The sequence below is a fragment of the Mustela lutreola genome, chromosome 3 (assembly GCF_030435805.1).
Source record: "Mustela lutreola isolate mMusLut2 chromosome 3, mMusLut2.pri, whole genome shotgun sequence".
In the NCBI taxonomy this organism is placed as follows: Eukaryota; Metazoa; Chordata; class Mammalia; order Carnivora; family Mustelidae; genus Mustela; species Mustela lutreola.
In genome coordinates this window covers 187,432,926-187,505,014 of record NC_081292.1, presented here as the reverse complement: position 1 = coordinate 187,505,014, position 72,089 = coordinate 187,432,926, and the positions used below count along the sequence as shown (strand labels likewise).

The following is a 72,089-nucleotide window of genomic DNA, read 5'->3' as shown; positions in this document are numbered from 1 at the left end:
CCAAGACCCTGGGATCATGACCCAAGCCGAAGGTAGATGTTTAAGCAACTGAGCCACGCAGGTGCCCCAAAACTCAGAATTTCTGACAAGTACATCATATTGATAACTTTGGTCTGAGCCAATGTTTAAATTCTATCCCACTTGACCTAACATTGTTAGAATCATATTCCTCAGAAATGTGTCAATAGAAATAGCAAAATCTCACAGTTTGATAGATATGGTCAGATTTTGTACCTTCCTCTAAGGCATGCTTGGATTTGATTGTGGTTATGCATCTGGAGATGATGAAGTCTATTGGAACATATTGAAAATAGACCACTAATGAGGTTATTACAAGATCCTCACACAAGGAAATGCTTGTCTTCTCAGACAATAGGGGCATAACCGGCTTTGAGGGCAAGGGTGGTTCAGGGACATTTGACAGCTCCAAGTCCTCATATTTGTCTGACCACACCTAGATATGCTCACTCCATGTTTTAAGGTCCCTTTCATTCCAAATTAGATTCTAAGTTTCATACAAAATATTTGGCAGGGCTGTGAATCCAAGGTTTTTAATACTGTAAAACACTATACTTAATTGTTGAGCCTAGTTCCAGGCATTTCTGCTCTAGAGTTAGCTAAGATACCATTCAAAATACATTTCTTTCTTTTTTTTATAAAGATTTTATTTATTTATCAGACAGAGATCACAAGTAGGCAGAGAGGCAGGCAGAGAGAGGAGGAAGCAGGTTCCCCACTGAGCAGAGAGCCCGATGCAGGGCTCGATCCCAAGATCCTGGGATCATGACCCGCGATGAAGTCAGAGGCTTAACCCACTGAGCCACCCAGGCGCCCCCAAAATACATTTTTAAAGAAAGACAAATTTTACTACTCAAGAAGTTTGCTGAAAGAACTATGTACTTTAAAAAAGAAATTGAACTGAGTAAAAAGGAATGGAATTCAAGTAGACATTTTGGGCAAACACATAGGTAAAGACTTAAACAAATCAAATCACACACTAAGTATTATAAAAAGACTAATACTTTTGGGGGGACAGTTCAAAGCAAAGAAGAACTAAAATAACTGATGTGTTAGATTTGATTTCAGCCAATACTGTCTCACTCTATTCTTCGCATGCATGGGAGGAATATATTTCTCCACCTCATCGTCGATGTTGGACTTGGACTTGTAACTTGCTTTGGTTAATGGAATGCTAGCATATGTAATAAGAGAAAAGGCCTGAAATGTGCATTCCTGTTGCCTCGCTCTCGCTTTCCTCTTTTAACAAAGTGAGGAGTGTGCTCCAGGGAGCCACTGGTTTGAGGAAGACGAGAGACCTCTGAAGAAGATCTGGACTAATACATAGTTTGGACCCAAAGTTTAGTCCAGCCAAATCCAGCCTAGTTCAGTCACACCCACATGGGACGTCCCAGTGAGGAATGATTGCTTATGGCTGAATGCTCCTGGGATTTTGAGGTTATTGGTCAAGCAGGAATGGTTAACTGATATAAAAGCTACTAATAAGGATGTATAAGCAAGGAAGATTGGGTTTAAAACATTCTAAGTCTCTTGAATTGTTGGGAGAGGAGGTACTGGTTAATCTATTTTAAATTATTATTGCTCTTTTTGAAAGAAATATGGACGTTGTACAAAATTCAAATATATAAAGGTATGCAGTGAAAATGACTTTCCTTCCCATATTTACTCCACACGGAGTGCCTATTTCCTTTCCCCGGAGGCAACCACTGTCACCAGCTTCTTAGGGATAGTCCCAGAGATGTTTTGTACATTCTTCGTTCATTTGCATATGTGTCTGGGTATGTGAAAATAGTAACACATTACTCCATAACTCTTCCTTTCTTTTACTTATTAGACTGCATAACTGGAGGTTGTTCTGTATCAGTACATATTGGGATGCTTTTTTAAAATAAAAAAACATTTATTATAACCTACCATTTGAAGTAAAATAAATTAATTTAATTGGTGCCCTCTGTATAATGATTACTTTTAAATTTTCTTAATCAAGTAAGTATTTTATGTAATAAGGATAATCATTATACACGTAGAAATAAAATATATAAACTTCTAAACAAGTTACGGAAAAACAGGAAGAAAGAAAAATCATTCTCTATTAAAAGGCCGTAAGAATGAAAAAAGGAAGAAAGATAATGTGTAGTAAATGGAAACATAGTACATACAGTAATATAATGTAGTAAATAATATAGTAGAAACAAATAAAAAAAACAGTGGATACAACCATCATAACCTACACTAGCAAGTTGAAAAACAAAGCATTTAAAGCTAGATTTTTTTTTGAAAACCAAAATGCTGTTTATAAGGGATTCATTTAAAATTCATTTAAATGTATTTAAATTCATTTAAATTTAAAATGTGATTGCATGAGAGGTGCCTGGGTGGCTCAGTCAGTTGAGTGTCTGCCTTTAACTCAGGTCATAATCCCAGGGTCTGGGGTTAAGTCCCACATTGGGCTCTCTGTTCATTGGGGAGCCTGCTTCTCCCTCTCCCTCTGTTTGCTGCTCCCCCTGCTTGTGCTCTTTCTCTCTCTGTAAATAAATAAATAAAATCTTTAGAAAAATAAATAAAATGTGATTGCACAAAACAGTCACTTAAAACATGACAGATGTATAGAGATAGAAAAAAAAATCACAAGATAATTATCAAAATTAATCTGGCACAGATATATTAATACCAGAGAAAATAGACTCTAAGGAAAAATAATTATTATTGATAGGATATATATTAATTACAAAGTTACAATTCACCAGAAGACAAAATATTTCTGAGTTTCTAGGTGTAGGCATATAGTATAATAACATTGCCTCGAATATATAAAGTAAAAAAGGACAGAATTATAATAAGAAATTGGCAGAGCTACTGCATAATTAAATAATCTTTTTTCTTCTTTAGTGAGAGAAAGCATGCACATAAGTGGGTTGATGGGGTTAGGGGTACTGGGGATGGATAGGGGCAAAAGGAGAGGGAGAGAGAATCTTAAGCACGCTCCATGCCCAACATGGAGCTACACAGGGCTCCATCTCATAATCCTGAGATCATGACCCGAGTGGAAATCAAGAGTCCCACACTTAACTGACTGACCCAGAGGAGCCCCCATAGTTAGATAATTTTAACACTTTGCTCAAAAGTCAATAAATTCAAGCTAAGCAAACAATGGTAATGATAAAGAAAATTTGAATAATAAATTTAGAAACCTGAACTATTGGTCAATTACAGACTCGCAAAACAAATAGAGAATACTCTCTTTTCAACCACGTATTGATTATAAAAATAATCCACAATTAGGTTCAGAGGAAATCTCTATAAAAAACAAGAAATTAATATCATGTAGATTGCACTTTCAGATCAAAATGCAATTAATTTATAAAATAAATAAGAAAAGAAAGCTTATAGTCCTATCTTGGCAAACTAAAACCTTAAAATTCTAAGCAACTGTAGATCCAAAAATAATTAAAAATGTAAATTATGACATTTAGAAGTAGATTTCAGTGAATGCATTGTATTAGACATTTGCTGGACCCAGTTATAGAAGTTCTTAGACATATTTAGCTCTTTGCATAAATACCTAAGGGAAGACACAAAAGATGGAAAAAATAGTGAGGTAATCACCGAACTTACGGAGTTAGAGTTAGAACAACAGAATAGAAGCTAGACAGTAGAGAATAATAAGCCAATGTACAGATCGATGAAATAAAATATAAACAATAAAGAAGATCTATAACATGAAAACTAAGTGAGAGTGGCAAAATTTATTGGCTCAGTGGGTTAAGCCTCTGCCTTCTGCTCGGGTCATGATCCCAGGGTCCTGGGGTCGAGCCCCGCATCGGGCTCTCTGCTCAGCGGGGAGTCTGCTTCTCCCTCTCTCTCTGCCTGTTGCTCTGCCTACTTGTGATCTCTGTCAAATAAATAAATAAAATCTTAAAAAAAAAAAGAACTAAAACAACCAGTATTAGGAATGAAAATGGGAATATAACTAGAATAAATTAATGATGTATATTTGTCATCTATATGAAAGTACAGTGGAAAAATAACCCTACATCTTATCTTAGATTCTTTTACGTTGTTCATTTGATTTATGCTTGTTTTGAAGCTATGAAGAACTGTCAAATTCTCTTTCCATTGCACTGCCTCATTGCCCCTGACAAACTATCAGAAAGGCTTTTTGGACACACACATTAGTGCTGTCTTTTGGTATACCTTCAAATACAACTTTAATGTAGTGTTTTGGGGATTCTATATTGGCTTAGGGACAACTGGGAAGTGATTGAATTTTGTGTATGTGCAGGAGATTCTACTTTTTCCTTTTGGGATCTATATAATCTTCCATGATGCCATTTTTCCAGTGTTGAAAGACTAGTCCATTGACAGCCATTCTCAGATAATTGATTTTTCTTTCAGCCTCTTCTTCCATTTACCAAAGACTTCTCTCAAAGAATTCCACAGTTGAAAATAAAACAATAAAGTGGTTCAAAACTCGTCATAGGTTAATATAATAACTCCTCTAAGAGTATTTGCATATAAAAATGAGATAAATTTTGCTTTAATGGAATTACAGGCATCAAACATAGTTAAATGGACATATATTTTTTGATGTATGGAAGTTTTAAGTGCTCAGAAACATTAGGAAATTTGTTTTAATTTAAGATAGGCCTTGTAAAACTGATGTAATGAGGTTCTAATGTAGTGTTTCTACACTACACTCCAGGTTTTAGGACTTACAAATATATAGAATTTATTCTTGGAAGAAATTATAGATGAATGAGCACAAATCCACCTACATAACTAAAAAAGTAGCAAGTTTAGTCCCTATTAGAAATCAAGATCTGCTCCCTTGAGGTAATCTCCTGGCTGGCTAATGTAGAAAAAGGAACAGCCAGAACCAGTTTGGGCAAGTCCAAGTGCTATGTGAGTCACCAGAAGCTACAATGCTAATCTTTTTTTTTTTTTCCTTTTTTTTAAATAACTGATTGTTTTCTATTCAGGTTTGTTCCAGGGTCAAACAGAGTTTCAGCATTCCCAGAAGAGAAATGGAACTACCTCCTTGTTGTTGAACACTTTGTCTTCATGTCACAAATATTCATGCATATATTCAACCAACTGCTATTTCCTGACAGGATGGTGTTTCAAGACTATCTTTTCTATTTACATTTCACATGAAGAAAAGGGTACTGTTCCTTGAGAAAGCTCTTTCTTCATTAGGGCAGGTTCCATATCCAATCATTTTGTAAACTGTGAAAATAAAGAACAAGACTAAATAATGAAGCAATATTTGTGTAGTAGAATAGACTATCGGAAATTTCGCTGGAGGTCCATGACAGAACTGAAATTAACACTTGAGTATCTACACGTATGGAATATTTCATAGCTTGAGAGAATCATATCCCCTAAATTTTTTTCTGCTCTATAATGCATTGCTGCTACTTTTGTGTTAACTAAGGGACGGTAGTAAAATAAAGGTTTAAAATGGAAGAATATACCTGCATATATTTCTAGTTATAGGTAACCTTATTTTTGGTATTTAGTATCTCCCAGCTACTAAAAACGCATCAATGTGTAGTTCTCACACAACCTTCATCATCCTCTTCATGTTACAGACGGGGAACAAGAGGCTTAAAGAAGTTAGGGAGCAGGGTTTCCAGAATGACAATAACTCTCTTCCAAGGAAATAAAAAAATAACTTGTGTATGTTATGAAAAATATTAATTTAAACTTCTGGAAATTGTCCCAAGAGCATACAGCAAATGGGAAAGCATTTATTCAAGAAAGACCACTTAATCTCATTAAGAACAATGAGCTTGGGCACCTGGGTGGCTCAGTGGGTTAATGCCTCTGCCTTCGGCTCAGGTCATGATCCCAGGGTCTTGGGATGGAGCCCAGCATCAGGCTCTCTGCTCGGCAGGGAGCCTTCTTCCTCCTTTCACTCTCTGCCTGCCTCTCTGCCTACTTGTGATCTCTGTCAAATAAATAAATAAAAATCTTAAAAAAAAAAAAAAAAGAAAAGAACAATGAGCTTCTGTATCATTTGAACCATGACCCACTCCATTACGTGGCTTAGTGTTGTAGAAGCTCTATGCCAGCGTGTGCATCTAAGATGGGAGCTGCCTATTTCTCCAGCTCCTTGTCCAGAGTAATAAATCTTACCATGAGGAGCTGGCTGCCAGAAGTTCTTATTTCTCCAAGAGCCATATTGTAGAAGTAGGCATGGCTGAGAGGACTTCCCTCTCTACCCAGCCCCCATTTTTAAAGCAGAAGCCCTGCTCCAGGGATGAGAGATTGAGAACATTGAGGCCCCAAATATAAACCTTCCCCTTCCTTCCTCCCCTTCTCCCAGCTCATTTGTGGAGTTGAAGTTCCATGTTGAGAGAGTCAAGCCAAGAAGAGCTGGGGCAGTCACCACTTACCCCTGGGACTGCTTGTAGAGCAGAAGTATCCCTCCTGGAAAAGCGGACCCCCAACCCCAGCTCTGGTGTAGTCACTCTGTCCAAGGGGTAAGGCAAGGCATAAAGAGGAAGAGCTCCACAGTTTTACCCGAGGGCACAGTTCCTATTTGAAACAGAACTAGAACTCCATACCTAAGGGTGTTGTCCTGCAGAATGGTGATCCTGGTGGAGAGCAATTAAGAGGCTGGTAGTTCTGATACAAATAAAATTGCAGAGTAGTTAGAAGTTCACTAGACAGAACCAGTTGAAGAGAAAACAAAAAAAAGCCTTCCTGGTATCACAGTGAACTGCAGAAGTCAAAAAGGTTGTGCACATAATGTAGACAGCACATACTCAGGAAACAATCTCAATTGCTTGGAGCAGGTGACTCCTTTCTTTCTTCTCTTTTGCTACTCCATTCATTCTTCAACTTTTGTCTTCTTTTGAATGGAAATAACAATAACTATTATCTTATGCCTGTCTCACCATTGTATTTGGGGAGCAGATAATTCCTCCTGTTTTCTAGATTCACAGGTCCAGACATAGAGAAAAATTTTGCCCCAGAATGGATCATACTGAACATCTTAATCACACTTGATTCAGGTGATTTAGATGATTAGTTTTGGGACTTCAAGCTAATAATATTTAGATGATATTTTGGACTTTGAGTTGATGCTGTAATGGGTTGAGACTTGGGATTTTGGAATGAGATGAGTGTACTTTGCATGTGAAAGGTACTCAAATCTTTGGGGACCAGATGGCAGATTGTGGTAAGTTGAGTAATGGTTCTCATAAAGATGTCCATACCCTAATCCCTGGAACCTAATAATGTTACATGGCAATGTAACATGTTACAAAGTTATATGGCAAAAGAACATTGCAGGTGTGATTAAATTAAAGGTCTTGCAATGATGAGGTTCTCCTGGAATTTCAGACGGGTCCTGGGTGGCTCCGTCAGTTAAGCAGCTGCCTTTGACTCAGGTCGTGATCCCAGGGTCCTGGGATTGAGTCCTCCATCAGGCTCCCTGCTCGGCGGGAAGCCTGCTTCTCCTTCTCCCATTCCCCTTGCTTGTTTTCTCTCTCTCTGTCAAATGAATAAATAAAGTCTTTTAAAAAATTAAAAAAGATCAGACAGGTTGATAGGCAAGAAGATGTACAGTAGAAGTAGAGACTGGAGTGATGGAGCCACAGCTCAAGGAATATGAGTAGCCTTTAGAAGCTGGGAGAAACAAGAAACAGATTCTCTCCTGGAGCCTCCAAAAGTAACCAGCCGTGCTGTCATCTTGACGTTAGTCCATTAAAACTCATTAGAGAATAAATTTGCATTTCTTTCAGCCATGAAGTCCACCATAATTTGTTACAGCATCTGTAGGAATCTCATAGGGTAAGTATGTAGGAAATTATGAAAGAGAATACAATTGCATATTTCTTCTCCTTTCACCTCTCGTATGCTTTTAAAAGGAATTGCGTAATACAATAGAAATATAACTATATTGGGGGTCTAAACAGAGAAATGTATTTGATAATAATGGCATAAAGGAGAGGGGTGTGAACAAAGCTATATCGGAATGAGGAAATAACAATAGATGATAATGTACATCTGGTAGAAAAAAATGAAGAGAACCTCAAAAGGTAAGTAGAAAAGTTAAAATTACAAACTCTTTATTTATGTACTAGGTTTCTTTCTTCTCTAAGTTTCTTTAAAATGTATAAGGGTATATAAAATAATAATTAGAACAATGTATTGTTGCATTTATAGCAAGTCTAGGCTTAATAGGTGTAACAGTAATAACACAAATAAAGTGGAGAGAGAACTAAGCTACATGAGAGTCAGATTTTTAGATTTCATTGAAATTAAGTCAATATAAATCTGAAGTTGATTCTGAAAGATACATTTTGTAGGCCCTAATGCAACTGCTAAGAAAATAACATACACATATAATTAAACACATCATTGAAGAAATTAAAATGTTCCAGTGGAAAATGCCCACTTGCTATAAAAAAGGTAATAAAGGAAGAATATAGGCACCAAAAAACCCCATGAGATATACAGAAAATAGAAAAGCAAAAAGACAGATGTAAATCTAAATATACCAAATAACAACATTAAATGTGAAGGTATTAAACAATAACAACAACAAAGAGATAGTAAAATTATATTTAACAGAAAAACAAAAACAAAATCAAACTATATGCTGTAGGAAATTCACTACTGAAATAGGAGATACTATTTGGGTTTAAAAATTTAAAAATATGTTAAAGGTGAAAGAATGGAAAAGATACACGCAGTGCAAACAGTAGCCACATGAAAGAGCTAGAATGGCTAGAGTAATATCAGACAGAATAGACTTTAAAACGAAACAGGGGCGCCTGGGTGGCTCAGTGAGTTAGGCCTCTGCCTTCGGCTCAGGTCATAATCCCAGGGTCGTGGGATCAAGCCCCACATTGGGCTCTCTGCTCAGCGGGGAGCCTGCTTCCCCTCCTCTCTCTCTGCCTGCCTCTCTGCCTACTCGCGATCTCTGTCAAATAATAAAATTTAAAAAAATATATGGCTAGATATAAAAATGGGTTCCTAAATAATGAAAAAAGTTTCAGTCTTCTAAGAGATACAACAATTGTAAGCATTTATGTATCTAATTGTTCTAAATACACACACCAAAAACTGACAGAATTGAAGGAAGAAATAGAAAACTCAACAATAACAGTTAAAAGCTTCACTATTCCACTTTCAATAATGGGTAGAACAACTAGACAGAGAATCATTTAGCAATAAAAATAAATGAAGTACTGATCATGCTATTAATTGGGCAAAACATGAAAATATTATGTAATTGAAAGAAGTCAGGCACAAAAGTTTACATGTTATAGGACTCCATGTATATAAAAAAAAAATAGGTACAGTTGTTGAGACAGAAAGTTGATACTTGTTGCCTGGGGCTATAAGATTTGGGATGTTTCAGGGGAGTAATGGAAGTGATTGCTACTAGATTCCTTTTGAGAGTGAGGAAGGTGTCCTATGAGACCTGCATGACTCTGTGAATGCATTTAAAAACCTGGGATTGTATACTTTAAATGGGCAAATTGTATAGTAGGTGATTTATATCTCAATAATGCTGTTGTTTTAAAGGAGGCACAATTGGAACAGGGGTTGGCAAACCAGCCCACCTGCCTTTCTGTTCCTTTGCCTTTTTTTGTATAGAATGCCAAGTTACAAACATTTTAGTTTCTTTTAGGAGTCAAAAAAAGTCAAAAGAAGAATAGTACTTCATAACACATGTGCAAATTATGTGAAATTGAAATGTCAATGTTCATTAATAAAGTTTTATTGGAATACACACATACACACACAAAGATAAAATAAGATCTCTAAGGTTATTTACATAGCAAATGGCAGAGTTGATTTCCAACTCAGTTGGACTGAATTTAGAACCCTGTAACATAACCACAACAAAAATCTGTTAGGCACAGAATAGAAATGAGACTTGATTCAGATATATTCTGAGATTGAGAACCATCATCAACCACCATCACCTGTGATGTGTATTGGGAAAAGGGACGACAAAATGTACCTAAGCATTGACTAGCAGAAATTTGTGTGAAAGAGGAGGCAGGATAGTTTTAATGGTTTCATTTTCTACCAGGAAATTCTTAAATTAAAGAGGGAGCCAGCAAGGCTCTTTAACATACTGACCCCATGAATACACAGAACGGGAATACCCTTTACTGTGGAAGGTTGCTATGCAACTGTATCTAGCTTTCCTTTTTAACGTTGCTCCTTCATGTAAGGGATTTTTGCATATACATGAACAATTATGCACCAAATATCACGTTCTTTGTTTTACTTAATTATGCATGTCTCTTCTCATCTCTGTTCAATGATGTCAAGTTGGTAGCTTGAAATCAGATATAGCAGGAATATTTACACAATGAAAATTGGAGGGCTGTTTAGCAAGTGTTTACCAGCACAATACTGGTTCAGGACAATGACCTATAAAATGTATTACTCGCCTTTACAAACACCTTGCATAAGCTCTTCTCATCCTTTCTTGCATCTTCCTCCATCTTTGTGTGGGGATATGATGCTGCTGCTAAGGCATTCTTTATTTTTTATTTATTTTTTTAATCCTACGAAGGTGGGAGTAGACTGTGTCCTTGCCACCCTCATAGAACCATATGATTTGTTGGCTGATGCACTTGGTCTGGAAACCATACTTTGAGAACCACTATTGCTTTGGATTTTTTTGTCATTGTTGTTATACTCAGCTGAATCAAGTTATAGTTGGTATCATTAGGAAATTCTGGTGAATCAGAGACAAGCCTCATCCGAAGGCATTCCTATTCAATTTTTTAAAACACTGGGCTGAGCAATAGCACAGTTGATAAGCTTCCTCAGTAAATTGTGGAACAGAGAGGGAACTTCAGCTCTGGCTTATCTGCAGCACTCTACTGTCAAGAATGGGTATTCCCCACTGCAGGGTGCACAGAGAAGACCACGTATGTATGAACAACATTTAAAGAAGAATAAAGATAGCTGTTAGGAAAATAAGTTGAAACAGTCACCAGCATGGAGATTGCAGCAGACTCAGTCAGTGTACCCCCAGAGCTTGCTTGGATCTTTTTTCATTCCTGTGCACACTAGCTCCAGGTGTGTTCATGCTTAAATGATCAGCACTATGTCTCTTTATTAGGGCATTGGACTTGGGCTGCTAGAACTCATTTTGCTTCACTTTGATAGAAATACTTGGGGGTGGTGCCTGGGTGGCTCAGTGGGTTAAGCCTCTTCCTTCGGCTCAGGTCATGGTCTCAGGGTCCTGGGATTGAGCCCCATATCGGGCTCTCTGCTCAGAGGGAGCCTGCTTCCCCCCTTCTCTCTGCCTGCCTACTTGTAATCTCTCTGTCAAATAAATAAAATCTTAAAAAAAAAAGAAAGAAATACTGGGGAGTTTATATCTCCTGAGGGGTGATGTTTTTTTTTTTTTAAGATTTTATTTATTTATTTGACAGACAGAGATCACAAGTAGGCAGAGAGGCAGGCAGAGAGAGAGAGGAGGAAGCAGGCTCCCTGCTGAGCAGAGAGCCCGATGTGGGACTTGATCCCAGGACCCTGAGATCATGACCTGAGCCAAAGGCAGCGGCTTAACCCACTGAGCCACCCAGGCGCCCCTGAGGGGCAATTTTTAACCAATGATTGACAGGTGCAAGAGAATAAATATTCTAGCTACTTTGTGTTGGTCAAGATAACTCTGAGGTGTGGCCTACACTATCTTTAGACACTCTTTGTGGGACAGAGTCAAACTTACCCTTCATGAAATTTTGCTAGATAACCTTAAACATCCTTAAACATCTAGCTAGTCCCATTTCCCTACAACCCTCATGGTTTTTCCTGGGAAAGCTTCCTATTAATCACCTTTTCATGAATCCTCATTTCAGAGTATTTCTGGGGAACACAACTTCAGACAGAGGGAAGAATTTCAATCTTCTCAGAAAGCAGTAGAAGAATAAAAGAAAGGTCAATCATCCTGTTCTAGCTTCTCAAATTTGAGCTTTCTCCACTGACATGTCTCAGATATCCAGATGTGCTTGGCAAGAAAATCGACTCATTTTTGGATACCCAGGTTCATTTAAGTAGTTGGAAATACATATCTGGACTCCAGGACAGAGGTCAGACCCGGAGATATATTAAATTAAAACAAGCTGGGTTGTCATATCATAATGTATGAGTTATGCTGATTTACTTTTCTATGAACTACTTTGTCCATCCTCACCTAATTTTAAAATTCAGTACAGCTGTGGGTTTCATTAAATGTTTATGATCCTATTATAGGATATATTTTTAGCCTTAATAAAAGGAAGTTGATAAAGCTTCATTATCTGTCGTTTCAGAGGAAGAGTAAAAAAATCTAACATCTACCAAGTGAGTCTATAATATGTCATCATAAATCTTCTATTTCCCAAGCCTTTGTCTCTCTTTGACATCAAAGATAAATGACTATTACTAGAATTAATATCTCTTAAATATATCATGATTCTTCAACATTATTAGCCAAAAGGCTGTTATGAAAACTTCACTAAAATAGAATTTGATTTTCTTTGTATGAACTATAAGGGTTACTGTGAATTTTTAGTACCCGTAGTGGAAATGTCTTTCATATTAACTCAGCAGGATTTCTTAAAGGAATAAAATTATTTTATACACGAGAAAGTACAAAATATCGTGGCAAAATTCTTATTCTTCTTTTTTTTGAAATCTTTTGAAAACCGTGATCATTTAAATCACTTAGCTAGAGGAGGTTAGTATTACTTTCAGACTCTGAATCTTGCTTTAAAGTGGCACAGGCTTGGAAGCAAAATAATACGACTTCATTGACCGAGGGAGAGCTCTTAAGAAACATCCTTGAGATATTTGAACCACGCCTATCTCTTCTACCAGATGCAAAAGATAATTTTAGTTTAAGTTTCTCTGTACTATTGTGAGTTCCAAACGTAATTTCTCTCGAAACATGTGTCCATGTAAAAGCTCCTTTTGCAGTTGCTATGGAACTGGTTTCTGACACTTACATTATTAAGGCTCATTTTGGATCGGAAGGGAATGCATCTGTAAGACATTGAAAACTGCCTCCATAATTTGGGGCTGAGGAAGGAAAAAAAATAGAGAGTGGCAGAAAATGAAAGAAAGTATTTGTAAGTATTAGTTACACGAAGATTCTATGTTTTAATGGTAGTCATGTCAGGAAAGCGAGTATTATATAGGATTATTTCCCATATTGGCATCAATGAAAGATATTTTCAGTTCTGGGATTATGAGATTTTTATTGTAGAAATGATATTATAATTTAGATATATAGTCAGAGCTAACAATACTGGCCTATGTTAAGTTTCAGAAATATGCTCCTTTTTTTTTAAAGGTATATATCAGTGACAACGTAACTGGAAAATAATTAAAGAATGTTTACCTTCCTTATTAATTTAGGGATTTTTTTTTATGTTTTCTCTACTCTTTCCTACTATGAAAAGCTTGTCTCTGACAGAGAGATGAATGCATCAATTCACACTAAGATGAGTGTTATTGACTGTGGAAGAGCTTATGCCCACATACAACACCATGTAAACTGTCCACCAGTCCTTCCCCTGACTTCTTTTTATTTTCACTCTCCATAATTTTCCTCTTCTTCTGACTCTCCTACTTATTTTTTCTATTTGTTTTGGAAGCTGTATCAAACTTATTTCGACATGAAATTGAGTTATGAATACATAAATAAAACTAACCTGAATGAAAAAGGAAGGCTGTACAACAAGTAGCATCATCATCTTAGTTTTATAAAGGTGAGTGACTTGCCTCCACGTACTAACGGTTTTTATAGTGGCAAATTAGGACCTAGAACTCAAGCACTTCTGATTCTGGACCCAAAATTCCCTTCAGTGGAGCCCCCTGGCTTTTCTGAGGACATTTATGAAGCCAGTTTAATTGTAATGACCATAATTCAAGTGTCTTAATTTCTTGTTTTAAAAAACAAACTGTTCACTTTCTGAAACATCCTTTTCCAAGTTTGAAATCATAGGTCTTAAAAGTGGGTACTTTTAGTCTGTTTTATTAAGTGATTTTGCCCTGCCTTGAGGATAAGTCCCTTGCAGGATATAACAAAGGTGAATCCTATCACATTAGGTGGCTGACAAGGAGGAGACACTTGTTAAAGTAGTTGGCCACCATTACGAAAACCCAGGGGAGAAATGCTGAAAAGAAATGGTTTTCTTTATTCTGAGATCATTACTTTTCTTTTTTTTTTTTTTTTTGAGAGAGAGAGAGAGTACATGTGTGCACCAGGAGGGGGAGGGGAAAGGGAGTGAGAACCTTAAGGGGGCTTCAAGCCCCCATGGAGCCCGAATGGGACTAGATATCATGACCCTGAGCTGAAATTAAGAGTCTGAGGCTTAATTGACTGAGCCACCCAGGTGCCCCCTATTTTTCTATTATGCTATTGTCAAGACATCCCACAAGCCCCTGTTTGCAAAGTTTTATTCTCAGAAATGATGTATATAATATGCAATGAAATTTTATTTCACTTGAGTTTATTTTTTACCTTTGAGTTTTATTTTTAATATGAGATCAGATGCCAGAAAGGATATGCATTGGGTTATAATTAAAACTATATCAACTTTAGGAAACTTTGGGTTTTCCACAATCTTTAATTTTTTCAGACTTTCCAGTTGACCATTTTGACCTGCTAATGCAAATTTTTGTCATTAAATTACAGATTTTGAAAATGTTTCTTCATAATGCTCTGGGTCTTTTTTTTTTTTTTTAAGTCAATGCTTACATATAAAACCATGTTTTTTTTAAATGAAATGTATCAGTAAATTACACTTATGGCAAAATACAGGCATATCTTAGAGATATTGTGGTTCAGTTCCAGAACACTTATTGCAACAAATATTGTAATAAAAGAAGTAAAATGACTTTTTTTGTTTCCCAGTGCATTTAAAGTTATGTTTATACTGTACTGTAGTTTATTAAGTGTGCAATGGCACTATGCCTATAAAGATGTACAAATCTTCATTTAAAAAATTAAAAAATAAAAATATTGCTAAAAAAAGGCTAACCATCATCTGAGCTTTCAGCAAGTCATGATCACTGATCACAGATCACAGAACAAATGTAAAAATAATGAGGCAGTTTGGAATATTGCAAGAATTATCAAAATGTGACACAGAGACGATGTGAGCAAATGTTGTTGGAAAAAATGGGTCCAATACACTTCATTTGCTCCACTCAGTGTTACCACCAAACTTTAATCTGTAACAAACAAAAAACCAAGGGAAAAAAAAAAACCCACAGTATCTCTAAGCCCAATAAAATGAGGTACATCTGTAATGAATTAAACAACCACGGGGAACTCTGTTACCTTATCAAATACAGTGTTACTAGAATGAGAGAAGAAATCTGTTGTATTTCCAATTCAGGAAAAGAAAAACTACTAGAGAAAAAGGGCTGTATGCTTTCCCACTGAATGCATATTTTTCTGTTGTTAAGATTGCTTTGAGAACCAGTATTCTATTTTTATTATTCTCCTTTTGCCTATATTTGAAATTTTTAGAAAGGATTCTTCATTAGAAATGCTACAGAATTTTTATGTACACTGTGTTCACATGTATTTTTCAGAACATGTGCTGTCTAATTACAGTAGAAGTTTTTATGTTGCAAGATCTAGTCTTTCACCCATTCTGAATCTTTCACTATGGATATAATTGAAACAACTATAGCCTTAGCAACTCAAAATGCAAAATGATAAAGGGGGGTATTTTAAATGTACTACCTATTAAATTGGGAGAAAGATGTAGGAGAAAGATAATTAATATAATTAAATTTAAAACCAAGTGTCATTTTAACTATTGATCACTTGCTGAAAGCATTACTTTAGTAAAACAATTTAAGGAACCAACATTGTTTAACTATAGGCAGATCATTTAACATACGCAAGTATCATCTCTTCAACTTTAACCTTACAAACGACTCTTCTTCAGTATTTTCACTTTAAAAATATCTATTATAAGTAATAGGAATAGGAATATGGGGTATACTCCTCCCTATACTTGTCAAGCCTAGTATACTTTTGAGGGAAGTCTGTTAGATTAACTTGCTCAGGGCATCTTTTTAAAATTTTTTTCCCCTGTACATTATCTAAAGGCCAGTGAAAAACATGATTAATCAACAAAATGAAACTGAGATTGTGATATGAAAGTAAATATGATCTGAGAGGTGAGAAAGGATGGAATTCACTACTGGAAATGCACCATGAAAGGATGTCAGCATTCTTGGTTCAAAAGAAACAGAACTGTTATTATGAGAACAGAGTATAGCTGTGTGCCAAAAAGATATATTCCTTCATAAAAATCTGGAGAATTGAGGAGAGTGTTTATGTGAAGATAAAAGAACATTAGAAATAAAATTAGGGGGCGCCTGGGTGGCTCAGTGGGTTAAGCCGCTGCCTTCGGCTCAGGTCATGATCTCAGGGTCCTGGGATCAAGTCCCACATCCGGCTCTCTGCTCAGCAGGGAGTCTGCTTCCTCCTCTCTCTCTCTCTCTGCCTTCCTCTCTGCCTACTTGTGATTTCTCTCTGTCAAATAAATAAATAAAATCTTAAAAAAAAAAAAAAAGGAAATAAAATTAGGTAGTGCCATAGCATAGTGGTTACAAGGCTGAACTTGGGAGCTGGATTGCCTGAGCTCCTACCCCGAACATGGCACTTATAGTTGGGTCCCCAGACTATTTAATATCTCAGTGCTTCAGATTCCTTGTCTATACAATGTGGATTATCATTGCCCTAAGAATTATATGAGATTAAACATAAACTTCCTGGCATAAAGGGGGTGCTCAATAAATATTAGCTATCATCACTGTAAGATTATACTACAAGGACCTGACTAAAGAAAGCAAATAATTAAATTCACCTGGTAGGCATGAAAAACTAGACTTCAAGTACACATTCAACTGAAAATCTCACTCTTCAAAAGCAGAGCATTTGATTAAGTTCTTGTCTTATCTCACTTGATAGTTTCATCCAGTAAAAGGAAAAGAAAGTTATTAGGAAAATTGGTGCTAGGGAACTATGCATTTTGCATACTTGCTGCGTTAAAAAAAAAAAAAAAGAAAAGAAAGAAGAAAGTGTTGAGAGAAACCAGTGTAACTTCCCTGGAAATTACTGACAGGATCAGATTTTAAATTGGTGAAACACGAGAAGAAAGGCCACATATTTAAATATTACGGTGATACTGACTGACAGGATAATGTCAGAGGTGCAAAAGTCTAAAATGAGCTGTGATGTCTGAAAAATGTTAAGGTTAACAAAAATTTTAAACTATGTAAGAGGATTTCTAGGGAAGCAGAATTAATACATGCGATGTATATCCTTTGGTAAAAACCACTAATGAGCAAAACTCGAATTCTGCTGGTGAAGAAGGTGATCAAACCCAACTGTTATTTGGTAGAAAAAGGACCAGGACCCGCACCCCTCCCAGCTGAAATTCAAAGTTACTGAAATTTGTTAGGATGAGTTGAGGTAGGCTTGACTTCAGGCTTATAGCGTATAAGCGCAACCGTTCCCTAAAAATGGAGCTCCGACCCCGACGCCATGTCAGGTGAGTGAATCTGAATGATGATTCTGAATGTAGGACGCAACGGAATCCACCAGGAACGGTGAACACATACTGTCCCTATTAACCGCGGGGCAGGTTATGGAAGGCAGTCCGACAAGCTTGCGCACTGATGCCCCAGGCTGAGGGTTACCATGGGAAGAGAGTGTTGACAGTCAAGGTTTCAGAAAACTTTATAAAGGGCAGAAATCGCACTTACATTGACCTGGTGAGGTTTCAACAGGCAGGGAGAAGATGCTCTAGCATTAGCCATAGGAAAGCCAAAGGAAGTAGAACTTTTGCTAGCCAGATTTCATGTACGGCCCCTGGGCTTCGTGTCTGGTGACCCTACCAGTATCGTGGTCCAGTGTCCTCCTGGGATACCCATCAAGAAGTGACCTATGATTCCTCCAACCTCCAGGGGGCAGGTATGAGCTCTGGCTCAAGTGCTGAGAGAGTAAAATCAAGTCTGACCCTTTAGATACATGAATAAGCATGGGGGAAAAGAGAAAAGAGGCTAAACTTCCTACGAATCAAGGTTTCCGTAGCCTGGAGCAGCGCCTCTGCAACTTCTCAAACCGCAACCTTTGTAAAATAGTAAGAATGAATTACTCGAAAAATGCAATTTAAAAAGATACATAAAGCCCTAGTTTTTGAGTTGGAGTTCAATAAACGTAATCAGAACAAACATAACATAGGGAAAAATAATTACAGATCATATAGGTTGCTCACCGAAAGGATATGTTTGTGTGTAGAGGTCATTAATACACTTAACACATTGAACCAAAACAATGAGCGACATCTTAGACCGGGCCTCCCTTCCTCGGGACACACGGTAGGTTGAAAATGACAATATATAAACAGGGCTGTGAAATAAACAGATGACACAATTTAGGCCACCTTAGGCTCCTCCTGGCTGTCCCAGGACTGAGAAACACCTCTAAGCCTGGGGGACAAAATGAGAGGAAGCTCTTGCGGTCTCATAAAAAAATACCGAAAGAAAGCTTCTCTGGCTGTGTGTGTCTGTGTGTGTGTGTGTGTGTGTGTGCATGAACGTTATGAGAAAGAGCACTTAATTACAATCCTTATTCACAGTCCCACTCTCTGTGATCAACTAATTGCAGATGAGACTGGAAGCCTTGAACAAATCTTGTTTTACATAATATAAGTGGCAAGAATGTCGGATTAATTTGCAGATCTGGAAAATTCTCTCATGAAAAATCTGTACTATGGTAAGCATAGGGTGCTGCCACATAACACAAGCAGGAACCGGGTTTTAATGTTGAAATTCTTTCACTGTATTAACATAGACTCTTCTTAATATATTACCCTTCGTGTTAAAAAAAGTTAACACTAAATTTTATTTATGCAAGATTTTTATTTTACATTTAGCTTAATGAGCAGTATCAAATTTTACAGTCCATGTTTTTCAATTTTTAAGACTCAGAGGACATGGGTAATGTGCTGACTTGACATAAGGCGCTCCTCGTGCAAATGGTGTGATCAGGTGTGGAACTCGGGAACGCTATAATCCCGAAGCAAAGGTCTTGTCAGGTGATAAGAAATCAAGATCTTCCTTTATCCTCTTCCATGGCTCCGTCTAGATGATGCCTATCCATATGACAAAAGAAGTCAAGGCTTTAAAATGCTGGGAATGGAGAGTAATAAAGCAAGTTTATGGGTGTCGTCTGTGAAGCAGAGTGAATCAGTGAAATGACCAAGTGCACAGCCGAGTGAGAAGCCCTGGGGTAGGACTGGGGTAGGACACTTCAGGGTGTACTCTCTGTGGCCAGAGTGTCTGGATCTGAGTCCTGCCTTCACCTCTCCTTGTGTTATCTATTAAATGGTGACACCATCCGTGGTGACACCATCCGTAGTGACAACATCTTTTCTCATAGCCTCATTCTGAGAACTAAATACATTAAGACACGTAGAGCTTGGAGAACAGTAAATGTTCAATAAGTATTAGGTATTTTAACAACTCCAAACCAATGCAGGCCAAAATAAAATGTACAGAAAATATTTCTTATACCATGCTAAGTACTAGTAGACTATTTGAGGAAAGGTGATTGGCCAGGGGCTGTTCTGTGATTGGCTGCCTGCTGTTATTGACAACAGAGAAGACAAGCAGCCCCAGGAGGTGGGGTCCACACCTGGGTCTCTAACCACATTAGGCTTTCTTAAATGGCAATGGCTGATGTTCACTGAGCACTGGCTTTGTGCCCTGCAAAAACTAAACATTAACCTATATCACTGTCTCATTGAATCCTCACAACAACCAGGAGGAAATGATAACTGAGATTTAAGTAATTTGCCCAAGGTCAAAAAGGTCAAAAATTGCAGAGCTAGTAGTTAAACCTGGTGGCCGAATCCTCAACTTCCTACTTTTATTCTACACCGTGTTGCTTCAATGAATCCTTTAACGTTTTCTTCTCTAAGATGCATTTTAGGAGTGAGAGCCCGAGTTACCACTGGTCTCCTCTGGGCTATCTTTCCTCTCTTGATCCGATCGATCACCTGGAAGAGTATGAAGTCAATCCATATTTGGATCGACTTCAGCTGCAGTATTAACTTTTCATTACCTTCAGGAATGTGTCCAAAAAAAAAAAAACAAAAAAAAAAAACCCTCGGGTTTTCCTCTGGTAGGTCATGAAACCTTAGGTTTTTGGTTTTGTTTTGTTTTGTTTTTACCTATCCGCTGGGAATAACACCCCTCTTGCGGGATCATCGTGACTATTTAAGAAACTAATTCGTGTTAAGTGCCTATTCGTGTGCTTGGACTATGGTAAGCAGCTGAGGTTAAGGTGGTCCTTGAGCATTCCATGTTTCCTCGGAGGGCAGGCAGCTTGGGGAGGGGGAAAGAATACGTAAAGGAAGGCATGGTGGTTTGAAGGGAAAACGCTTCGGACACACGCATGCTTGTGCCATGAAGAGTTCTACTACATTCTGGGGTCATACAAAGTCTCTCTTTTTTGCTACTCTACTTGCTGAAAGCTGTGTCCTTTTAAAGCATATGGGCAAGTATCATATTGTGTGTGAAAATCAAAGAGGCAGGAGTCTAAAAATATGTAACCTGGATTCTATTCCTGGCCTGCTGCAGACTCCCGTTAACTTATTAATATGTGTATGCCTCAATTTCTTAAACATATATATAGAATTAACTCCTTCTCTTCCCTTTCCCAGGAATTCTGGAGTGATGATTGAGCTTCCTTACTCCCCTGAATTCTGTTGAAAGGAGAAATATGCATATATAAAGTTTATACTATTAGGTCACATAGGCTTCAGTTAGAAAAGTGCTTTGGTGACAGAAAAGGGGTTCTCTCTGTATGTTAACAGGAAACTGTGTTTTTGTCACTGGAATTTACTTTTTTGAAGAATTTTTAAGTTCTCGTGTGAAAAGTTTCTGATAGTTTCCTTTTACAAAATTGAAAATGGTTGCACACTGGCAAAAGAAACTTAGAAAATACCCACTTTATCATGGTGACCTTATGTTAGCTCAAAGAAGGTCTGGACTGTCTAAGGGCACAAATCACTGTTCGTTCAGTTTGCTGATTTCAGGTCAATAATCTTAATTTTGGAATTGGGAAAATGGAGTATATACCTTTTTTAAAATTTTTTGTTTTTTATAAACATATATTTTTATCCCCAGGGGTACAGGTCTGTGAATCACCAGGTTTACACACTTCACAGCACTCACCAAAGCACATACCCTCCCCAATGTCCATAATCCCACCCCCTCCTCCCAAACCCCCTCCCCCCGGCAACCCTCAGTTTGTTTTGTGAGATTAAGAGTCACTTATGGTTTGTCTCCCTCCCAATCCCATCTTGTTTCATTGATTCTTCTTCTACCCACTTAAGCCCCCATGTTGCATCGAGTATATACTTTTAAAATAATTTTTTTTTCCACTGGGTAATTTTCTTTTTATTATCATAGATTTCTCTACAGATATTTTATAATCAGGGCATGGTAATCCCCTGTGGAGGTGTAAATATGGGTATATATTTAATATGTCTATGCCCACTAGGACTTCACTCTGTGAAATTCTGATTCAGTTTGGCCTGCCTTGGGATCTATAAATTCAAAATGATCCAACAGTGATTCTAAAGCAAGTCCTTAATTAAGCTATCATGTGGCTTTCACAGACTTTTTAAATATAAGAGTAAGGTTAGCTTTTCCCTAGCACTGGCAGCCACATCTGTAGAGAGAACATGCTACCAATTTCCCAGAAATGTTGTTTTCCGATCTTAAGTGTGTTTGGATAGAGTGAAAAGTAAGAGTGTGTGAGAGAAAGGCTATGCCATCTTGCTTTACGCGGGCCCTAGCGCCAAGTTCACCTGTGTGGAACTAGAGCTTCTTTTGTGTTCTTTTGTCTTACCTTTATTCCTCATGAAATTTGTCGAAAGGGGTGAATCCGCGAAATCGTTGAATCACTAGCATTTAGGAATCCCTGTTAGAGTTTGACAGCATTCAGTGGTAGCTCAGTGTGAAGGAGCAAGAGTATTTTTTTTTGTATGTAGTGTTTTCTTGGACTTTGACATTTTTCAATTTTCTTGGTTTACACTACTCTTTAAAATTAGTTTAACATCCAATTCAGAGGGCTGTTGTTGCAGAAAATGTGGTTATGAAAGAGCAAAGCTTTTTGTAACACAAAAGTTGCATCTAATTAAAAATCACCATCATGAATTTAATGATCTAAAGGATGCTGATCTTTGAAGCACATTTTACTACGGGTAGTTACTTAAACCCCACCTTTTGTAAAACGTTGAGACAGTTTTTTTGTTTTAAACTTACTAATCTTTTTATTCACAGATACTACATGAAACTTTGCTTTCTGGCAACAATAAACCGCATTGAAGAAAATTAATTGAACCTTGAAATTTTCAAAATGCTTGTAGAGCAAAGGTAAATAAAATTGTTTCAAACTGCAAATTGTTTTACATAAAATCTAGGACACTTTTCTTAGAGAATAGCGTTTACCTTTATTAGAAGAGATTGTTCAAAGTAACAGTGAAAAAAGGTTTTAAAAATAATTACCATGCTATTGTATGGCGATTGTAACAAATGCAAGCAATGCAGAAATTGAAAAAGTAAAAGGAGTGGTTCCTACTCTACCCTGTACCCCATGCTCCAGAGACAATAACTATTAATAACGATTAATATATTGGTGTGTATTATTCCAATATTTTATTTACACATATCGATGCATGCTGCATACACACGCACACACGCACACACATACACACAGTCTCTACTGGAGATGATTTTAGTTTAGTTTTCTTTTAACAAAGATTATCCCTTTTTACATATTAAAGATATTCTCAATGAATGTTTTAAGGCACCTCTGAGTCAAAAGCTCAGGTAATGCTGTTCTTGTGCTCATTTTTTGACTCAGAGGATATCAAGAGTGAAAAGCTGTTCATACCCATTTTTTCTTAGTGTCAGGGAACTGTACACCTGTTTTTATGTTTTTGCATCTCTGTGTCTCCCCAGGGGATTAAGCTTTTACTCGGGGGATTTCTGGTTGGGGGGAAAGGGTCTGCACCACAGTCTCACTCTAAGTGATTATTATCACACCGGTAAGTTTCCACTGTGGCTGCTGGGTGCAGGCTGTGAGCCCATTTGAAGTCAGCAGGGGACCGTTAGAAACCTCCCCTTTGCTGAGAGGAGCGGTAGAAACCTCTGCTTCATTGAAGCACACTAGCAACCTGCGGTCAGTTGCTTCTTTTTTCATGCAGTGCTGTTTTAAACTGTCTTCTCTCCCACAGAGCAAAAACACACTCGACCAGGAAAAAAAACAAAAAAAAGTACAAACAATCCCCATGAGTGTTTTTGAATTTTCCTCTGCTAATCTCATTGTTAGTGGTAGGAGGTCTTGCCAGGAGACATTTGTGGTTTAGGCACCCTAAATAACGTAACATCCCCACACTTCAGAACAATTAATACGAAGTATCAAATCAAACACTATTGGATACAAAACCTAGACTATGAAGTTGACCTTTCTACCTGTCTTATGAAAAAAATCTTTACAGATTGCTGAATTCTATATGAGGAGGCATATTTAGTAATCTGTAGAAGATAGTGGACACTCTACTTAATAATGACATAATTACATAAATTGCATACTGTGAAGCTTGCATATTAGATCGTCAGCAAATGATTATCCCATTTAAAATAAAAATGCTCTCCAGTAGTTAGTGAAAAGTGATTCAGATCTACATCCCTTATCTATGCTTGTCCTTTGCCGTCAGGGAATCAGTAGCACTTAAATTCCTATTCAGTACAAACTGAAATGATGTTGTCCTTGGTTGAGAGCATTGACTTTTCTACCAAATATAGTTTAGGTAGAATTACCATTTATAGTAGGAATTTCAGAATGAATTCAAAAGTTGTATTAATTAAAAAGCATCCCACAACTTTTACCTCTAAGCCACCTAGGATTAATGAATATTTTATCAAAAATATTTTGAAATTTGTATTGAATGTACAACATGGTATTGAGAAGTCTCTTTAGCTACAGATAGCATTCCTCCTCTCAAGTAGTTAAGAAACTAATGATAGAGAAAAATGCCATCAGCAGATGGCTAATAAAGGAGTGTAGGTTGTGGTGACGAGGTACTTCCAGCAGGCTATTGGCTTTATTTATTTGTGTATATATTTCTTGTCTTGTTAACTGAATCATAATAATACATCATAAACTTAAAAAACTATTGACAATAGAAAAATTTATAGTAGCGATAATTTTATCACTTTCATTGCCTCAAAGGACACTAGTTAGGTAAAGAAATGATTAGTTTGAAAACAAAACTATCAAAAAACATATATTTTGGGGCACTCGGGTGCCTCAGTAAGTTAAGCACCTGTCTTCTGCTCGGGTCATGATCTCAGGGTCCTGGGATCGAGCCCTGAGTTGGGCTCTTTGCTTGTCCCTCTCCATCTGCCTGCACCTCCCCTATCACCAGCTCATGCTCTTTCTCTGTCTCAAATAAATAAATAAATAAAATCTTAAAAAAAAATAAAAACCATGTGTTTTTTCAGTGTATTGGTTATTGGTGCTGACTCTTGATTAATTTGATCTTTGGTATTTGCAATTAAAAGTACTAACATCATCATTTGGAGTGCTAGGGTTGATTATGAGGATTTAGAATTTCGTTAGCTCTTTTTTGTGATTTTAGGCCAAGTATTTATCTCTCTGGGCTTTGATGTTTCCCTTGAAACAGATACAATTATTTCTATCCCATGGCTTTGCTTTAAGAATAAGGAAGGCTTCGGAGCAGGAGAGGAAGCCTCTGGATTCCTTTCCCCTCCCAAGGGGAAACAGCTTCTGTCTCCCCTCGTGCCTCTATCCCCACAGAGGAGGGACAGGGCTCTGATTATCTGACCTTCTTTCAATCATTCTTGGTGTTCCTGACTCTTGGGCTCCAAGTGCTCTTTCTGTTTCTTCCCCTTTTACCACTGCTGTTCCTCTTGTGTCTCTGGCCCCACTGGATTTCTGGAACCTCCGCCTTCAAATAGTAGTAAAAGATGCAAGATCTGATGTAAGAAGAGGAGACAACTCTGATGACCTTAGCAGGCAAATCGTGAATAAGACAGAATTTAGGTTTTTCTGGTAGAAGGCCCCATGTCTCTGTGGTTGGGGGTCCATGGAGGCAGGGAGTAGCGTGGGGGAGAAAGAGGTCTCTGAATGGGCTGACCGCTTCTTGTCATCTCTCAGTCTATTTAACTCACCCTGAACTAGGAGGACTTCCTTTAAGAGATGTTCAGTTAGCTGACAGAGCTTCTTAATTTTCTGTGCTGTTGAGAAATTATATTGTTTGTTGTGTTTCCATGGATATCTCATTGGGAAATATTTCACTGGAAAAGCAGGGGAGTTTGAATCACATATGGTTCAACAATTGCCAGAATGAACCCAAAGTATCTTGAATTGAATTTAAAAATATATATTTTTAAGGATTTCTTTTGTTTTTGAGTAATCTCTATACCCAAAGTAGAGCTCGAACTTAAAACCTGGAGATCAAGAGTCACAAGCTCTACTGCCAGGTGCCCTGAATTAAAAATATTTTTGACACAAGTAATACATATTTACTGTAAAAAAATTAAGAGACACAGAGATGGTTAAAAATCCTAAATATATAAAAAACGTGTCTTATAAGTCAGTAGGTAATTTATTTACATTAGTATTATCAATTACTATTACATGTAATATATTACTTATTCTATATTATATGACATAAATAGAATAAGAAACTCTGGTAGCTTTTTAAAAATATAATATGTAGTTCTTTCTATGTCAATAAGTGCATTTTTATATAAATATTTTTGTTACATGTCTGCTTCCTATTGTTTTTGTTTTTCTCAACCTAACATATATTTTTCAATTTATTTTGTTGATGCTGCCATTTGATCTAGTCATTATAACCAAAGTTTTAAAACCTAGAGATTTTTTTAAAGTACTTGGATTATGTGTGATAAATGCATATTGTTTTCAGTATTACTACTTAATACATTATTCAATTTTTTTTTTTTAGTGGTATTATTATTTGCTTGTCCAGTTTAAGCAAAGTGTAGGGTTCAGCTATTTTGTCATCAGGGATCTGCATGTGTTTGTCTCTCTGCATTTGCAGTTGAACAACTCCAACCCACAGGTTCCTGAAGTCTTAGAATCTAAGGTCATGTCTGTTTTGTGCTTAACTTGAAGATCAATCAAAACAGGTAGAAATCATATAAATTCTTACTTGTACAACAGAATGAACAAAAAAAATAAGTGTTTATTGAAATCAAATTTTTCTTTTGCACAGCTAATTACTAATGTAATTATAAGTAATTAGGAAGTCTTTTTGCTGGTTCAAGTTATTATGTATGTGGATATATACTTATATTTGTATATATTTATATTTATATATAAATCACTGAAGTTTATAGTTTTTCACTTAGTCTTTAAGATGAAAATATGTAGATTTTTATCATACATAAGTGCTATAAAAAAACAGGGCTTCTTGTAGCATTTTGAGATCCCTAAAGAGTGGGCTCTCTATCCATGAAATATCTGATCTTGATTTATTCTCATTCTGTTCAGCTCACCTCCCTCATGGCTCACTGAACCACAAGAGAATGGATTTCCTGAAATGGTAACTTTGGCTTTCAAGGAATCACTTTGTGTCAAATCATTTATTGTTCTGTGACAACTTTCTCCAGTTGTCTTGAGTGACCCAAACTCCTTACTAGAGGTAATTTTGAGAAACTAACCAAGAAATTGGTTAGAGTAAGTGAGTCTTTTCTTTTTGGAATAAGCAGGTGCTTTTAGAAACTATATTCCTATTGGAGGAAGGAATATTAACTTAAGAAAAATATAGTGTCATTTTTTTGGTCATGAATTAGATTTCTTCCTTATATAGGTATGGTTGCACTGTTCTCATTTTTAAAGGGGTTAGAGAGGTTATGGGGATCATTTGAACTCATTTGAGAGTAAATTTAAGGGTCCATCTGGTCCTCTCTGTGTTTATGCATCTATAAATGAAAATAGATCAATAAACACACAAATGTGTTTTGTTACTTTAATTAATCTAATGTTACTAGTGAGGAGACCTTTGAATGCACTGAAATTCCTTTCACATGCTGATTAGTATACTTTTATATCCTAATATTCTCTTTTTTTGATTGGGGGGGGGTAGTGTCTCACTTAAACCTGTGATATAAGAGGCTCTGATACAATTAAAATGATCCAAACAGCTGTGGAGATATTTCTGCACCTCCTTGATGAAGAAGTAATCTAGTTTGATGGATGTCTTTATTTCTATCTTAATCACAGCATGCAAGATTAGCAATACATGTGTTTCACTTCAATTAATTACTCAGAATGCATGCACAAATACAGGGCTTTATTTCAATTAATTACTTTGAATTTCAATGAACTTAAAAGAGATCATACCAAAAGTATCCATCAGAGTCCTTAGAAAAATCTAATGGACGTTAGAGAAATTTGCAACCTCCTCCAAGTCTAGAATTTTTGCCATCATGGTGAAAAATCTGAAAGTACAAACATGTAGAATTTATAACAATAAATCAGATAATTGTGTGACCTAATATCCTGTCTTTAGCTACAGTCATTACCTGAGGGTTCAAAGAACAGAAAAACTATTAGATTAACAATGCCATGGTTATAGGAAAAAATGGAAAGGCATATGTTCTTACTCATACATTGATCCACCATTTATGACCCCAACCATAAATTTTGTTAGTGACTATCCTGTCATGCTGCCCTTGGAAAAGTTTATAGATTTAAGACAAGATTATTTTCTCACTTTCATTGCATAGGCTAAAATTCCAAGTTCCAAACACCTCCTTATGCAGGGGTATTATGTAAATAAACTACAAGAATTCTTTTTAAACTTAGAAACTAGAAATGATCCTTTGAGCTTGCAATTTTATAAAGGGTTCAAAACTGAGAAAAAATAGTAATAACAATTACAATAACAATAATGGAATATGGACTGAAAAGAAACGGGAGGAAAGGGCTCAAATAAAATAAAAAGCCATGAAAACCTCTGTTTTATTCATCAGAGACCAAGACCTGTAGCTGGCTAAGTATTCCCTGGAGAGAAGACAGCATGCTATCCAGGATGCTGGAGTTCACAAGAAAGGTACCCTGGAGAGACCTAACACCAGAAGTAACAGAATCTTGTGAAAAATCAAAATTTATTAGAAAGAACATTTGCTGGAGAAAGAGAAAAAGTGATGAGAACAGCAGTAGAAAAGTTACTTAAAATTAGGTAAAGAAAGTCATTAAAATTTTCTAAAAAAATGACTGAGAAGAAATAATTTTGTGGCAGGAACACTGTTAATTCACTATAACCAAAAAAAAAAAATTTGAGAACTGTGCAAATATATTTACTAAAAATGTGTCTGTAGCCAGCTCGATACTTTTCCATGAGTGCCATCGTAGCTGTCTCCACGACAAAAGGAAGGACACATTTTTTCCAATTTTATTTTTAAATTTATTCCTATTTCAAGGAGAAGTGCCAAATCTACTGAACTGGGAGGAATCCATCAAGAGTGCTATGCAGAAGTTAGTATCAATTTCACCTTTCTAACTCTAAGCATTTTTGTGATAAGTAAAGATGTAAAGGATGCAGTGTTACACACACACACACACACACACACACACACACACACGTATTGTATAAATACACATTGTATATACATATATATATAAATGTGTCAATATAATAGTATATAAATCATAATATACATAAAAAGTATTATTATTTTTTTAATTTAGCGGGTCACCTGGGTGGCTCAGTAGTTAAGCCTCTGCCTTCAGCTCAGGTCATAGTCTTAGGGTCCTGGGATCAAGGCCTGCATGGGGCTCTCTGTTCAGCAGGGGGTCCGTTTCCCCCCTCCCCCTCTGCCTGCCTCTTTGCCTACTTGTGATCTCTTTCTCTCTCTGTCAAATAAATAAATAAAAACTTGAAAAAAAGTATATTTATTTAGTGCCCTAGCAACAAAACTCAATGGAGTTAGCTTAATTTCTGTATTTTGTTAGAGGATGTGCCCTAACACCATTTGCATCCTGTCATAAGGGAAAAGTATTCATACAACAGAGTAACAGCCACAGGAAGTTTAAGTTTGGAAAACAGTCTTAAGGAATTGCCTTCCTAGTTCCAATTTGGCTCTCTTATTACAAAAGCATTTAAAAGCTCTTCTAGAAGAAAGCAAAGCAAAATAAAACAAAAACAATAATCAAGAAGCCCCCACACCTTTCAAAAGCTCTACTGGGGAAAAAAAAAAACCCGACAATAAACAGGGAAAATAGTAATTTGTCAAAATTTCAACTTAACAGGTTAAGCTTACAATATAACACATGTTCAAGAGCCCCTTACGAAAAAACTGAAGAGATGAAAATACTTCACACATTGCTGGTATCTTCTTGAGAAAGAGTAGTCCCGTTGAAGGTACAGTTGCTTTCTGGCTTCTCTTAGAAAATCTAAATTCCAACATAGTTGTTAGATGAAACTATACAATCCAAACCTCCTCTTATTGACAATGGAATTTGGCTTTGGGTAAGTGACTTCATTACTCATCCATTAGTTATTCTTTGAACAAAAGCAGTTTTGTTGCTCAACCTAGGATCTGAACAGATAAACGTCCAACACCCTTTGCGCTGAGATTTGGAGTGGTGCCAAAGCCATCTTGAGAGTTCAAGCCCTTGTATAAGGGCTACAATGTTACAGGATCTGAATATCAGATCCATTCACATTTAATCAATGTCCCTGAGCTGCAAAATATACAAATAATTGCTTTTCTGGAGATTACTCAATTTTAAACATTTTTATGGTTACCAAACTGGAAAGTTTAGTTTTTCTAAAGTCAATATACTCTATTGTCACAAGAAAAATTAGAAATAACTCATGTTATGAAAGTGGAGATTGTTCCAGAATAGTTTGGAATGAGACAGAATGTAATGGATCATTTCTATCTCTGAATTATAATGAGTTAACCAGATAACAAATAAGATGGTTTCTTTTTAGTGTACATTGATTAATAAATGAAAGCAACAGTTGTAAATCAAGTCCTTGTAAAGATGCCAAAACAAGGTGGATTTCCCATACAAGGTGTTTAGAAATCAGGGACATGTATGAAAACTTATTGTTATGTCAGAACAATGTTAGTGGTGGAGGCATTTTGTTTTGGTTTAAAAATAAACATATATTAAAATAGGGAATAAAATAGACAAAAATTATAATTTAGTTGTTGGCTTCATTTCCTTATTACTTAATACCTAACTTTTAAAGATACTGAGCCTGCAAAATAAGTGAATGTTTGTAGCTAAAACTCTCTTTCCTTTTGAAAAAGCATTGTTTAGTATTGCCTGATTTTCTTTGACATTTCTACTTTAACACATGGTTATTTTTGTAAATGTACTGCTCATAATACTACATAGATTGTGAAGATCTGCTTCAAGACACTGAAAAATAGTTAAGACTAGAGAAACTTCTTTCAGGTGAAAAATCAATTGGCAGATCAGTCCATATGTGCACATATACCTACACACACAATATACATAATCTATATTTATATATTAGCTCGCATTAACCCAAGGGAGATGAGAAATAGTATGCATTCTTCAATGGAATCTGTTGCCATTCTATTTGTATCTGAAGTACCATTTATTGAATAATAGTAGATATTCAATAAATATTTACTGAGTTTCCAAAGTAATTTAAACTTCATATACTAAAAATAATGCCCAGTATTCAAGAGGGATTTCATTTACTTTCAGATATCACAGGTTAATTTCTAAAAATGTGTTGCCTTTATTTTAAAACCATTGTGCCAATGTAGCTCAGTCTCTTCATAATTGAAAGGAAAGCATTTTAATTGAAAGGTGATCTTTAGGGATGCCTGGGTGGCTCAGTTGGTTGGACGACTGCCTTCGGCTCAGGTCATGATCCTGGAGTCCTGGGATCGAGTCCCGCATCGGACTCCCAGCTCCATGGAGAGTCTGCTTCTCTCTCTGACTTTCTCCTCGTTCATGCTCTCTCTCACTGTCTCTCACTCAGGTAAATAAATAAAATCTTAAAAAAAAAAAAAAAAGAAAGGTGATCTTTATTCTTAGATTTAAACAGCCATGGCCACTGACTGTCCAGCTTTGGGTTATCTCCAAATCAAAAAAGAAAAGAAAGCTTAGTTGAACTAAGTAACGTAAATTGGCACAGTTGCTTGTCTACGTTATTTGTTTTAATACTTCTCTGCAAATGGTAATGATCATTTTCCTGGGAGAGCTTAAGTCTAGGATAGCAGGTTCAAATGCCTCAGGGGCCAGGCCTGTAAGTACCTTCTGGAGTTGCTGGAGTTGCTGGAGTTGGTGGGAAGAAGACTTGGCAGGAAACGCTGGTGTACTCTACTTAAAGGTATTTCCATGCTCTCTTCGCTTTTTAAAGTGGTGGGTTCCTCAAACAAAACCATTTGCCTCCCTAGCATTTGAGGCAGAGGGGCTAAATTAAACTGAATATACAACAGTGGGTCTCCAGTGGCCTCTGCAGAAAGCAGGCACAGGAATGGGAATGACTGGATTAGTTTGCTAATGTAAATTCTAGTTCACAGTTGGAAATTTAACTCCGTAGGCCCAGGAACCCATACTTTTATGTGCAGACCAGTGTATATTTCTAAGAATGTATTGCTAAAAATATATGAAGAATCATTAAAGTCAGTTGCACGTTTCAAAAATGACCCAGAAATGATAACAAGTGACTGAAGAGGTAGTGTTTACTGAAATGGGAGGTCAGAGGAGAGGCAATCGTGGTGTTTAACACTGGTTTGTTTTACACATTCTATTATATTTGTTCTCTTTGAGCTTTGCTTTTGTAAAATTCAGACAGAGTGTGCAGTGGAGTTCAAGGAAAGGAAGTAATGTGAGTATATAGATTAATACAAGTAAGTCCTCAATGGTGTGTTGCAATTTGTTTCTGTTTTTCCTGTCGGTATATTCCCACCTGTTGAAAGGAGCGCTTCCTAAAAGATAAAATGCTTGTGATTATCCTCTTCTAGCCAAGAGGCAGAAGTGGTATGAACTATGGGAAGATAAACTTCTCTTTACCATGATCTCAGGAGTCCTATCTGCCGGCAATTGTCTAAACTAAACTGTACTTGTTTTCCTAATCTACTACTTTTCAGCGTGATTCTGTTCAGTAAAGAAAGCATTTCAACTCGACTTTTTTTCCACCTGACCTGTTTGTCTTGCTGTGGTTGTCTCTTCAGCTCTTCAGTTTGTCACTCTCAGACCGACCACGACCACCATCTAGCGCCCCCTCTATCCTCTCCAGGTGAGTGTTAGCTCAACCCCTGTGTTGTTTCCTGTGCTGATTCCTGGATGGGGCTTGGAGATCCTGCAGTGCTCAGACAGGCCATGTGGTGAGCAGTGGCTCTTGGCAGCACGTGAGCCCAGGCAGATGGAGCAATTTCAGTGTCAAGAAGATTTGGGCAAGAAGAGTTAGCCAGCAGCCTAGGCAGAAGTCAGTGTGAAAGGGACTGTAGTTGTGGGCATGGGGATTCAGAACAAAGTCTAAGTATCAGCAGAGTGCTGGGGGCAGTAAGTCTGTCTTCCAGTCCTGGAGCAACTCCAGTCCTGAATGGGAACCAAGGTAGAAGCATCGGAGAGACAAGAATCCTCTCCCAGCGGCGGGAATAAGATGTTTAGTCTTAAGAGTTCTTAGATTCTTAATCTAAGAACCTAGTTTTCAAAAGCTGGGTTTAAGGTCAGAATGAGATTTGATTCTAAGATGGCTCTTGGGACTCGTGAAATCTTCCTCCTTAGCATCAAAGATATGTCCCAGAATCAGATACCACAAGTCAGAGAATTTAGTTGACCTGTTCAAGATCACAAGCTAATTAGCACTGGTGCCAAAATTAGATCCCAGGTTTTCAGTTCTAGACCAGGGCTCTTTATGCCATACCAGAAGTGCATAAAGAAATATTTAATTGTTTTTGACATATTCACTTGTCAATGTTGTTTCATAACTATAAAGAGAATTAATAATTAGGGACAGATTACTGGAGAGAAAATGAAGTAAGTCACAGGCGTATCTAGTAAAGATATACACATATTTGTCTTGGATTTTCAGAAAGCCTCCAAATTGACTGATTTTTCTGATTATTATTTATATATCTCTATAAGTTGATCATAGATGGATTCATTATAGGTTATCAACAATCATACGATTTTCAGATTGGAAAATTCCATTATAAGCGAATTACTGAAAAATACATAATTCCATGTATCTATCTTACTATAAAATTTTCTTTTCTTTCATTCTCCAGACTTAGCATTTAAGACTTTTCTTGAGGGACACCTGAGTGGCTCAGTCAGTTAAGTGTCTTCCTTAGGCTCAGGTCATGATCCCTGGGTCCTGGGATTGAGCCCTGTATAAAGCTCCCTGCTCAGTGAAGACTCTGCTCCTTCTCTCCCTCTGCGCCTCTCCACCCTTGTGGTTTCTCTCTTTCTGTCAATAAATAAGTAAAATCTTAAAAAAAAAAAAAAAAAGACAGTTCTTGAGATTTTATATTATCATGGTTTGAATGTTCCTGTCCTTGAATTGACCTAATAACCTAATTTGAAGGGAAAGTTTATACAGGTTAGATTCCTGTATTATTTGAAAATTCAGCCATAAATTCGAAGCTATTAGCACCCTATCCAGTCAAAATTAAGTTGATAGTTTTGCTTTCTGTTCTTGCTTTATAACCTTACAAGTTAGCACAGATCCCTCTTCATATTGGAAATCATTGTTTCACCATCATCTTGCAGAATTAGTATAAAAGGAAAAAAGAAACTCCTATTAACCAAAACACAAAAATAAGTATATTTCAAAAATGTATCAACTAGGGCACCTGGGTAGCTCAGTGAGTTAAAGCCTCTGCCTTTGGATCAGGTCATGATCCCAGGGTCCCCGCATCCAGCCCCACATAGGGCTCTCTGCTCCACAGGGAGCCTGATTCCTCCTCTCTCTGCCTGCCTCTCTGCCTACTTGTGATCTCTCTGTCAAATAAATAAATAAAATCTTTAAAAAAAATGTATCAGCTGATGTTGCTTAAAGATGAACAAAAGTATTACAGCACAGTTGTTTTATTTATTTTATATATATATATATTTATTTATTTAAAATTTTTATTTATTTATTTGACAGAGAGAGATCACAAGTAGGCAGAGAGGCAGGCAGGGGGCGAGGTAGCGGGGGGACGCAGGGGAAGCAGGCTCCAGGATGCGGGGCTTGATCCCAGGGCCTGAGATCATGACCTGAGCCGAAGGCAGAGGCTTTAACCCACTGAGCCACCCAGGAGCCCCAGCACAGTTGTTTTAGATATCCCAGGGTTTTGTTTGATTCAAGCAGAATTGATTTTTTTTTTTAACATCAGCGTCATTGAGCTTTTTGACCACTATGGGTCGAGGACATTGACATTACAGTTTCATTTACTCCACAGAATCACACTGAAAACTTAAGGCGGGCAATAAGGCAGAGCAGAACACTGGGCTTCTGACACCAGGGGGCCTAGGGAAGATGCAGGTGTGGGGAATGGGAGGAGAATGGGCCAAGGCAGGAGAGATTTTTGAGTGAATTCCTGGGCACTGACAGTATAGATTCAGGCAATCAAGAGTAACATGAGATTTTATTTATTATTTTTTTTTAACCAACCAAGGAGGCAAGAAAGAGTGAAAAAATGAATGGCATGTCCAGGGATTGGGGAAAATATTTGGAAGAACTGGAAAGAGGAGAAAATATCATGTGGTATCTATAACAAGAGGCTACACTCTCGCTCTTGAAAGCTTGATTCAAGACCTAGTATGTCCCCACGGACCATGAACCAGTTAGAGCCGCCCAACCCGGAGCCAGGATAGACTTTTAACGACGTCCGGTGGAAGACAGGACGCACGTTGATGTTTGCGATGAGATTTTGGGGAGCCTGTTTTTTGACATTAAAATCAATAAAATATACACTCAGACAGTATCAAAATTACTTAGGAAATTATTGTTTGAAATTTGAATTTCACATTTTAAACTATGGGAAAATGCTAGAAATCTTATCAAATATTAGCAATGCTTGTTCTGTCTCAGTTTTCTTCTTAAGGCATGTTTAAGTACCAAGGTATTTATGAAGTATGCAAGCAGTCAAAGATTCCCATTAAGTGTTTTATTTTAATGCATTGAAATGAATGATGGGCTTGCTTTTTACATTGAAAATAGTACTCCTTTCCGGTTTTTGTTGTAATTGGATGCAGCATTTTTCTTTTACATTATTTTTTAAAAACGTGTGAATATAAAGCATTGAGATTGCTTTAAAAACTCTACTAACAGGGGTGCCTGGGTGGCTCAGTGGGTTAAAGCCTCTGCCTTCGGCTCAGGACGTGATCCCCGGGTCCTGGGATCGAGCCCCATGTCGGGCTCTCCTCCGCTGGGGAAGCCTGCTTCCTCCTCTCTCTCTGCCTGCCTCTCTGCCTACTTGTGATTTCTCTCTGTCAAATAAAACAAAAACAAAAACAAAACAAAACAAAACAAAAAAACTCTACTAACAGGCGCCTGGGTGGCTCAGTCGTTAAGCATCTGTCTGCCGTCCGCAGGGGTCAGCATCCCAGGGTCCTGGAATCAAGTCCCGCATTAGGCTCCCTGCTCAGCGGGGAGCCTGCTTCTCCCACACCTACTCCCCCTGCTTGTGTTTCCCCCATCCCGCATCAAATAAAAAAAAATAAATAAAATCTTTAAAAAAAATACTCTACTAACATAGTAAGGTTCTCTTTGTTAATTTCAGTATAGGTTACATGGATGTGTTCAGTTTGGTGAAAATTAGTTGGGCTCCGTGGTCATGCTATATATATAATTCTGAACGTGTGTGCATGTGTCTGTATAATTCAGTTTCAATTATAAAAGAAATCTATACCAACAGAGCACACCTACTACCTTTAAAGAAGCAGTAGACTTGTGGGACTTTATACATAGTCCCAAAATGCTGAAATTACTCAAATTATTTGGGAAATGTCTCTGGTGGTGTATGGAGGGTTTCAAAACAGCCTTTTAGTGTTAATTTGCAACTCCCACAATGTCTCTATCATGCTTGCTGAGTTATAGTCCCACACACCTTATTTCATGTTGTTTTGTTTCGTTTAAATTTGTTCCATACCCAGCTTAACCCAATTATGCATTAGTCTTGGCTGCACATACTTTTTAATGTTGTTTAAAAAATTCAAATCTAGGGGCACCTGGGTGGCTCAGTGCGTTAAAGCCTCTGTCTTCAGCTCAGGTATTGATCTCAGGGTTGTGGGATCAAGCCCCGCATCCGGGCTCTCTGCTCAGCGGGGGGCCTGCTTGCCCCCTCTCTGTCTCTGCCTACCTCTCTGCCTACTTGTGATCTCTCTCTGTGTCCAAATAAATAAAATCTTTAAAAAGAAAAATTCAAATCTATCACCCAAAACAAGGGTTTGCCACAGAAACAGATATTCAAAAATGACAAGTTCCAAAAAATAGTTTCAGCAAGGTCCGTATAATGGGATAAATGTCAGTTTCCCTGATATCTGGTTTCAAGGAGTTTACATTGAGACCTTTATATAATTCTGATATATTTGATAAAGTATTCATTTCATTGTCTTGAAAATATATCAAATAGACAAAGAAAGGGGAAATGCTAAATTCAAATTGTACCACTTTTCTTTAATTATACATGAAAACTTGAGTCAAAGGTAGAAACAGGGTAAAGCAGTTCACTATAAAAATGATAGAAGGTTCTAGGTCAAGTTGGCTATTGGAAATAAAGCCACTATCATGTTTCATCAAATATTAGGATTCAATGCCAAGGGTTTTCATTATATACACGGTGCAAAGTACTTTATAAATCACCATATTTGCTGACATTCAATTACATTCAGTCTTATTAATATGAACTGCAGAGTGTTTTTAGATGTCTACTGGCAGTAAAACCAGTCTTTTCATTACAAAAGCTTGGCATTCACACATGGCCCCAAAGTTCACATAACACCTCGAAACATCCAAGGTACAAATGCTAATTATTTTTAAATGTTTCACACTACAGACTATTACCTATGAACCTTAAAAATAAACACCTGTCCATATACAGTTAAATAAGGTAACAGACTTTGTACAAGTCAGGTAGTGATTTTCCCAAGAAAATGTAGTCCTTCCCCATCTCTTTCTCTAGGATATTCATTTTGCACAATAATTTTTTTTTAAACTGAGTGAAACTGTTGCATTTGTAAAATAATCCCAAAGTCTCTAGGAGAGGAAGCACCTGTCTCTGTTTTTGTAGTGATAGTGCCTGAGGAGAACATGTCGTGTTGAATGATCAGACAGTTTTTTACCATTCTCACACGTCCAGGTAATGGAAACTCATCTCTTGTCTCTATTTTATATATTATTTCCCAACTGAAGAATCCTTATGATGCCTTTTAAATCAGAGGTTTGAAACACTGGGTGTATTGGAGTCACTTAAAGAAGCTATGGATTCCTGCAGCTTATCCTGCTATTTTGATGTAATGTTCTGTGGGATGCCTGAGAATGGTATTATTATTATTCTTAAATATTATTTATTATGATTGTTATTATTACCAACATTATTATTGTTGTTATTATCCCCTGGCGATTCTAATAGGCAATCAAAAGTGAGAGCCACTCTGAGATCATGGCTAACGAGATGAAAAGCCTCTATGTAATTTTGTAAGTAGTAGAAGAGAGAGAAGATATTCTTGGAAGATGTTTTTGAGGCTACCACACATTTTAAGGACATTTATATGACCTAAATGATTTTTTGAGATTTACTTGCATGTATATATTATACTGAATATATACATGTCTATAGATATATATTGGGATATATACATATATCTGTACACATATCCATATATACTGGAATGCATGTGTTATGCCCCATAGTTACATAGAAATAAATATTTTATTTGAATGCAATTTAAATATCAATTAGTTCAAAGCAAGGCATTTAAACCTTAAAAGTATTCTCTCCCGTATAAAAGAACCTTGATGAGAAATATTTATTTATGACCACAAGGGGGTGCTTAGGATCTGCAAATGGTGTAATTCAGAATTAAAGTAAAATTGGTAATTACATATGCAACTTGAAATAATTTGCTACCCATGAATTTTTCTTTTCCTGGAAATAAATGTTATGATTTATAGTGACAGTAACAGAAACTGCTTTCTATGCTGTCTGTATAATTTCTGCATGCCCACAATGCAGTAAAAGATTCTCTCTGTGGAAAATATTTTCCTGTAGAGATGTTACTTAAGTTTAAGTTTTCAAATTTTAATCCTTGGCTATTGTTATAGTACAGATTTGTTAAATACATTTTAGAGGGACATATAGAAATGTTTCCTACATCTAATTTTCAAAATATTTCTAATATCTAATTTATTTTCCATGAAAATATTATAGTTTTACTAGAATAAAAAAGTAACATTTATTTTTCTTAGGGCTATCAATGAAACTGAGTAGATTTAATTTCTTCATTTGTTTTCTAATTTATAAAACAGATTTGGAATGTGCTCAAAGTTGACAAATAGTCTTTTTTTTTTTTTTTTGTAATTTTAAGAATTTGAGGAGATAGGGACACCTGGGCGGCTCAGTCATTAAGAGTCTGCCTTCGGCTCAGGTCATGATCCCAGGGTCCTGGGATCGATTCCTGCATCAGGCCCCTTGCTCGGTGGGAAGCCTGCTTCTCCCTCACCCACTCCCCCTGCCTATGTTCCCTTGCTCTCTCTCTCTCTGTCAAAAAATAAATAAAATCTTAAAAAAAAAAAAAGAATTTGAGAAGGTAAACATTTCACTTGGTTTGGACTTTAAGTAATTATTTTTCAAAAGTTAACATTTTAATGAAAGAACATTCTAAAGTATAAACAGAAATCATCTATAGAATTTACACCTTTGCACGCCTTTTACTCCGAGGCAAAAAGTGTCCGGATTTCATGAATAAAGAAGGTAAGTTTCTTGTTCTCAAGAAATGTACAGTTTAGTGAATGTTTAAGTCTTACTACAGTGGGGATTCAGAAATTTGTGATTCCCTCTCCGTTTCATCCTTTCCCTCAGGACCATTTTTTTTTATAAAGATTTTTATTTATTTATTTGACAGAGAGAAATCACAAGTAGATGGAGAGGCAGGCAGAGAGAGAGGGAAGCAGGCTCTCTGCTGAGCAGAGAGCCCGATGCGGGACTTGATCCCAGGACTCTGAGATCATGACCTGAGCCAAAGGCAGCGGCTTACCCACTGAGCCACCCAGGCGCCCTCCCCCAGGACCATTTTGTTATGCCTTAGGATTAAACAGCTTCCCATATGGGAAGACTCAAAGCACCCTCCTTTGGAAGGTGAGCATCATGGTGAGCTTGTAAGGCTAGCATGAGTTATGACTTCCAAAAGGAGATATTTGACTCTTACAAAACAAAGCTGTAAATAAAGCAGAGAAGCGCCTTTGAGCTAAACCATGAAAACACTATTTTAGTATTCCCAGAGCAGCTTGCTTATTTTCCTAGTTGCCCTGTCCTCCAGTGGTCCAGCAAGCTGTATCAGACTGAGTTCTTCATGAATGTGTTCAACTGCTTCCCGGTTGTAGCCCTCCAAAGACCCTCCTGTTGGAGATTTCAGCCCTCCATAGCCTCTCCCTTTTATGGAAACATTTATCTCCACTCCAAACGTTTCCATTTTTCATCACGTGCCCAATTGTGTGCAATTTCATTTAGGAGGATGTAGGCTGTTTTTACTCTGAGGTCCGTCTATGCTTCAGAAAATTAATAACTGTTGAAAGTCTTCAGAGATGAGACTAAATATAGTTATAAACAATGTCATTTAAATCAGGATTTTCTTGCTGCTGAGATTCTACAACTTTGACAAATAACCACATGAATTTTGGTCACTCTTGTCTGGGACTCTTAACTTGGGCTCAGGATTCTTATCACTGGGTCTCACTTACGGGCACCCTGTTACATGATATCAAATGATGACTTGCCTAGATGGCTAACCCCTTACTGTTGAGTCTTCTCAGCTAACCCCCACCCTTCTCCTCTCCAAAACCCTCAGTTTCTTTTTCAGAGTCCACAGTCTCCCAGGGCTTGTCTCCCCCTCCAATTTCCCCCAACTCACTTCTTCTCTCCAGCTCCCAGTGTCCTCCGTGTTATTCCTTATGCTCCACATAGATGAAACCATATGAAAATTGAATCTCTCTGCTTGACTTATTTCACTCTGCATAATCTCCTCCGGTCCTGTCCATGTAAATATAAAAGTTGGGTATTCATCCTTTATGATGGAGGCATAACACTCCATACTGTATATGGATCATACCTTATTTATCCATTGGTCCGTTGAAGGTCATCTCAGTTCTTTCCACAGTCTGGCGACTGTGCCCATTGCTGCTATGAACATTGGGATACCGATGGCCCTTCTTTTCACCACATCTGTATCTTTGGGGTAAATACCCAGTAGTGCAATTAAAGGGTCATAGGATAGCTCTATTTTTAATTTTTTGAGGAATTTCCACACAGTTTTCCAAAATGGCTGCACTAACTCGCATTCCCACCAACAGTGTAAGAAGGTTCCCCTTTCTCCACATCCTCTCCAACACATGTTGTTTACTGTCTTGTTGATTTTGGCCATTCTAACTGGTGTAAGGTGGTTATCTCAATGTGGTTTTGATTTGAATCTCCCTGATGGCTAATGATGATGAACATTTTTTTCATGTATCTGTTAGTCAAATGTATGTCTTTGGAGAAGTGTCTGTTCATGTCTTCTACCCATTTTTTGACTTGATTATCTGTTTTGTGTGTGTTGAGTTTGAGGAGTTCTTTATAGATCTTGGATACCAACCCTTTGTTTGTAGCGTCATTTGCGAATATGTTCTCCCATTCCATGGGTTGCCTCTTTGTTTTGTTGACTGTTTCCTTTGCTGTGCAGAAGTTTTTGATCTTAATGAAGTCCCAAAAGTTCATTTTCGCTTTTGTTTCCTTTGCCTCTGGAGAACATAACTCTTAAGATACCATTTCCAACTCCAAAAGCTTTTGCTTCACTAGGCTCTTACTATGCCTGTAAACATAGAATTTTCTTCTGTCCCAAGATCTGGAAGATTCCTCTCTACTCATAGCTGTCTGATTCTTTGTTGCCCAGTTTTTGAGGCAGCTTTCCTTCATTGCTTTCTGGAGCTAATAGGCTTATCTTGGGAGCAAGTGATAAACTTAAAAGGACTCAGTTAGAACCCATTGTTTGAACTAAGCCTGCTGCCTCCATTTGATTTTATTGAGATGAGATTTGTTTTAAACTAGTGGATAACCCTGCAGATACTCACAACCAGTGAGTGAACCAAGATTAAGCTACACCTAAGTTTGTAGTGAATAAAAACTGACTGGATAGGAAACAAAAAAATACAAGGGCTTTCTAGTTAGTTTCTATTATAGTTTAGGACAGATCCATGTGACCACAGAAAGAAATTTGAAAGATCAAAAATGTGAACAGAAAAATGAGATTGAGGGAAGAAATGAAGCTATTAACTCCACACACTAATTAGAATTGACCTCTGTGACTGGTGGGCCAGGAGAGTCTTAAGAAAACCCACAGGGAATAAATTTTGGTCTTCAACACCCCAGGATTTCTGAGTAATGGTTTGGGTTGACGTCCGTGAAGTCAGAGTGAAATGACAGGAGAAAGTAGACTTTGGGGATCCCCAAGCAAGGTAAAAACTGGTCTAAAATTATGGAAATGGTTGAAGAGATTATATAACTCCTAGAATATCCAAGTCAAATGTGTCTTCAGGTAGCAAAAGCAGGGTTTTCTGCTGTATAGCAGCAATATCCCTACGTAGTTAATGACTTACACCTCCCATTCTCCACTGGATTTTCTATACCATAGTAAGTAAGTTTCTGAACTTTCATAATCGTGACTTCTTTTGGTGTATATGATGGTCCAGGACTGACAAAGAGGACTGGAATAAGTAAAGAGCATAGTCGTGCTCTTTAATTGGCAGGTAAGATTGTGACCATGGTCAAATTCACTTCAGCAGGGACACGTGGGAATGTACCCATCTTTCACCATAGCCGACTCTACACCGTGGAAATATCCTGCATTTAAAAAAATATATGGCAGAGTATTATTCATCTCAAATTTTTACAATAGACTTAAAGACAATCAGCTAATTTTCTTACTACTTGTGCAGTTGTAACAACTATGGTATCAGTAGGCTTAGCAAGTATAGTATGCTACTTCAGGTCAGATTTTATATTTTTTTAATAGTATCTGTTGACTAAGATGGATTGTTTTCTTCTAGGCCTGGCTAATTTTTGCTGTCCTCTAGGTCTATGTGAGCCCTTCATGACTTGTATAATAAAAAAGGCAATTAATCTCTACACCTTTTAATTAAAATTCCATATGTATGATTTACTTATTCAGGGACTTTAGACCTTCTCTCTTCTAAAGGATAGTTAATATAGAAAATGCATTAACGGATTTACAATTACCATTTAAAACTCATTATTGGTAATGTTTAGCAGCAATATAGTAAAGTTATAAACACATCTATGTGCTTCTCTTAACTATCTTGCTTTGCGTAGTTGTCTGCCAAACAAGTTTCTCCAAATTTAACAAGGAAAATTTCATTGCTAATTAGATTTAGAAAAGACTCTGGAAACTAATGGAAAAAATAAATTTAAGAGGAGGGGGTAATTAGTCCAAAATTATCCATGAAATCTTTACTGCTGCCCTGAAAGGTTTATTTTCAATTTACTTTTTATAAGGTTTGTAAAACAGTGCTTTAAATAAGATATAAATGCATATGAAAATAATGGTGGAAAAAGCATACAGTGTAGCTCTTGTTTATGTAGAAAGAGCGTCCTTATAGTGTTTCACAGCTTAAAGAATTTACACTAACTACCACATATTTCAAAGATTTCTATCAAAGTACTTGGAAAAATCAGCTTCTCTTTCTGATATGAGTAATACCGCAATTCGACAGTAGATGGCACTATTGTCCTTTTCTAACAATGTGCCGCTTCCAGGCAGGCGGAGGCTCACGCTAGGGGCACATTTAGTTTCCTCCAAGGGTAGAGAAGAACTGCCATCCAAGAGTCAATCTTGAAAGTCCTTATTAATTTGAAATGACATCAAAGTTTCATTTTTTCGCTACTCTCTGTTTTAAAATATCCGTCATACCTTTGCTATGAACTGCTTCATTGGGGTAGCCAGAAATTCTTTCATGTGTAATTATTTTTTTTTTAAACAATTTCAGTGCTTTTGCTAGCGCACCAGAACAAAGTCTTCCATAAATGATGGTAAGGAAAATCTATCTCTTTATGATAAGGATAATAATACTCTTTATACCTCTTTAATATTTATTATCCCTTTTCAATAACATTACATGCATAACATGGCAATGGTCATAAAGGTTTGTCAACATGCTTTTCATTAGCTAGATGCTCCACAGTAGCATTTCCTAACAGATCGCTGAAATTGCCTCTCACCAGCTCTTTTGTCAATGGCAAATCCATTTACTGCTACTTTTTACCCAAAAGCAAAGAAAACGATAGCAATAACAACAAATAGAAACTTAGTTGTTACTTCCCTCTCTCCGTCCCCCTCCCCCACAATGGTTGTACTTTCTCTATTGTCCAGCTTTGTACCAACTCAGCAGGTAGTCTCTAATGGATTAATAGCTCGAAAGGGGGGATGTTATTGACAGGCACAAATGGATTTCTAAGCATTTCTCTGAAACTCCTCCCTAATGTTACTTTCACAGGAGCCTTTAAGCATGTGAATTCCTTCTTGGAACGTTTTGGTTTTGTTCCAATCAAAGAGATAGGGTTTGCCATCCTGGGATTTTCGTTTGACTTTAATCGTGGAGATCTAGTTTGCTTTCCTAGGATTTTCAGGGTTGATTGATGGTGTGAAATAATGCATCGATAAAAGAATAATTTGGAGAAAACCACAGGGAGATCATCTGTATTTTGTTTCATTTGCTGTTGTGCTTCTCGCTAGCTCAGAAAATTGATGGATGACAATTATATTTGGGCGTGCGTTTATGTATATATAGTTTACTTCAACAGGCTTGAGATGCCTTTCATCTGCAAAAAGACGTATTTTATGCCAACAATTTAGGTACAAAGAGTGTATCCTATGATTCCTCCATTCATTATACCTCTATTATGAGAGGCCCCCCCCAAAGAAGCTAACTTTTAAACATCTGATTGGTCTTATATTTAAATAGAAATAATGTAAACTAAAGTGAAACATGTTTTCTAGGAATATGCAAAGACTTTGGACATTGTGTTCTGTTTAGAAGCCTAGTGCCTAGCATCATTCAACTCTACTCTTCTATAGGTCTTGCTCAATCAGGACCAAATTACTTGCTATCCTTTTTATATTTAGGATTGGTAGTAGATGCCAAATAGCCTGGAGCTCGGTGTTGAATGCTTTAGCCTTATCAGTAACTGGAGCTATTTGAGACCAAATCATCTCCAATTTCGATCTCAGTTTGGCTCAAGTCTCTCAGGTTCAAGGCTGTTTTCATCAGAATCCATATAAGATGTGACTTTTATTTCTTTAGGTGCTATGCTACAGGTAAACAGGGAGAAGTCCTTATGTGCTTTTTGGAGTCAAGGAATATTCTTATTTTGCTTTGTGTTCCATGACTAGTATGATGCCTTTACAGGCTAGTGTGTTGCTCAACAAATATTTATTCAAGCTTTAAACAGGACAGATGGCTCTTGGAAAAGCCCCACACTTTGCTCTTCAAGTTTAATCTATCAGTGGCTACCCACGTCAGTCTGTCTTCTGGGGACGACGGTATTGATTCTCTCTTCTACACTCTCTAAGGACCAAAAAGTTCTCTAAAAACAGTATTCTTCTCTATTTGATTTACACACATTTCTTTAAAAAAATACCTAGAGATTTTTGTTGCTGGGTTGCATTTATTTTTGTTTTTATTTTTGTGGGTGTGGAATATTTTTAAATTTTATTTTATTTTCTCAGTGTTCCAAGATTCATTGTTTGTGTACTACACCCAGTGCTCCATGCCATACATGCCCTCCTTAACACCCACCACCAGGCTCACCCATCGCCCCAACCCCTCTTCCCTCCAAAACCCTCAATTTGTTCTCAGAGTCCACAATCTCTCATAGTTTGTCTTCCCCTCCGATTTCCCCCAATTCACTTACCCTTTCCTTCTCCTAATGTTGAAACTTCATCAAGACAATACAGAAGATTTGTCGAGAAGTACAGAAACTATGTGTGTGTGTGTGTGTGTGTGTGTGTGTGTAGTGTGTGTGTGATTTTTCATAAGCCATACACCCATAAGTGCAATCATAAAACCACACTTAGAAATTGTGATCTAGAATGGATCAAGAAGATGTGGTATATATACACAATGGAATACTATGCAGCCATCAAAAGAAATGAAATCTTGCCATTTGCAACAACATGGATGGAACTAGAGCGTATCATGCTTAGCGAAATAAGTCAAGCAGAGAAAGACAACTATCATATGATCTCCCTGATATGAGGAAGTGGTGATGCAACATGGAGGCTTAAGTGGGTAGAAGAAGAATAAATGAAACAAGATGGGATTGGGAGGGAGACAAACCATAAGTGACTCTTAATCTCACAAAACAAACTGAGGGTTGCCGGGGGGAGGGGGTTTGGGAGAAGGGGTTGGGATTATGGACATTGGGGAGGGCATGTGATTTGGTGAGTGCTGTGAAGTGTGTAAACCTGGTGATTCACAGACCTGTACCCCTGGGGATAAAAATATATGTTTATAAAAAATAAAAAAATTAAAAAAAAAAAAAAAAAAAAAAAAGAAATTGTGATCTAGCTATGTCCAGGCAATTTCAATCATTTCTGGGATTTCTCTTAGGCATTTGAGGTTAGAACTCAGTTTAACTTAGGATTTTACCTCCCTCTCTCCTTTCTGTCTGAATTTGATTTTTATATCATGGCGATTCCAGAGGCTACTGGGGGATGGGTGTTAATCAGTTCTCTTCAGACCTCTAGTGAATTGTACAGCAGCTCTGTGCAGTTCTCAGGTGGCAAGTTCCTTCACGATGACATGGGCTGAAACAGCCTACGCCACATTTGCTGCTGAGAGAGAGGGCTGAAGCCTCTCTCCATTTGGTATCTCTTCCTTGGATCTGGGCGACACCCACCAGCTCTCTCTCTCTGTCATTCTCTCTGTTAATTGTGGTGCTTTCCTCGTGGACACTGGAAATGGACAGCCTCTCTCAAGTACTCCTCTGGGCTATGAATAAGTCACTGGGCCTACCTCAGGTTGTCCAGCTGTCCCTGTGGCCATCGTTGCTCTCTTGCTCTGTGACATGGTGGCATGTGTGAGAAGCTCTAGCTTCTAGGAGTTTCAGGGAGACAGTAAGTCATTCTTCTTTCCTCTTGGATTATCAACCTCATTTAGAGGTCTGTTCTTCTCTCTACATCTCCTTGCTCCATTATCACACACTTGACCTGAAGGAGAAGATGACCCAGGACTTTTCAGACCAGCATGTCTGTCTCTTAGTAGTTTGGTTTCTCTTTTTCCCTCTGGTTTGGAAGCTCTTCTCTGATGGACAAAGTAGGCAAAAAGCAAAGCAAAACAAAACACATCCCTAAGTAGGTAATCTTCTAAATATTTTACATCCAGCCTGACTTTTTTAAAACTTAGAAGTTAAGACTTCACTCTAGGTTTTCTGATTTTCCCACTGACATCATCTGGCTCTGTTGGTCTTAAGGGTTAAAAGTGAGCAGAAGTGTAAGATAGAAAGGAGACGTCTGTTCATGCCTCACATATCACTCCCGTCCTAACACAAAATTGTGCACCCTAGAAGGAAGGGGCACTACCCACTTAAAAATAATGTATCGTAACTCTATAAAGGATTATGATTTCCTTGTTACAGGTGAGAAGCTTGAGGCTTAGAAAGATAAAGATGTTGTAACAACAAATGATAGAGAGGCATGATGGCCAGCGAAAATTGTAGCCATGAAACCAGAGAAATAGATTTCCTAATTCTGGCCTAGTTGTCTCCTGCCATCACTCCAGATCTACGTCATCTGCTTCGACAAGCCGGGAGAGTCCACACGCTCATTTTGGTTCATACGGATCCACATCAGAATGGCTATTTCCTTGCCTCAGCACTGATCTAATAAGTGCAAGTTCATCTTCTGTCTGACATTCTTAGTATAGGTCAGGGTTTCTCAGCCTTGCCACTGTTGACATTTTGGACCAGATAATTTTTGGACAAATTCAGATAATTTGGAGAGCTTTGAAGGACTGTCTTGTGTATTATAACAACATCCTCGACCTTTATCTATTAGATGCCAGTAACATTCTTTCCAGTTACGACAATTGAACATGTCTCCAAATATGGTCAAATGTCCCCTGGGAGGCAAAATTGCCCATACCTCATTAAGAACTACTATATAGGTTTTTTATCTTCAATTCTGTTATCTGCTGTACTATACTTTACTGATCCAGTATTATTTCTATTCTTTACTCAAGACCCCAAAACTCTATGTAAATGTTTGTAAATATTTGGGGCAGGTTTCAGTTTTTTAGGGCTTGAAGCTTGTATCATTTTGCAGTCTTTCCTTAAGAAAAGAAATACAGAATTATGAATAAAGTTAAGCATAAAAGTTCAAAATCATTTTGAATGAGAAAAAATTATAATAAGTCACAAATTTTTAAAACATGAAAAAACACCACAAAGTCCAGGAAGAAATACAATGTATTTATTAAATAGCTGTTCATAACACTTCTTTTGGCCTGTATTTTTGGCTACTGAGTCTTTGATAACCTCGTCACATGATGAATTTTTAACCTTATTTTTTATAAAGGGAATAGATAATTTAGGTTTTCTCTATCACAGTCAAATTGACATTTGTTCGTTCTTACTGATATTTGAGAAAAGTTTATTTCAGCCTTGCAACATGCATATTATAAGGCACAAAACATATGCTTTCACAAACAGGCATTTCTCTCTTTTCAGTTCCTGCTATAAGTTGGTGTTCAGGACAGGGTTTCTGATGAATTCTATTTCATGTGAAATAAAAAAAGAGACAAAACACAAAGAGTGTTTAATAGTAATTAATAATAGTAAATGTTGCATTATTGAATTGATTCTTGAGAGGAGGATGTTTCTGTTTTGGCTTGTCAGCCATAAGAATGGAATCTTTTGCTCCCAATTTTATAGGTTTGATTATTGGAAGGATCGTCCACAGATGTGCTTCCCAAGTCACACATTTCTGGGGTCCCTGGGTGGCTCAGTGGGTTAAGCCTCTGCCTTTGGCCCAGGTCATGGTCTTGGGGTCCTGGGATTGAGCCTAGCATTGGGCTCTCTGCTCAGCAGGGAGCCTGCTTCCCTCTCTGTCTCTGCCTGCCCCTCTGCCTATTGTGATTGCTCTCTCTCTGTCAAATAAACAAATAAAATCTTAAAAAAAAATAAAGTCTCACATTTCAGACTTTTTTCCTCTTCCATGCTGCACGTTCTTTCAATTCTTGGTGCCATAGGACACATTCATATAGAAATAAAACCTCTACCTTTTCACTTTACTGTTAAGATCCTTGGTGAGTCAACAAGCGGATGCAGCGAACACAGTACACCAGAGAGGCTAGCAAGAACTTAATTATACACAGAAATGACTGTGAACCATGTAAACAGAGCCCACTTTACCCAGACTAAATATATTCTCAACTCACCTTGCCCTCAATAGGATCCCCCAAATACCAGCGGCCCCTGTAATACATCTTAAACAAGAGAAAAATATCACAAGTGGGATGTTAGAGTGGAAACAGATGGATTCATTGATGCTAAAGCATCTTATTTTTTTCTCCAAGTTTACAAAAATTCACTCCAATGAAAATAATTCCTCCGCTCTCTCTCAAGGCCTTGGAAGTGACATACAAATGAGAGGCCCTGAGACATAAAGTTCATTAGTTTAAGGCAAATGTATTTTAACTGTGGCTACTGCCGTAGGGGAAGTTGATGAGGGTTGGAGAGGACAGAAGGTGGAGGCAGACTGATCGTGTGTCACAGGAAATGAGAAGACAAGAAAGAGTTCCTGTGTTCTAAAGCATTGGAGGGAATATGTTCCAGCAATAATCAATGCAGAAATTTTACTTTTCCTCCTTGAAGACTGCAGACGTCCAGGAGGAAGCCATAGCAGCACAAAGACCCTGGGCAAGAACGAGATGGCTTTGTCCACAGAACAGGAAGAAGGTGAGCTGGATTGAATAAATGGTGGGACGGGTGGTCACCTTCCCCAACACAACCCCAAACCACCAAAGAAACAACTCTCTAAGTTGGAGTGCATGGGGAACGGTGAGCGGTGAGATAGAAAAGGGCTTAGTTTGTGAGAGTGGAAAGTAGAACAAGAACTGTTCTGTGTGTTTCATGCAATTATTATAACTACTTTTTAATTGTTTCTCTTTGCAATTGCCTGAATGTCTCTCTCCCCACCCCCACCAATTTCTATGTTGAAATCTTACCACTCAAAGGTGATTACATTAATAGGTAGGTGTTTGAGAAGTGCTGGAATCATGAGAGTTGAGCCTTCGTGAATGGGATTAGTATTTTATGAAAGAGCCTTGAGAGAATACCCCTAGCCTCTTCTACCATGTGAGGCCACAGGGAGGAGGCACCAGCCATGGACCAGGAGGAGGGCCCTCATCAGAACACAGCCATGCTGGAGCCTTGATCTTGGACTTCGCAGGTTACTGAAACTGGGAGAAGTAAATGTCTGTTGTTTAAAAACCACCCAGGCTCTGGTGTTTTATGACAGCAGCCTGATTGGACTAAGACTCTCTCTATGAATTCAATGTTTCAACCAAATGATTTTCTTTACCAGCAGTGATTTCTTTGTTTTCCCGTAAGTTTACATTCCTCAAGGTCAAAGTCAAAGTCAAAAGTCAAAAGTAGATCTTTCATGAAGCCTGATGAGTTCATCCTCTGAATTCCCCAGAGTATTTGGTTTGTTCTTCATGCGTCTGTTTTCTGCTGTTTTCTAATTGTTATTCTCTCGATTGATTGCTAGAGGGCAGGAGTCCTGGACACCTACCATGGATAATTTGTGTGCCTGGTAGCAAGTCTTGGTTTCAGAGTGTGTGCTCATGCTATGGTTGAATAAAAGAAGCACAGCTGTTCACTTTTCCAGGAAAACTCCAGTTACCCCTAAACAGAGCTTTCTTCAACTTTGTTTCTTTAATGCTTAGCATACCACCAGGCATATAGAAGATGCTCAGAATAATTTTCAATAAATAAACAAGTTATCAGTATTATTATAATTTAACAGAAATATTGTATAAGGCTTAATTAAAAACAATAGTTAATATGGAGAGGGTAAAAGTAGTGGTGATTCACCGTACTTCTATGTTTTCCCATTTCATACAAATAAATTTTGTAAGTATAGAAAATGCTGGTAAAATGTGGGAATATTGATTTTATTGTTTTCTAGAGTTAATGGCTTCTGTTGAACACTTTAGAATTAAAATTTAACTTGAAAATATTTTCTTAATATGAGATTGCATCTCAGCAATATTTCTTGTCCTATCTCTTCTTATCATTTATCTATTATTTAGGGTGAATAAATTGCTGTTGTTATTAAAAAATCAAAAGGACACTCTAATCACTAGGTCATGAGTTATATATATATTTTTTAAATTTTTATTTATTTATTTGACAGACAGAGATTACAAGTAGGCAGAGAGGGAGTCAGAGAGAAGAGGAAGCAGGCTCCCTGCTGAGCAGAGAGCCCGATGCGGGGCTCAATCCCAGAACCCTGGGATCATGACCTGAGCCGAAGGCAGAGGCTTTAACCCACTGAGCCACCCAGGTGCCCCGGTCATGAGTTATATTAATACTGCATCTTGGCATAGAATGTGGGCACAATAATTTCATATCTTCATCTTTTCAGGTCTAACGTTTGGACTTACAACCAAAACCAATTCAAGATTGTCTTCTTTAAAAATAACAAACAATAACTGCCTGAATAATTTTGGCTTGAATTATTAATCACTTTCATGTGAATTTTTAGTGATTTTTTTTTGTAGTTCATAATTTACCCTGAAATCATTAGTTTTGTTATACAAAAAACAGTATGGGCTCATGGGAGCAAAAGGACATTGTATTATTAGAAATAGCAACTGAGAACTTGGAAAGAAAGAAGAAAGAATGTAATTTGAACAGTGATAGCTCTTTGGGGGCTACTGGCATAATCAAAGGGCAGTGAAGCTGTTTTGTCTCATAAACTCTGTAAGACTCTTACATATTCATTACAAGCGGATAGATTTATTGGGTACATTTAAGTGATTTAACATCGAAACAATCTCATGTGAAATCAGTATTTCGGTATTTTTTATATTCTATGATTGGCCCAATGCCTAAAACTTCATCAGATTCTAATTCTAACAGGCTAGAAACTGATTTGTGGAAATGATACAAAGAATGATGTGGGGGAGAAACTACCCACGTTAATCACATTTGAGTGCTTCTCTAAGCCTGAACGGAGGCTTTCTAATATGCCCAACTGTCTCTGACTAAGGATGGTTGAAGACTAAATTCAAGGATATTTCTTTCAAAGGATTTGGTGGGTTGAATTGGGCCCAGCTTCTTCAGTCCTTATATGGCCTCATGGCAGGTGATTTTTTTTTACTTGATTTTTGGACTTTGGTTTGGATAGATTTGGGGGTTGGATTTTTTTTTTTTTCAGATTTTAATTTATTTATTTGACAGAGAGAGTGAGCACAGGCAGATAGAGTGGCAGGCAGAGGCAGAGGGAGAAGCAGCAAGGAGCCCGATATGGGACTCGATCCCAGGAGGCTGGGATCATGACCTGAGCCGAAGGCAGCCGCCCAACCAATTGAGCCACCCAGGTGTCCCGGGTTGGATTTTTGAGTTTTACTTTGACCAATGGGGATTTTATGAGGTACGACATTGTTATATGCCACTGTCACCCTATGGATAACCAATGCTGTGCCTGGGCTGGCCTTTGTAGCTCTTAGAAGGCATCTTTTATGGCATCCTTGGCAATTGCCATCAGGAAACTTTGTGAAAAAACTATACAAGTCCTGGTGCCACACAAAGAATTCATGGGGAGAGAAAGGGTGAAAAAGAGAGTGGACCTGGAATTCTGTTTTATTGGGATTGAGGGTGGGTGTGTAGCGTTTTGGGGCTCACTCTGTACTGGTGAATTTAAAACAGTTAGCATTAAAAGCACAGGAATAGATAAAAACAAGTGGTCAAATGGTCAGTTATGGAAACCAATCAAGAGCTCTAAAACAAAGGAGCCTTAGGGCAAATGAACTGTCTGATTCTTTATCTGATCATGTGGCTGGTGAGGTGTTTGTTGGAGACGGCCATCTTTGAAGTGGGTGCCTTGGCAATCGAAAGTTATGTCAGGTATGTACACGACAAAAAAGAGAAAATCCAACCATCAGGGTTTACACTACAAACATGTGCAAAGACCTGAAATGTGCTTGAGTGGTTGAATTTGCCCTCTTATGCTCTTTCTTTTTACGAAGAGAAGAACATGCTTTCTGTAGCATCTTGTCAAGGAGGATGAAAGACACCTGAAATATACTTGGATTCTACCCAAACTTGGAGGCAAGCTTAAGTGAGCCAAGCATAGATCAAGTGAACCTCAACTGACTCACAAGTCCATAAGCAAGAAAGAAAGTCTTACCATTGTTTGCTTCTGAATTTTGGAGTGGCTTGTAAGTCCTCAATTTTGTGACAATGGCCAACTGATAAAGAGTTCCAGATGTTCTGACAGCCCAGTAAGAGCTTGGGCTTCATTTTGGTAATGAGAAAAATGAGACATTAACTGATAAGTAATTTTTCTGAGCTCAGACAAAATCTCAGAAAGTAATGTGAGACCACCTGTGTCAACATTACTTTATTTTGAGCCATGAAATTTTAAATCAGCTCCAAACCAATAAACATCTTGGCTGTTTGCTTTAAAACATACTTGCAAATCATTTTTTTCTTCCCAGTTTTCTCATCTGGGTCAATAACTTGTCAGAATACCAGTTTGCTCACCTGAATAAAGAACTCATCTCTTAGAACACCAATTACTTCATTAAGACATACTTTAAGACTTTCATATCAGATTCTAAACTATTAAGGCTCTAACTTTGTCCAGTTCTAACTAGATAGATCCCCTGCCTTGAAAGACTCACCTTAAATGACTTGAGAAGACTCTAAAACTCTGTAATATTCTTCCCTATTGTCTTTCTTTGAAATATTGCTAAGATAACCAAGATGATAATATCCCTTGCTGAAGTAAATTTAATGCACTTAGCTTTGCTTTCAACAGCTTTGTTTTTGTTTTTGTTTTATTTATTTATTTATTTATTTATTTATTTATTTATATATTGGGTAGTCTTCATATGAGAATTGACAGTTGATATAATTAGGGTTATTCTGTTGAGCATTAGTTAATACATACATTAGTCAGAAGAGCAAAAACCTAGATATAAGATTATTGGCTTCCAATGCTCTTAGCTCTGCCATTAACTCACACTTTGATCAAAGCATCAGGCTGACATCTATGAAAGAAAGGAAGGAAGAGGATCATCTTTGAAGTTTCCATGCCGAAAACCATCATTTTAAGATTCTGAGATCAAACATACATAAAAAATTACTGGAACAATTTATTTGTTTGCTCTCAATCTCTCTTAAGTGCATAAACTGTAGCATAATTTAAATAGGATTTCTTACTGCTTTATCTTTGTCTGTAAGTGCCTTTAAAACACTGGTATAATTTATCCTTTAAATTAAAGGGCTTTTTGATTTTTATATCAATTAGTCTACATTAAATGTCTGAATCTAAATATATTATTTTTCTGATGCTAATTGTATTTTCCTAAAATGACAATACCTATTTCGAATTTACTGGTTTGCAATATTACCTAACCCAAATAGAAATCTTATCTCCCACTGAGTGGTAAATAAAGATTGCCTTCTCTAAAGAAATAGCACCTAGCTTAATGCCACCTTGTTTCATTGGTTTTTCAAAAGATATTTATTATTATTTTGCACACAATTTGGGCAGGTTCTTTATAGATTAGAGAAAACAAAATAAAATCTAGAATGATACTTTATGTAGACATGCTGATCGTGTGTAGAAGAGAGAGCAGTTTATCCTTAAAGGAGGAAACTGAAAGCTGTTGTAGGACTACAAAGTACAAAGTCTAGAGACATTTCAAATAAGCCAGTCTTACATGTGTTTGATTTACAGATAGTGAAATAGCAGATATTCATAATAATGATGCTTCATCAACTGGAAGCTGACTTAGAGTTTCAGCAAAATTCTTTATTTATTAAAGGATTCAGAGAAATGCACAATACCTTTTAGAAACAGTTATGTTCCAAAATTTTGTTCTTTAACTTTCAGAGGTAGAGCATTACGTGCGTGTAAAAATCTGAGGGTCCAGGGGAGCCTGGGTGGCTCAGTGGGTTAAAAGCCTCTGCCTTCGGCTCAGGTCATGATCCCAGAGTCCTGGGATCGAGCCCCGCATCAGGCTCTCTGCTCAGCGGGGAACCTGCTTTCCCCTCTCTCTGCCTGCCTCTCTGCCTACTTGTGATCTCTGTCTGTCAAATAAATAAATAAAATCTTAAAAAAAAAAAAAATCTGAGGGTCCAAAATAGTAAAGCATTCAAGAGTTCCAGATAGCTGGGGTTTTATAATACTTAGCTTTTTGAAATATACTCTAATGTTTTCTGATTTGCTTTTTCTTAATTTAACACCAAATTTCATTAATCCAAGGTTTGAGTTATAAGATATATTCCTTGACTATTTTGTAAATAATTAATAGTTTCACACTGGCAAAAATAAAGCATTTTTAGTTCCATCACCAGGATTATTTCTATACACTCCTCTTTTTCTTTCAAAACTCATTATTTCAAATATATCAGAAGGACCTAATATGTGATTCACTGAGCAAAGGTTAACTCTAAATAGGAAAGGGTTCCACTTTTGATTTAATCTGGTTTTGGTGTGGAAATAAATTCAATTGAGGGAGATTTTTTTCTTCCAAGTCAAAAACTTTCATTTCTTATAAATAAGATATAGATTGATTACATTTTGTATTTTAGTTGCAATGACTCTGTGGCCTGAGCAGAAAATAGTATAGTCTTTTTGGTTGGATGTCATATTAGAAGGTAACTTTCAAGTCAGATGTTGCCGGCTTTCAATATTTTTGGCATTTTAACCACAATGTCTTTTCTATGTGAATTAGTTAGGGTTTTTATATAACTTATTAGAAGCTTTTCAATAGTGAGTGCTCATACTTTTTTCTGCTTAACTTGGCCCATGAAGATGAATATAAATATGGATGAAAGAATAGGTAAATAGAAAATTTGTACTTTCTGGGCGCCTGGGTGTCTCAGTGGGTTAAGCCGCTGCCTTCGGCTCAGGTCATGATCTCAGGGTCCTGGGATCGAGTCCCGCATTGGGCTCTCTGCTCAGCAGTGAGTCTGCTTCCTCCTCTCACTCTCTGCCTGCATCTCTGCCTACTTGTGATCTCTCTCTGTCAAATAAATAAATAAAAATCTTTAAAAAAAATTAAAAAAAAAAGAAAATTTGTACTTTCAGATGATAGATGAGATGAATGAGAAAGCGAAGAAGTTATATTTTTGAATTTACAAATGGAAATTTCTTACATAATGATGCTAGCTACATCAAAAGAGAAAAAATCCATCAATCAAAACCGGTGTTAATATATTTTGACATAATGCTGATTTATTTTTTTGACTTGTCTGTTTCAATTAACAATGGTTTGGGCAATTGATTTCTTTTTTGAACTTTCTACAATTATTAAATATTTTCTGACAGGCTGAATAATAACCTAATTAGCTCCAGTTCAGTAGCTCTATAGGTATACTGTTGAATTAGTTTGAGTGTAAATATATTTTAAAATAAATGAAACAGCATTCTAACTTCTACAAAATGAATCACTAATTCCCATTTTGGATGGTGTCATACTATACGTTTTTCTTTTTATAACTATATTTTGTCCTTTTTTTAAGCAAATATTGTTTGTGTGCACATATTTATTTAACTATCAAAATGAAATTATGTAGAAGTAATTCTGTTTTTAGCATATGACTACCAGAAAGAAAAATGGATCCTTCCTGTGGTCTCAGGAACTCAAGACAATGAGTTGATTAACTGAAACATTATAATTCACATTTCTAGTTTGTGATTAGATAATCAAATGTTTTCATTTATTTCCAGTGTGATGAAATCCAGGTTAAACTCAGTGTATTTGCTCATTAACTGTCATTTAATTTCACTAAATTTGGAGATGTTTATTTGAGAAGTTGTGGGACTCTCTCTTCCCCCCATCATCTGCTAGCATATTTCCTTACAGAAGTTTTAGCCCTATTGGGAAGAATTATCTTCGATTTCAGAATAAGTGTACGTAGAAATAAAGGAATCATGCTAGTGAAATTTACTTTGGCGGGCACATACTTTGAGAACCAGTGCCCCCAGGCATCCCATTCTTGCTTGCTCAATTCCCCAAGAAGTTGAAAGAGAAACTCGAGGGCTACAAAAATCTAGTGGGAGACATCTGGGAGTGCTTCAGAGGAAATTTGCTCTGCTTTTCCATTGCATCTGGTAGTCAAAATTTGGCAGATTGGCTAAGCCCCGGGAGGCACACCTGTCTTAGATTAGTCTATAAAAATAGTTAGTAATATATAGGATTTACTGAGCTCTTATAACGTTCCGGAAACTTTGCTATAGCTCCATGTAAATTATTTTATAATCCCATTTTATGGATGAGTCACTGAGACTCACAAGGGTTAAGTAACTTTTCCAGTGTCACCCTGCTGGTAAATGGTTGCTTCAGAGCTTGCATTATTTATGACTGTGCTGTAGTCACTAATATTCTCTTCTTGGTCTTGGGTTTTTCCTCAATATCTTGTGCATTGACAGGCATCAAATTCCAGTTCCAAAAGTTGTCTCTGTATCTTTATTTGTCACCCTTCATCTGCCAGGTGATGATGATGAAGCTCTAGCACAGACGAAAAAGTTCATGGTTTGGTTAAGGACATATACGCCTATATTTTTGTTTAAAATTCAATAAAAATAATACTTAAAAATACATAAATGTAATTTGTTTTTTCACTTTAAAGTTTGTATTATTTTACTTAACACTTCTAAAAATTTTACCTGGATAAGGTAATTCAAGTATTCCCTCTGTACTTAACATGCATCATTTCTTGAGCAAAAGCATTTTTTGTTTCATTGGTTTTCTTATTGGTGTTGCTTAGATCTCCAGGTCTTCAGGAAACGTAATCCAAAGCTGTTGAAATGCATTCTCTGTGTGTGGGTATATGTGTTTATAGACTGACCACTGCCACTTGTCTCTCCAGCAGATACCCCCAGGGCACTGTAAACAATAATCATTTTGGAGGTGGAATTAATGTCATTTTCTCACTTAGTGGGCATGTCATTGGACCCTTTTTGGGTCGTAATTAAAATTACAATGGGCATAGTTATCTACTGGGAAAAATTTCTGTGAATAGGTAGTAGCATTTGGGGCAGATTATCCAGAGATCAAGAGTTGATAAGGAGCTATCTTGAACATGCTGGTGACTTTATCAGCTACTTAATGACTGGCCGGAGAAAACTGGAAAGCACAGTACCAAACACCTGTTTACAACCAATTTTTGCATCGTTTACATCCAGATGTATTAAAGACAACCATTGGAAACTAGTTGAAAAATGTGTTATGGGAATTATTCTTATACTTCAGAGTCCATTAAAATTATCTGGGAAGCTGGTTACAACACAGATTACTGATCGCACCTCAGAGATTCTGATTCAGTAAGTCTGTTTTGGGACTTAGAATTTGCTTTTTTTTTCTTTTCTTTTTACGTTGAAATGACCTTTATTATTTTTTTCCATTTTATTTCATTTTATTTCTTTTCAGTGTTCCAGCATTCATTGTTTATGCACCACACCCAGTGCTCCATGCAATATGTGCCCTGCTTAACACCCACCACTGGACTCACCCAACCCACCACCCTCCTCCCCTCCAAAACCCTCAGTTTGTTTCTCAGAGTCCACTGTCTCTCATGGCTTGTCTCCCCTCCTGATTTCCCCCAGTTCACTTCTCCTCTCCATCTCCCAGTGTCCTCTGTGTTATTCCTTATGCTCTTCAAGTAAGTGAAACTCTATCTGCTTGACTTATTTCACTCAGCATAATCTCTTCCAGTCCCATCTATTTTGATACAAAAGTTTGGTATTCATCCTTTCTGATGGAAGCATAATACTCTGTTGTCTATATGGGCCATATCTTCTTTATCCATTTGTCTGTTGAAGGGCATCTTGGTTCTTTCCACAGTTTGGCAAATGTGGCCATTGCTACTATGATCATTGAGGTACAGATGGCCTTTCTTTTCACTACATCTGTATCTTTGGGGTGAATACTCAGAAGTGCAATTGCAGGGTCATAGAGAATCTCTATTTTTAATTTCTTTTTCTTTTTTAAGATTTTATTTATTTATTTGACAGACAGAGATCACAAGTAGGCAGGGAAGCAGGCAGAGAGAGAGGAGGAAGCAGGCTCCCTGCTGAGCAGATAGACTTATGTGGGGCTCAATTCCAGGACCCTGGGATTATGACCTGAGCTGAAGGCAGAGGCTTTAACCCACTGAGCCACCCAGGCATCCCTCTATTTTTAATTTCTTAAGGAATCTCCACACTGTTTTCCAAAGTGGCTGCACCAACTTGCATTCCCACCAACAGTATCCTCCACATCCTCTCCAACACTTGTTGTTTACTTTCTTGTTGATTTTGGCCTTTCCAACTAGTGTAAGGTTGTATCTCAATGTGGTTTTGATTTGAATCTCCCTGATGGCTAATGAAGAAGAACATTTTTTCATGTTTCTGTTAGCCATTTGTATGTCTTCTCTGGAGAAGTGTCTGTTCATGTCTTCTGCCCATTTTTTGAGGTGATTATCTGTTTTGTATGTGTTGAGTTTGAGGAGTTCTTTATAGATCTTGGATATCAGCCCTTTGTCTATAGTATCTTCTTCCATTCCATGGGTTGACTCTTTGTTTTGTTGACTGTTTCCTTTGCTGTGCAGAAGCTTTTGATCTTGACGAAGTCCCAAAAGTTCATTTTTGCTTTTGTTTCCTTTGCCTTTGGTCTGTCTATATGTTGTCTACAAGAGATCCATTTTGAACTTAAGGATATATCCAGACTGAAAGTAAAGGGATGGAGAAGCATCTTCCATGCCAACGGGCCTCAAAAGAAAACTGGGGTAGCAATTCTCATGTCAGATAAATTAGATTTTAAACTAAAGACTGTAGTCAGAGGTAAAGAAGGACACCACATCATTCTTAAAGGGACTATCCACCAAAAAGATATAACAATTGTAAATACTTATGCTCCCAATATGGGAACAGGTAACTACCTAAGACAACTGTTAATCAAGATAAAGAATCATATTGATATGAATCCATTAATAATAGAGGATCTTAAGAAACTACTCTCAGTAATAGACAGATCATCTAAGCAGAAAATCAATAAATAAACAAGAACATTGAATGACACATTGGACCAGATGGACTTCATAGATGTACATAGAAGATTCCAACCTTAAATAACAGAATACTCATTCTTCTCGAGTGCACATGGAACTTTCTCCAGAATAGACAACTACTGGGTCACAAATCAGGGCTCAACTGATACCAAAAGATGAGATTATTCCCTGAATATTCTCAGACCACAGTGCTTTGAAACTGGAACTCAACAACAAGAAAAAGTTTGGAAGGAATTCAAACACATGGAAGCTAAAGACCACCTTGCTTAAGAATATTTGGATCAACCAGGAAATCAAAGAAGAACTTAAACAATTCATGGAAATCAATGAAAATGAAAATGCTTTGGTCCAAAACCTCTGGGATACAGCAAAGGCTGTCCTAAGGGGGAAATACATAGTCGTCCAAGCCTCCCTCAAAAAAATTGAAAATTCAGAATACACCAGCTCCCCTTACACTTTAAAGAACTGGAAAATCAACAACAGATTAAGCCAACCCCACACACAAGAAGGGAAATAATCAAGATTAGAGCAGAGACCAGTGAGATAGAATTTGTATTTCTAACAAGTTCCCAAGTGCTGCTGCTGCTGGTTTGAACACTAAGCTTAGAGAACACTTGCTAGAAAGGTGATGGTTTTACACTTTGAAATTATATGATCAGTTTATAGCTTTAAATAGAAAGTCAACTGTGACACCATAATTTTTTTTTTTTAAGATTTTATTTATTTAACACAGAGAGTGAAAACACAAGCAGGGGGAGTGGCAGGCAGAAGGAGGGGGAAAAGTGAGCTTCTCACCCAGCAGTGAGTTGGATGCAGTGCTCAATCCCAGGACCCTGGGATCACGACCTGAGCTGAAGGCAGATGCTCAAGTGACTGAGCCACCCAGGTGCCCCAACACCATAGATTTTTAAAGCTTATTTTCAAAATGTATTCTACGTGGTCACACACCATCATGTTGGATCCAATTTTCTTTTTTTCATTATTTGGATATTTTTCTTTTTGTTCATCTTTGTTTTATTCTTAACCTAAGTTATGTCTCCTCCCCCTTCTCATTATTTCAGTAACATTTTCTAATTTTATGCTGCTATATATTTCTGGAACAGTCATTTTTTTCTTAAATAATTTTTCAAAGTAGAATTCTCTATTAGATTGTAAACTTCTTGGAATAAGGAACCATGTGTTATTTGCACTTGGTAGAAATCAATAAATATGTGTTGCATTGAGTATTATACATATGTTTTTTTAGATTTTATTTTTTTATTTGGCAGAGAGAGATACAGTGAGAGAGGGGACACAAGCCGGGGGAGCGGGACAGGGAGACGCAGGCTCCCCACTTAGCAGGGAGCAAGAAGTGGGGCTCAATCCCAGGATTCCTGGAACATGACCTGAGCTGAAGGCAAATGCTTAATGATTGAGTCACCCAATCTCCCCTGAATATTATATTTTTTACTCACTTTCTTCTGAAGACCAAAAAAATCATATATAGAGTTTTAAATCATCTGAAATTTGAATATTAGGAAGGCAAAGAAAGGAGGAAGGATAGAAAGTAAATAGGAGCTCATAGGAAGAAAGAGTAGTATGCATTAATCAAATCTGAATCAATTTGGATGATAACCACTAAATCCTTTATTGGAATATACCATGTTTCCTTATTTTTTTGATATTTTGTGGTGCAATCTATCAAGATGAAGCAATCTATACAACTATATTGATCAAAAATGGGTTAGAATGGAACAAACTATTAAATAGAATTTTATCTGAAAATAGTTTGTAGAGAACATTTATTAAATTCAATGACTATTAGATAAATCAAGTGAAATGAAATCATAGATATGCTTTGCAAGACAAAATGAAGCAGTTTAAATCAAGGAACTCCTCATAACTGGGAGTTGTTTTATATAAAATATTTTCTTAAGTGAAAGAATCATTTAATCTCTATAAAATGTACATAGTAAATAATTTATCATACTTTATATACCTTTGGAATAGTTCATGATGTAAAAGTATGAAATCTTATTGAAGGACATAAAACAATACTGAGCAAATGGAAAAGTATACTATGTCCTTGGATGAGAAGATGTTGTTAGGAAGTCAATACTTCTAAAATTAATATACATATTCAATGCATCTCTTATTAGAATTCCAAAGTGGGCTTTGTTTGTGAGGGAGGAGGCATGTATAAATAATATGAATGTCTATTGCCCCAAATTAACTAAGAAAAAAGAAGTATAGGAAAGAGGTCTCGATGTTCTAGATAGCTAAATGCTATATCTGGAAACAAACAAACAAATAAAACAACAAAAAACTAAAACCACTAAACATGAATTGGTATGGCATTGGTATAGGAAAAAAAAACAAATTAAAAGAATAAAATAAGTATTTCATGAATAAATCTCAGTATAAAATGATGATATATTCAATAGGAAAGGAGAAATTATTTTAAAAAGTTCTGGTATTATTGACTAGCCACTGGGTCAGAATCTATTTTATCTCCTACACAAAATAAACCATAGATGAATTAAAGACCAATATAGAAAATAAAAAATAAGAACCATAGGGGCTTTTAGTATTTAGGAGAGCATTTATAGTATCCATGATTTGGCAAAATATTCTTAATCAAGACTGTACACCCAGAAAACATAAAAGAAAATATAACCATAATTAACTACAGGAAAATTAAAAGTTTTTCATTTTTAAATGTATTATGAGGTCAATAGCAAGATGATAAATGTGGACAAATATGTATAATAGAATTTATAGACTAAAACCTAATATCAGTAATTACAAACAGTTCTCACAAATTGGCCAAAAATACAGAGAAGAAGAAAATGATAAAATACACTTTGCTATATCATAAGTTGAAATGATAGCAAGCATAAAAAGACACTATAGTTCACTACTTGTTAAGGAATGAAAACCAATGGTTGAGAGTGCTGTGGGTGGTTGTAGGCTCAATGGCCTTCACAGTCACAAAATCATATAGGAAGAGGGATTTTCAGAAATATTTTCCAGATTATGTTTTATTCTCAGAAGCCAAAATTGTGAATAATCTTATTGAAAAGATTTTATTCTACTACTGAAGTCTCTTAGAAAATAAAATATTTATTTCCTTCTAAATTCACGTATTCAATACAGTAGCCATTGGACATTCTGATATGTTTATTAGGAATTCTTGATCATCTAGTAATAACCCCTACTTAATGTTCTCTTGCTTCTAAGTTCAGTCATATGAATATTTTACATTCTATTGGTTTTAATATTTCAAATGTTTCTGTGTAAAAAAGAAATTATTGCAAGGCATTGACTGCTTAAAGTATATAAATATGAAAAATGATAATGAATAAGTAAATTTACATAAACAAACCTTTTCTGGATATTGGTGTTAGTAAAGAATTTTAAACTAATATTCTGTAAATGCTGAGAAATGTGAGGGACTATTGGGAGGATGTCAGTTTCCATAGAATTCTACTTAAAGTATGGAAAATTAGAGCCTTCATAATTGTTAGCTTAGTTGTTGCTATCCTTACTTAGATCCTATTTCTCCTGCTTTATTTTGTCATCAGACAACTCTTGTTATCAAAATCCCTCTTATATTTTTGTAAAACATATATTATTTTTCTCCTGCAGATATTACTAAAGGTTTAGAAACACCTCCTTGTGCCCAATGAATTTTTAAATTATTGATAAGAAAAACAAAATATATAAGTGCTCAAAATAATGGCGTGTCTGTGTGAGGTTGGAGGAAGGTGCATCTGGAACTTAGGTCCATTTATTATTAACACCAAAAAAAACCTAGATTAAAAAAATAGAGATTTTCAATACTAATATTTCTGTAGCATAGAATAAGTATATGGATTTTTATATCTTCTCTTAAGCTTAGTGTTGTGCCTAGCACAAAATAGTTTTCTAATATAGGTATGCTCAGTGAGTAAAATGTAATTAATCAATTAGAAATTGTGATCTTTTATCATTTATTTACAGTATGCCAAGCATTATGCTTCGTATTTGTTAAGCTCCTCTAAATTCTTATGATAATGGTATGAAATAAGTATTCTTATTTACCATGATAGTTGCAGAATTTACCAAAACAGCAAAAAGTGACAGAACTTTGATGGGGTGTGGAGGGGAGATGTAGCGTTCAAAGCAAGAGTGGATATTGAACTGAAGAATTCATTTATCATAACATATACAACATTTTTCATTATAATAATTAAAATCTGACTCTTTCAGAAGTCCCCTCCCCTCCCCTCCCATCTCCTCTCCTCTCCTTTCGTTTTTCTTCCTTTGTTATTTCTACTGGCTTGAATAACTGTGGAATGCTAAGAAATATTATAAGCAATCAGGGATTATAAAACGCTTTAGATAAATCTGCTCCATTGCTTTTAGTTATGGAAATGTGGCATTTAAACTTTCAACGTCTGAAAGAAAGCTCCATCTAACAAGGCTGTCTTGGAAATTGCTATAAACCCCACTGAATATTGGACGGAGGAATTTCCACAAGCCTCCAATGCTGGATGTGGGCATTAGATGCTCATTTCATGTTCACTGCTGGAATTGTCATGATGATCTCCCATGTTGGACTTCCTTTTCTACCTACCCCTGCTCCAACTACAACTTCTAACTTGTACTGTTCTCTGCAAGATTTCTCTCTTTCCGGTCACTGCCATTGTTGTTGCCTTTAACTTGGCAACTTCTTTTTTTCTTTCTCTTTTCCATCCATAGATAAGGAAGCATGTGACCAGTAGACAAGATAGAGGAGGGTGCCCCAAATTCTTAAAATAACTCACCAGTTTTCAATTATGTGTGAGAAGAAACTGTGTTTCTTCCATCTTTGTGTTAAATGCACATATATATGTTATATAAGACATTTCTTTAAGGAAAAAAAACCCCATAGCAGTAAAGTATATCTTTAAACTGTGTGAAAATAATAAAGATGTATCACCTGAGTCTTGTTGAATGGCAAGTGGCAGAAAGCCCAACAGAAATTAGCTGAAGCAAAAGTAATTTATTGTTTCTAGTAAGAGAAATGTCAAGAGGTGAGTTTTGTTTAGGGCTTTATTAGAATATAGATTTGAGTAATTTTATTTAAATGAACTTTGAGTTTTGGGATAGTTTTAGATTTACCAAGAAGTTGTGAGGATAGTATGTAAAATTCCCATATACACACACCTAGTTTTCCCTATTATTACCATTCTACATGAATATGGTGCAATTACCATGTATAATGAACCAATATTGATAAGTTATTATTAGCTGAAATCCATACTTTATTCAGATTTCTTTAGTACTTACCTAAGGTCCATTGTTTTTGTTCCAAGATCTTACATTACAGTTATCCATTATATCTGTGATGGTTTTCCACGCTTTTGATGATCTTGACTATTTTAGGGAGTACTGGTGCTTTGTAGAATGTCCCTTAACTGAGATTTGTCCCATATTTTTCTCATAATTAGTCTGGGGTCATGGGTTTTTGAGGTGGTTTGCCAAGGTTTTCCATTTTGAAGTTACTCTTTCCACTCCCCCATTCCATATTATAGTCTTTGAAGAAAGTCACCATATGTAGTAACACTTAAAGGATGGAGAATTAGGCTCTACTCTTACAATGTGGCACATCTACGTATATTATTTGGAATTCTTGACAGGAGATGTGTCCTTCTCCTCTGTTTATTTATGTATGTAATCATTTATTTATATTAAATTGACTCATAAAATTGACTCATATTTTTTAAAACAAATATTTCAAATATTTTAAAACAAATATTTGTTTTATACTTTGGGTTATACTCCAATACTACTTTATTAATTTTGTTGCTCAAATTGTTCTAACTTTGCATATTTTAAGGAACTCTTTCAACTGGCTCTCTTTAATGTACTCTATTATTGTTAGTTTTTAGTGATGGGAGTATTTTTACTTTCTGGGACTATAAGATTTTCCAGGCTCAACTCATACATTCTCAGTTCAGCCCTACATTTGGCAATTCTCCAATGGCCATCCCTTTTATTGAAAAATGGTATTAGAAACCAAGATTTTGTCATAGATGTGCTCATTTTTATAGGGATATTGTTTCTAGGTTCTCAGCTGACAGAACAAGGAAATATAAATGTGTGTACTAGAGGTTCAGGTAATTTTATCTGGGCTTGGGTTTTCTTGCTTTTTCACATTGACTCAGTTCTTGGACAGAAATTTCCTTTATATTTACAAGGTAGCTGTGGCAACTCTGGAACATAAGTCCCAAGAAACAGAGTAAGAGTCTTTTTACCAGAATTCCCAACAAATTCCCATCATGTATCGTTGGTTCCTATTAGATCACATGCCAACTCAGGAACTGATCACTGTAATCAAATGGAATGAAATATTCTTACCAGGTTAAGCCAAGGTCTTGTGATCTTCAGAATCAGAGGATTGAACATGTTTGACCTACTTGAAATGAGAGTACAGAAGACATGGATTTTCAAAAGCTTAAACATATAAAAAGGGAAAATACAGATGTATTCTTGAAAAATGATAATTTTCACCATAGTGACCATTACTTCTTATGAATTGTGAAATTCTAAAACTGACTACCACTTACTGTGAAGTTTTGAAAGAAAGCAAAATGGTTACTTTTATAAAGAGATATATCAGTAAATGGCTTGGGCTCCATTGGAAGCAATTAACACTCATACTTGTGAAAGCTGAATAGTACTTTGCTATATCTTTGCATATGAATATTTTCTGCTTTGAACTACAAATGGGGAGAGTAAAGCCATTGTCAAATTACTTCCTGGTTTTGCTTTTAAAAATAATTTCACTTTTACAAAAATGTAGCATTTAGGCCGGGATCAAATAAAATCTGTTGTCCTTTGTACTTGTTGCTTTATATTGACTGTTTCCATTTTCTTTCTTTATTTACCTCTTTCAGGAACATATTCAAGAGAAAAGTAGAGAGCTTGCCATTCATTCGTCAAAATGTGAAGTTACTTTCTTTTTCATCACTTCAAAGAAGCTTGTAAAATATTTTTAAAAGGAAGGGCTATCGAATAGAAAGACTACATGATAGCAGGACTGTAGGACAGCATGATAATTGAAACTACTACTATGATCTGAAGTTTTTGTTTTTCCTTAGTGAGGCATTCACACCCTTTTAAAATTAAACCAGCCACTAACAGAACAGTAATACCAATGTAAAAATGTTTTAAAAGTCATCCCTTGCAAAACCTTAGTTTTAAGATATTAGCAGTCGCCACAGAAGTTTATATCCTCTTTTGTATTTAAAGGCATTTAATGTGCTCATAGATGTGCTCATTTTTATAGGGATATTGTTTCTAGGTTCTCAGCTGACAGAACAAGGAAATATATGTGTGTACTAGAGGTTCAGGTAATTTTATCTGGGCTTGGGTTTTCTTGCTTTTTCACATTGACTCAGTTCTTGGACAGAAATTTCCTTTATATTTACAAGGTAGCTGTGGCAACTCTGGAACGTAAGTCCCAAGAAACAGAGTAAGAGTCTCTTTACCAGAATTCCCAACAAATTGTTGGATTCTAATTGTATTTGTTAAGATTATCTTAACAAATTGTTGGATTCTAATTGTATTTGTTAAGATTATCTTTTCTTTTATTTCATTGTTTTAACAAGTTACATGTTTATCATAGAGATCTAAAGTTTTAAAAATTTTAAAGATGCTTTTCATTTGAACTTTTAAATATACTGTAATGTAGGTCCCTGTGAAATGTGTTTAAATTATAATTGAACCAAAAATATCTTGGGTGACTTGTCAATTTAAAATCCATGAAATTGATATAGTCAGATTGTGAACTCTGAAGTTAAACTTCGGTTATTTGGAATTTTTAGAGAATAAGATGTCCAGATTAAAACAAATTTTTTGAGGAGTACAGTGATGGTATTTTTTTCGAGTTATAATATTTTTTTAATAAAAAAATAAAAAGTTCTTTGACAAGAATCTTTCCCAGTTCTCTTCTACCTGATGTGGTGGATAATGGTCATTATTTGTTTTCTTATGATTCTATTAAAACCTTTCTCCCCCCTTTTTAAAAAAATTATTTATTTGACAGACAGAGATCACAAGTAGGCAGAGAGGCAGGCAGAGAAAGAGGAGGAAGCAGGCTCTCTTCTGAGCAGAGAGCCGGATGCGGGGCTCATTCCCAGGACCCCGGGATCATGACCTGAGCCAAAAGCAGAGGCTTTAACCACTGAGCCACCAAGGCACCCTAAACCTTCCCCTTTTTTGAGTGCTACATGTTTTCATAAAAATTTTAAAAAGATTTTGTTTATTTATTTGATAGTGAGAGAGTACATGCATGCATAAGCAGGAGGAGGGGCAGGCAGAGGGAGAGGCAGACTCCTGGCTGAGCAGGAAGCCCAATGTGGGATGTGGGACTGGATCTCAGGACCCTGAGATTGTGACCTGAGCAGAAGGCAGACACTTAGCCAACTGAACCACCCAGAGGCTCTGAGTGCTACATGTTTCTAAAAACATTTAAGTTTTGTCTTAAAATTGTTCCTATATATGTAAGTTTCTTCCAAATATAATATGCAGTTTGGGATCAGCATATCACTCAACATTTTAAGTCAATTTTATTAACAATTTTTTATTAAAAATATTTGATATATTAGATATGGAGATAAGTGCTTTTTACATATTTAATTTCATTTACTATTTTGTATTTTTTAAAAGTTTTTCACTAAATTCCTGTTAGTTAACATACAGCACAACATTAGTTTCAGGTGTACCATATAGTGATTCAACACTTCCATAGAACAGATGTTGTGGTGAGCATCACCTATTGAACCCACCCCTCCACCTACTGTCATCTACTAACCATCAGTTTGTTCTCCATGGCAGAGAGTTTGTTTTTTGGTTTGCCTCTCTTTCTCTCTTGTCCCCCCACTTTTTCATGTTTGTTTTGTTTCTTAAATTCTACATATGAGTAAAATCATATGGTATTAGTCTTTCTTTGACTTAGTTTGCTTAACATAATACTTTTTAATTCCATCCAGGTCATCGCAAATGGAAAGATTTCACTCTCCTTAATGGCTATGTAATATTCCACTGTGCATATATACCACATCTTTTTACCCATTCATCAGTGGAGGTTGTTTCTATAATTTGGTTGTTGTAGATATATCAGGGTGCATGTATCGCTTAGAATTAGTATTTTTTTATTCTTTGGGTAAATACCCAGTATTGTGATTGTTGGATCATAGGGTAGTTCTATTTTTAGCTTTTTTGAGGAAGTTTTTTTTTTTTTAAAGATTTTATTTATTTATCAGAGAGAGAGGGAGAGCAAGCACAGGCAGACAGAATGGCAGGCAGAGGCAGAGGGAGAAGCAGGCTCCCAGCTGAGCAAGGAGCCCGATGTGGGACTCTCTCCCAGGACGCCGGGATCATGACCTGAGCCGAAGGCAGCTGCTTAACCAACTGAGCCACCCAGGCGTCCCTTGAGGAAGTTTTATATTGTTTTCCAGGACTGTACCAGTTTGCATTCTCACCAACAGTGCAAGAGGGCTCCCCTTTCTCCACATCCTCATCAATACCTGTTTTTTCCTGTGTTACTTTTTAATTTTACACAGAACTAGAACAAAAAGTCCTAAAATTTGTTATGAACCACAGAAGATTCCAAATAGCCAAAGAAACCTTGAAAAAGAAAAGCAAAGCTGGAGGCATCACAATTCTGGAGTTCAAGTTATATGACAAAGCTGTAGTGATCAAAATAGTATGTTATTAGCACAAAAACAGAGACATAGATAAACAGAACAGAATAGAAAACTGAGAAAGTTTCCCAAAACTCTAGGTTAACTAATCTTCAACAAAGCAGGGAACAATTTCCAATGGGGAAAAGACAGTCTCTTCAACAAATGGTGTTGGGATAATTGGACTGCAACATGCAAAAGAATGAAACTGGACCACTTTCTTACATCATACACAAAAATAAATTCAAAATGGATGAACGAATTAGCTATGAGAGCTGAAACCATAAATATCTCAGAGGAGAACACAGGCAGTAACCTCTTTGAACTGGACCGTAGCAAACTGCTTCTAGACAGGTCTCCTGAGGCAAGAGAAACAAAAGCACAAATAATTTGTTGGATCTTCATCAAAATGAAAAGCTTCTGCACAGTGAAGGAAACTATCAACAAAACTAAAAGAAAGCCTATGGAATGGGAGAAGATATTTGCAAATGACATATCTGATAAATGGTTAGTCCAAAATATATAAAGAACTTATACAATTCAACACTCTCCAAATGAATAATCTAATTAAAAAATAAGCAGGAGAGGTAAATATACATTTTCCTATAGAAGACATTTCATTTACTATTTATATTTTAGTAACATAGGTATTAAAATATCCGTTTTAGAGAAGAGGAAACTAGAGGCTCAAGGAGCTTAAGTTAACTAAGGTCATACAGAAGAGCCAGGATTCAAACCTTATGTAGAACATGATATACATATTATATCTAAAAGCTAACAACAGCCAACAGCCAATGTAACACACACACATGAATCAAAGTAAACATTAATTGTTCAGAAAGACCTTGCTTCCTGGCTCTCTCATGCTCCTTCATGCCTTGCTGGATGTGCAAAACCCTGACCATTCCTCACCCAGGCCATTTCTCAAGCAAGTGTTTACAGAAGACAAACCTGAGTGTGTGAGGTAATGTCTCCCTTTGGAACAAATAACAGACTTTCTGTAAAAGCAGCTGATTCCCCAATTTCAGAGTTCTTCTCCTGTATTTTCAGCCCCTGATAATTGTTTCTTGCATTTGATGAACATTGAGGGTATGTTTGGTGTGAGACATCAAGGACAAAGAATAAGTTATTAATAATAAATATGAGGAATGAGGGAGGATTATGACTAATTGCGACCCTTGGTTTTTCTAAAAAATGTAACAAAACTAAGCAATTAACATCAATAGAAAACAAATCTATTTCTTAGTATCTACTTTGTGTCTGGTAAGTTCCTCATTCTTTATATTTTACCCTTTGCAACAATGGTTTGTAGAAGGTATTATTATTATCCTCATTTTATAAATGAGGAAATTGAGGCTGGAGGCAGTAAGTGGTTTGCCCCAAGGTTTCCTAACTAGTAAGTATTGGGGCCAGACTCTGAATGCAACTAGTAAGTGTTGGAGCAGGCTCTGGTTCCAACATCCAGGCTCTCAATCATCTATTAGGAAGTTACCACTATAATTATTATATTTTTTTGGTAATAAATGGGAGCTTTTATAATGAATTGCTCTTTGTTTTCTTTTTTAATTTAAATTCAATTCGCCAACATTAGTTTCAGATGTAGAGTTCAATAACTCATCAGTTGCCTATAACACACAGTGCTCATCACATCACATGCCCTCTTTAATGTCTATCACCCAATAACCTCCCCGCCAGGAACTCCTGTTTGTTTCCTATAGTTAAGAGTCTCTCATGGTTTGTCTCCCTCTCTGATGACTTCCCATCGAGTTTTCCCTCCCTTCCTCTATGATCCTCTGTGCTGTTTCTTATATTCCACACATGGCATCCAGTTTTCATCAAAAAACATAGAATGGAAAAGAATCTGCAACGAAAAAGGCCTAGCAGATGCTTCCGATATATACACAATACAAACCTGAAGAGTCTGTCATTGCAAAAGGAGCGTGTGTGATTGGGCCAATATTATTTATCACACATTGTGTTAAGACTGTCTGTACCTCATAGTTCTTATAAAAGTGTCTTTCTCTTAGCAGAAGTCAACACTTTACATACTCTTTCAAGCCCCAGTGTATGAAATTGAAGTCAAAACACATGTCCAGATAAATATTTTAAAGGAAGCCAAGGAGGAAATTGACCAAGGTGACTACCCTAGGTCTTTATTGCTAAGCGACTGAGGTTAGTGCTGCTGAGCCAGTCTCTCAATAATAATTTCTCTCTCTCTCTCTCTTTTTTTTCCTCCTGTACCCTGGTTCTTTCTTTTTTCCAGGAGTCTTCCCTAGGGACAATTAAGGGTCTCCACACATAAAATTAAGGGGCTGATATGATGGGTATGTAAAAACCAGGAGAAAGGAAACTTAGGTAAGAAAATGAAGCGAGAAAGAAACGCTAGGGTCGAGAAACGGGGAGGAAAAAAAAAAAAAAGAAAAGAAAAGCTGGTTCTGTATGAAAATGTACATAATCCAAGCCAACTGTTTCTTGCTCCTCCTCTCATCCACTCCAGGAACTGCGTCCCAGGTAACGAGGCAACGACGTTGCCGTGGTAACCAGCGCAGGTCAGAGGGCAACAACGCTTTAAGGCTGGGCAGCCCTTCAGAGCGCGGAGCTGGCCGGGTGGGAGCCGCGAGGGTGTCAGAGTCTCGCGAGAGCTGCGTGCGGTTGTGGGCGAGCGTCTTGGCTTTTGGTCTCCGGGAGACGCGAGGCTGTCCGGGGGCGGGGCCCGGGAGCGCCTCCTATGGCTGCTAAGCAAGGGATGCCCTCGTCAGCCCT

At 36.8% G+C, this 72,089-nt stretch overlaps 1 protein-coding gene and 1 long non-coding RNA gene across 2 annotated transcripts in view; both read left to right on the top strand.

The window, feature by feature from the left end:
- The first annotated feature begins 31,976 nt into the window (after nt 1-31,976).
- LOC131827494 (uncharacterized) lies at nt 31,977-66,889 on the top strand. Its single transcript, XR_009352036.1, has 3 exons — nt 31,977-32,381; nt 49,216-49,299; nt 66,537-66,889. It is a non-coding gene; the product is annotated as an uncharacterized LOC131827494 (long non-coding RNA).
- A 5,077-nt stretch (nt 66,890-71,966) lies between these two features.
- The window catches only part of SPAG16 (sperm associated antigen 16), a 1,020,752-nt gene continuing 1,020,629 nt past the window's right edge, over nt 71,967-72,089 (top strand). Inside the window, exon 1 of the mRNA XM_059168131.1 lies at nt 71,967-72,089. This exon is cut by the window's right edge and continues 92 nt beyond it. Coding sequence (XP_059024114.1) covers nt 72,055-72,089 — 35 coding nt within the window. The 5' untranslated portion in view covers nt 71,967-72,054.